Source organism: Canis lupus, chromosome 3 (genome assembly GCF_003254725.2).
Source record: "Canis lupus dingo isolate Sandy chromosome 3, ASM325472v2, whole genome shotgun sequence".
NCBI lineage: Eukaryota > Metazoa > Chordata > Mammalia > Carnivora > Canidae > Canis > Canis lupus.
Genome location: NC_064245.1, coordinates 10,827,557 through 10,899,645, shown reverse-complemented (window position 1 = coordinate 10,899,645; position 72,089 = coordinate 10,827,557). Strand labels below are relative to the sequence as shown.

The 72,089-nt window shown below is 35.6% G+C and overlaps 1 long non-coding RNA gene across 1 annotated transcript; it reads left to right on the top strand.

Annotated features, from left to right (window-relative positions):
- Positions 1-29,878: 29,878 nt before the first annotated feature.
- Positions 29,879-64,485, top strand: LOC112653614 (uncharacterized). Its single transcript, XR_003132303.3, has 4 exons — positions 29,879-29,980; positions 31,297-31,525; positions 50,440-50,559; positions 64,234-64,485. It is a non-coding gene; the product is annotated as an uncharacterized LOC112653614 (long non-coding RNA).
- The last annotated feature ends 7,604 nt before the right edge of the window (positions 64,486-72,089 follow it).

The following is a 72,089-nucleotide window of genomic DNA, read 5'->3' as shown; positions in this document are numbered from 1 at the left end:
TTGTCCTTTTGCGAGAAATGTAGAGAATGGTTGCCAGGAGACTAAATGGATCTTAAGGTACTCAATGAAAAAAAAAATCTCTCACTAGCTACAAAAACAAAACCTGCAAATAGAAAATATTCACAGCAGCATTCCCCGATGGCTGGAGCTTTTCACTTGGTTGGACACACCAATAAAACCTGTCAAGAAAATAAAGCTAGATATTTTATGCGTCCACATATTTTGAGGATAAAAGATGGTGAAGCTCTCTCTTTCAAACTTAGTTTAAAACAAAAAAGGAAAACCTTCAAATTATTTCAACCTCCAGCTTAACTATCTAGGTTGTTTGGCATCAGAAGATTTTTATTTTGCCCCTGCCTATCATTATTTTTTTATTGTTTATATTTTCTTGATTTTCTTTGTGACCACTGATGCTTTTTGATGATGGATTTGGGGACAGGCTAACTGAGGCCCATCCACTGCCTGGAGTGGTTTTTTTTTTCTGCTGATGATTTCTTGTTCTTAATTTCCCTTGGTCTATACATGAGCTATAGTGTGGTAGCTGCTACTTCATCAATCTTGTCTTTTTTTTTTTTTCTTTTTCATAGAACATAATAAATTCTGAGGAATGCTTCTAGGCTTTCTCTGTATCTGAAAACATACTGGTCTTTTGCAAAACATACATTTGTTTTCAAGGAAATTTTACCTCCATGTTCACAAAAGGAAACTAATATAATACACATTGAATATTTTTCAGGGATCAAACCTAAATGCCTTCATGAATCAGACACATAACAAATTCATGAAGGCAAGAACATAAAAAAGAATAAAGAGTAGAACCCGGGGTAACAAAATACTATGATTTCTGTAAATCTAAGCAAGTTAATTATTTTTAAACATTGCCTAACCAAGCCACTGCCATCTCTGTCCTGTCAAACTGTTGATGATATGTGTTGTTTCCATTTAATTCTTACAGTATCTGATTGGGAAAAATTTTAATCTCATTTTATGGATAAGAAAATTGAGGCTCAGAGAATTTAGACAATTTAAGGCCACATTGAAGTTTAGAAGGCAGAGATTTGAAATGATATCCCCTGGAATCAAATCTAAGATTAATTCCTTCTGAATGGTGCTCCTTCTATAGCCTTGAATATACCCAGAAGTAGATAAAGCAACTCATTCATCCAAAAATTATGTGTCAAGGAATATTTTAAGCATTAAAAAGGAAGCACACAGACACCTGGGCAGCTCAGGGATTGAGTATCTGCTTTTGGCTCAGATCGTGATCCCAGGGTCCCTGCAGGGAGCCTATTTCTTCCTCTGTGTCTCTGCCTCTCTCTGTGTGTCTCTCATGAATAAATAAATAAAATCTTTATAAAAAAAAAAAAAAAAAAAGGGAAGCACAAAATCAACCAGAGAAACTTCTGCCTTCATCCTAGCAAGGGGGAAACCAACAAACAAAATGTCAGGATACAATATTACTTTTTATTATTACATGATACAGAGAAAAATAAAACCAGGAAAGGGAATGGAGGATGATGGGGCAGTCAATTTTTGAAAGGTGGGATGGGGATGACCTCAATGAGTGTCTGACATTTGAGAAAAGTCCTGAAGAAGGGGAGGGAATGAGCCCTGTGAATGTTTGTGTTTGGTGTGTTCCAGGCTGAGGGAGCAAGTGCAAAGGCCTTGAGGTAAAAATGTGGCTGCTATGTATTTGAATTCTGGAAATGGGAGAAAAATACGAAGATAGTTAGTGTCCTCTTGAGTATAAGGAACATCAAAGAGACTGGGACCAGAGTAGAGCACTGGAGAGGAGAGCAGTCAAATATGGAGTCAGGGTGCTGATAGGGAGATTGGATAGGGCCAGAAAAATCACTGAGAATACTTTGGTTTTCATTCTGAAGAGATGGGAGATGGGAAGGGATAGGAGGATGTTGGATTTTATTTATTTGAGACAGAGAGAGAGATAATGCATGAGCATGAGCTGTGGGAGGGGCTAGTTTCCTGCTGAGCAAGGAGCGGAACGCAGAGCTTGATCCTAGGACCCTGGGATCATGACCTGAGCCAAAGAGAGAGAGATGTAAATGACTGAGCCACCCAGGCATCCCAGCACTGGAGGATTTTGAGCAGAGGGGTCACACAATCTGACTTGGGTTTTATAGGGATCTCTCTTGTTGACTTGTTAAGATTAGACTATGGGTGGCTATTGAACACTGAGTTTAGAGATAATGGTGGCCTGGACCCTAGTGATAATAATGAAGTGTATGAGGAGGGATGACACCCTATATGTTTTAAAGATAGAACTGGAATAATTTGCTGATTAAATATGGGATTTGAGAGACGAAGGGGAATCAATGACAAAGATTTTGGCTTGATTCCCTGGAAGAATGGCCTTGCCATCAACACTGATATGGAAATCTGAGCATGGACAGGTATGGAAGGACTAGGTGTGGAAGTTAAGCTTCAGGCATTTTATGTTTGAGATATCTATTAGATTTTTGAACTGAGGTGATAACTGGATATACACATATGGATTTGAGGAGAGAGATGGGCTGGAAATATATATTTGATAGATGTCAGCCAACATAAATGATATTTAAAGCCATGGAACTGGATGAGATTATCAAAAAAGTATGTGTAGATGGTGGAGAGCAGAGCTCCAAGGACTGAGCCTGGGGCACTCCCATATAAAACTGTCAGCTTTTGCTTTAACGTATAGTCTGAGGTAATGATAACACCTGCGTTCAGTCTGTGGATTTCTAGAAGCTCTTAGTGAAGTATTTCTTTTTAAATTTTGTTATGACATTGTTCATCTCCAACTTTTGGTTTGTTTTTGTGGGGATTTTTTTTTTTTTTTTTTGCCTTAAACTCTAATTTATCCAATATTCTTCTACTTGAGCTGACTTTGGGTTAGTATTTCACAGTACAACTTTTTAAAAAGTACATTTTTGAGAAACTATGTTTTGGATTTTCCTTTTAAAACAGAGTATAACTACACTTTAATTAGTTTGTTGATTAATGTTTGTTTTCTTGGAATCAATTTACTTTGGGATTGGAATCCAACCCACTTGCTCTGGTGAGAAATTGAACTTCTGTCAGTCTTGGAGATAGGCCCTCCCTTCCAAGACTCCTTTCGTTAGTGTTCTGGAGTTTTCTGCAGTGCCACAGGGTTTGTGGGAGGCAGTGATCTTGTGGCTGTTAGTCATCTGTTCACATGGGTTCTCATGGAAGTATGCATTGTTTGGGCCTGTAGCCCTTTTAGGTCAACTGGGAGTTGGGCATCCTACTGCAGTGATCTGGTGGCCAGTTATGGATCAATAAGTCATCCTTTTCTAGGGTCTTGATAACTCCCTTGGGGATTGCCAGAGTCAGGCATTGGTTTTCTAAATCCAAGGTCCTCAGACCTATTTTTTTTCCCCCCTAGACTTATTTTTATCTCTTAGCATCAGAAAGTTGACCTATATCTTTATAGGGGAAAGCTATATCTTAGTTTGGGGAAAACTTGCCTATTCATCCCAACCATTTTCTCTGTCTCTGAGGCTGGAACTTTTGGAAACCAGATGTGTAAAATTCTGGAAGGCTAATTTAGCTTTTTTCCCTCACCATGTGTGTGCCTCCCTGCGAAATGATGAGGAATGGAAACTGCTAACCAGTTAGGTACAGGAAATTAAAGGAAAACAGAATAAATACCTTTAATAATATTCCTAAATATTACCTACCCAAAAATGAAGAATAGACCTTTGAATCCACATCTTGAATTTAGATTTGAGGTTCATGGTGTCTTTAAAAGCAAGCAAACAAGCAAGAGGAAGGAAAGGAGAGAGGAAAGGAAAGAAAAAAAAAATGACAGATTTATAGGATCAAGGATTTTTAGGCTAGTTTTGGAATTCATTAAAACCGGGGACTCCCTGAAATTGTATATAGAAAGAAGTTGAATACGCATGTTTGAATGTTTGTGGGGAACTAGAATGTTGGTAGAAGATTCACAGCGTTAATAATACTTTTAAAAGCAGCTATAGTATTCATATTAGGGGAAAAGAAGTTTAAAGTTATTGGTTTAAAATGGTTTTGTGGGATCCCTGGGTGGCGCAGCGGTTTGGCGCCTGCCTTTGGCCTAGGGCGCGATCCTGGAGATCCAGGATCGATTCCCACGTCGGGCTCCCGTTGCATGGAGCCTGCTTCTCTCTGCCTGTGTCTCTGCCTCTCTTTCTCTCTCTGTGACTATCATAAATAAATAAAAAAATTAAAAAAAAATATTAAAAAAAAAATAAAATGGTTTTGTTTGTCTTTTTCTCTTGAATGGGAAGAGGCTACTGACAACAAGTTCATATAAAACATAGATTATTTATGAAGTAAAAACTGAGGGCAAATGAACATTTTAAAAACTTCAGAAACCAAACATCTGAATTGTTATAACAGATATTTAAATTAAAACTTTTAATTTTCATGGTTAAAATTTCCTATAACAAATGACATCTATTTTATTTTATTTTTATCTTTTTTAAATTTTTATTTATTTATGATAGTCACACACACACAGAGAGAGAGGCAGAGACATAGGCAGAGGGAGAAGCAGGCTCCATGCACCGGGAGACTGACGTGGGATTCGATCCCAGGTCTCCAGGATCATGCCCTGGGCCAAAGGCAGGCGCTTAACTGCTGCGCCACCCAGGGATCCCAATGACATCTATTTTAAAAGACTGCATTAACATTGTTTTCTTGATTGTTTCTCAGCATTATGTATTTCTGTTACTATAGAAATTTGTAGAAATATATCTACCCACTCCCATTTTTTTTTTTTTTTTTTGGTGAAATACGTGTTGAAAGGGAAATGATAACCGTGACTTTACTTTGTGTTATCTATATTTATAAATATATATTTGAATGTATATATTTATCAGATTATTTTAATGAAAATATTCACTGGTAATTTAAAATTTAACTTGGAACATTACTTCTTCTTCTTCTTTTTTTTTTTTTTAAGATCTTATTTGTTTGTTTGAAAAAGAGGGGAATTGGATCAGGAGCGGGGGGAGGGGGACAAGTAGACTCCATGCTAAGGACAGAACCTGACAGGGCTGGGGGAGGGGGCTCCATCGCCTCGACCTTGATCATGACCTGAATTGAAATCAAAAGTCAGATGCTCAATTGACTGAGTCACCCAGGTGAACTCTGTAACGTTACTCTTAAGATTTACATTAAATGGACATATACCATATAAATGAAGTTATTAAATATCTCTGGGACAATATTTATCTTGTTGAAAAATTAAAAGAAAAAAAATTTCTCCTTGATGCAGAAATATTTGTCCCAGTGAACAATTACTGATTTGAAAATATCCTAAAGGAAAAAGACTCCTTCCTGTAAAACATACTGAGTTTAGGTTGTCATGGTACACACTGCAACTGTTGGAAGCTATCCAAATCCTCTGCTTGGATATTATAATTCAGAGTTAATTAATAGATTCGTATGTATCTGTATTCAGAACTACTCATAGGCCGTCTGATATTCTGAGCGCAGCCTGTGTACTGATTTTTTGCTTCCTTAGAGCGAGGTAATAATTGTCACAAGGTGAATATCTCTAAACTGCCTCTAAAATAAACAAAAGCCTCATGATAAGGAATTTACTTTCTATGAGCCTTGAAATGCTGCTGGTTGGATACATGGCATTTGCTAATGTACTTAATGTCCAGGATTTCATCTTTTTTCCTGCTTCCTTTTAAACTTTGCCATGATGATCAAAATTGTCCTTAGCTTTCTACTTGGCTCTTGTCTCTCTACTTGAAACACCCTGTTTGACATGTCTTTGATCTTCTTTGGTTGAAGTTCCCCCATGTGGATTCTCAAAAATTAACAACCAACTAAAGAGTCAGCTACTAAAAAGACTCCCTTCCCCTCATCCTCTCTTTTTAGTGACATAAATTTATTCTATTCTTTTCCGTGTACCCAACATATATTTAGAACAGTCTTCTTATTGGCTTTACTGTTAATTTATGACCTAATTGGAGATAAAATCAGCATAATATAAACTACCCAATTATCTCAAGGGATCCCCCTTAATGTTTTTCCCCTTTACCTTGGCTGTCAGGAAGCTCAAACATAACCTATTATCTGCTATAGCTTAAGATTAGACCTGCTGGCTTTATCACTCTCATCCCTTATTACCTGATACATGTTTTCTTAGCATATATGATTGATGTTTACAAATTATTGAAAAAGTTTTATAGACCTCTGTTATTTTGGGACATAGTTTCTAACGATAATCGCTCTTGACCTAACACCATCTCTGGGATTGACCAGAGAAGACAGACCTGAACTCGGACCCTAGAAATATGCTTCCATGTAGGGATCCATGTATGGCTTGTGCAAGTCAGGTATGGAGTGCCAAGAGTCTAGTCCTGGAGCTTTCAGATTTCCCTCCCTTGCAATCCTTCTGAGACTTAAAAAGCCTTATCTGAAGTTAGCAAGGGCCCAGAAGGAAAGGAAGACAGAATTCTTTCAACCTGCTCCTGCCTAAAGGGAGCAACGATTCATGGCATTTTTGGATGAATTTGTATATGGTCTTACTGTTTTATTGTCCTTTCCACCTAATCAGGAATCTAGGCAGCCTTTGCTGACCTAATTTTTAACTATAACTTTTGTGACTCTGAGAGGTTTTCCCATCTCTCTCTCCTTACTTCCTGTTCCGTTTCCTCAATCACAGACCTATTTCATCCTGCTTAGAACCTGAGACTGGAGCCCTTCACTCATATGATAGATTACCTGGGCCTAAAAAGAAACTCTTCCTCTTGACTGCCTAAGCCAGGATTCAGTCCTTCTCTGTCTCTGCTATTTTTGATCTTATGGCTCTGAGAAATCCTGGCATAGTGAGTTCATTGGTAAGTTCTGTACTTCAGTGGACTTTGATAAAAACCCAGAGCTCTACACTGTGGCTTGCCCCCCGGTCGCTACTTACTTCAGTCCATTTTCTGCCAGAAGTAAGATGAGGTGAAACTACTCCCAGCCAGTTTTGGTAATTATTAGGCTCTCCAGTGAAAGGTTAGATTGCAGGAAGATTGAATGTGTTGGATGGAATAAGGTTGGGGATTTATATGTGGATTTCTAGTTCCATGCATTCTCTATTCTCCTTTGTGGAGGATAATTGCAAACTGGAAGTAAGAACACTAATGGAGTATATGAGGTATAATAGAAGGAAATTAAGCCCTGTTTCCTTTGCCAAATGATGTCTTTTTGGTGTTTCAGTTAAGCCTACTACAATGCAAACAATGCCAATAATGTTTTTTTCAAGGAGAGCATACAAACCTCACTAGAGTGAAAGAAGTTGGATATGAGGTAGGGTGGAGGGGCAGAAATGAGAAATCTTAAGGGAAAAAAATGAATCAAAAAACATTTTATTTTTCTACTGGTAAACGAAATACATGAATGAATTTGAAAATCATGGTTAAATTATTGCCTGTTTTTTTAGAGGGCTCAACCAATTACTCATTATTGAGGAGAAATAAAAGCATAACTCAGTGTGTTTCTGAGCAAATCTGATTGGCTTTATGTAGCAGGAACAGAGATTTTAAATGGTCTGAAGTCTACCGAAGGGAAGATACTTCTTCCAATATTTTCAGACAGAGATTTGGAGCAGAAGATGTTTTCATGGGGTATATTATTTCTCACTGAGCCCTAGGAAAATATGACTTCTTAAACCTAGAACATAGGTTGGGGACAAAGGTCCCCAAATTTAAATGAAATTATAAAAGTGTTCATTGGAAAGGGAAATTTTATTTTTTTATTTATTGATAAATTTATTTTTTAGTGGTGTTCAATTTGCCAACATACAGAATAACACCCAGTGCTCATCCCGTCAAGTGCCCACCTCAATGCCCATCACCCAGTCACCCCCACCCCCCTTCCACTTCCCCTTCCACCACCCTACTTCGTTTCCCAGAGTTAGGAGTGGAAAGGGAAATTTTAAAGGTTTGATGCATTGGTGGTCAACTGTTAAGTTTAAACTGCTGGTTTAACCTTGCACTACAAGTTTCCTAAGTGATATTTATTCCTAAGTGGCTGTAACTTTCATGTAGATTTGTCTTTGAAATGAATGAAGCAAACTTTTAATGACTGATGTATTATATGACCTGAGCTTTGTTTTGCTGCAAAGTAGTAGAGAAAACACGTCTGTCCAAAAAGTTGGAGGAATACAGAATTTAGTATGTCAGAGCATACATGAGCATGCTAATTTGTTCATGTAACAGGAGAAATCCTAATATATCAAAATAACTTTTTACTAGATCAGCGAGAAGATTAATTTAAATTCAGCCCTTCTCACCATGGGGATGCATATGTATGATCTAATGATCAGATCATAAGTGTTCTGAATTGATTTTTCTTTTAGTGAAGGAAGACAGTAGATTTTGGGAATTTTTTTATTTTCTTTTTAAAAGAAATCTCACATTCTCCCTCCAACAACAGTGTTGCTTATCTCTTTGACAAATGCAGTCCTGTGGCTTTAGAATAGATATTCAGACTGATAGAAGAAAAGAAACGTGAAAAGTGAAAAATGATTTAATAATAGTATTCCCAGAAGCACGGGCATTTTTAGAAACAGGACTCTGATCAACAGACTCTGGAGATATGAAAATGCATTAGATGAGCTAGACCTGGCGGCTTGATCTTGTCCTCTGCTATGGGCATGTCCTTGATTTGATCAGTCTTTCTCTGTGAGATTTCCCCAGGAACAAAGTCTCCAGGCTTTCATGTATTTCCTTTCAAGTGACAGCCATAGGTGTGACACATCTTGAAAGCGGTGTTAGTAAACAGACTTGTGCTCCAGAGGATGAGTTAAGACAGGAAGCCAAACTTTGAGGTGATTTTCTGTTAAACTGTAGTAGTCACACCAGCAGCACAGAGAACCATCCTGAAAATCTTATACTTGTTAGGGCAGGGAAGTACCTTGTCAGTGTAGGGGAACTAAATTAAGATACTGACAAGAATATCACTAGAACAAAAGGCACATGACAGCAGGGGCCAATCTGCTCTGTTGAACCCAATGCATGGCATAAAGTAGAGAATTCTAAGTTTTGCTGAATGAATAAAATGAGATCAGTGATGAATCAGTTGTATTTTTATGATATCTGTAATAAGTCTTGCTATTTTGCTTTTTCTGAGTTCCCCGAATTCCCATATAAGTGATATTTCATATGAATAAGAAGTTAATGAGGATATCTTTTAAAATGCATAAACGTGGGCACCTGATTGGCTCGGTTGGTTAAGTGTCTGCCTTTAGCTCTGGTCGTGATTTCAGGGTTCTGGGATCAAGCCCCGCCTTGGGGCTCTCTGTTCAGTGGGGTGTCTGCTTCTCCCTTGGCCTCCCCCATGTAGTCATGCTCATTCTCTCTCAAATAAATAAATAAAAATCTTTTAAAAATGCATAAATGTTATAAAATGTAGAAAAGAACCCTTGTTTTCCATTAGATTTATAAGTATCTTTAGAACAGTTAGAACTCAAGGCTATTATATACTCATAAAGGATGTAATCGTGACTGTCTGTAGGGGAATAGTATAATATGTTGTTGTGTAGACACTTGGTGTGCAATGAGGCAGAGGGGGAAAAAAAACCCACACTTCCTTAGGTAATTAGGTGCCCGAAAACAGCTTTACATAAACTGCCATATAATTCAATCAAAAACAATGTGCTAACTTGATCTATCCATGTAAGCGCACAATTTCCTTTTTCCTTATTGTGTTGTTAGGCATAAACAGAATGGTTTTTGATTATCCTGAAGACTATTATAAGGCAAATAGAACAATGAGGTCATTATGTGTACCAAAATTTTGCATTCTACTTAGCAAATTTCCTCTAAGTTTTTTTTTCTATGTAGGGGAATCTGAGCGGGTTGAAAAAATATTACTTATATTGCATCTCCTTTAAATGTTCTGGTAGTCTTTGGGTTAACAACTCAATCCATGTTACTTGCAGCAGAGTTTTGGTGATAGTTATGGTGACTCACAGTGATTGCTACTTGCTCATATTCACATGGGGTCATGGTGAAGAACATTGACTGGTTTCTGTCCCATAGGTAGAACCAGGTAGTGATTTACTACTTGCACAATGTGGGGTGATTTACTTACTTTTAAACTTCAGTTTTATCATAGAAAAAGGTATATCTGATACAAACTGGAGAGTACATACCCAGTAAGGTCAATCTGATAATTAAAGGAATATACACAATTGCCTTAGCCCAAAGCTGGAACTATATATAGTCTTATTTTCCCCCTTTTGTCCCCTTCATTTTTAGAAGTATTAATACACATATTTCTGTTATAAATATTTTTTTAAACTAATGGACATGGGTACCTATTTCAGGGAGTAATTGTATTTCCTAATTCATAACCTACATGCCTAGTGATAGTGTAAATCTCACCACCTCACACAGGCCCAGTTTGCTTATATGTGAAGGTAGAGATAACAACATCTACATCATGTAGGGCTAGGTGTGAGGATTAAGAAATAGATATGAAACTGTATGTTCATCTCAAAGTTGTAGAACAAATATAATGAAATAAAAATCAGATAATTTCATGTCTATGATAAAAAAAATAACAGACATCATCCTCAAAATATATCTTGTCTGAGATGTTATTCAAGTGGTATTTGGAAAAGGATCTTTTACCACTTACCAAATGTTACTGCTAAGAAAAAAATTAGAAAGTGGATAAGCAATAGAAAGAAAATAAAAATCACTGACAATACCATCATTTGGATATTAAAACATATGTAAGAATGTATGAGAGGGTTTTTTTTCCCCTCAGGAATATATTTTGATTTTTCCTTTAAACCATGAATTACAAATGTCTTTTCTTGTGATGGTATATCCTTCCATAATCCTATTTAATAGTTGCATAATATTTCACTGAATATATATACTATGATTTGTTACTAAATTTTCATTACAGTGTTTGCTGTTTTTTTTTTTTTTTTCTACAATGATTATCAATGCTGTGATGGACATTATTAGAGTTAAACTGTGAACATTTTAAATTATTTTTTATGGTAAAAGTTGAGAAATTAAGTTGCTAGGGAAAAGCATGCATATATGAGTAAAGCTTTTGGTAAACAAAATCAAATTTCCTTCCAGAACAGATATACATGTAGTAAGATAATAATTATATATTAACTGAAGATTTCCCTTAACTTTTTGTTCATTTTTTTTGCCCCTTATCTCATTTTTCAATAGAATATCTTTCCTCATTAAGAAGGTGCAAAGAAGACAGAAAAATAATTTCTTGTACTGGAGCCTAGGAGTATTAAAAACCTAAGCTCAGGTATTGTCAAAAATCGTTGAAGAATGCATGATTTGTAAATGATTACTATAAACTCCTAGTATAGACTCCAGGTACAGATTCCTTTTTGATGAGATGGTAATTGGTAGGAAAACCACTGTTAAATGTTCATGAGTGTCCCTGAGAGAAGAGCCTTCTTTCTTGCCCTCCATGTATCAATGCTGAATGACCCTTGCTTGGGTAAAGGGATGACAGAAACTTCAGATAGATTGGGGAATCAGGTGCAGAGGCCTGTGTCTCATTCCCATATGGAATCTGAAGTCATGGCTGATCCTCAGATTTTCTTGTAGTGCAGTGTGTCATGGGGCAAGCAGACTAGAAGTGGCTGCAAGATGTGTCTAGGTGAATGGGTCTGCAACAGGTGCCTAGAGCCTCCTTTTTTTACCCCCATGAGTTATAGACGTAAATGCAAATTCTCTGTGGGTCCAAATGGTTGCCTGCTAGCTAAAAAACAGTCTTGGAGTTATCTTGAGTTAGAAAACAGGTGAAAACAGAGTATGATCCTCTGTGGATTAACAGAATGACATTTATGTCAGTATGAATAGGCATGAGTAGCTGCACTTTTGCCCAGAAGTTTTGGTAACAGATACTTTGACACAGCTCTTAGGAAGGAAACAGTCCTGTGTGTTGGAGCTACTTTGGTTTGGACTGTGGCAACTCTTTGCATCTCTTCGTGAAATGAATGTCAAGTTAGACGCTTGTAAGTGGCAGGGTAAGAGTCTTTATGCCATAAAAACTGGGGACTGCTACAAATCAGAGCTTGCTTTGTACTTCCCCCTCCTCCAGAGACAGCTGGTAAAAAATTTACTAGCATGCTAGTGAAAAAAGAGACAACTGTATTTTTACTAATAGAGAGTTTGATTCAGTGCAAATGGGGCTTAAATGATGAAAATTGATCTATGTTACATTTCTCAACACTTGCATTTTTTGGCCTGAAAATTCATATTTGCATCATTCAGTTGATGTATGATGAATACCTATTTGTATCTCAGATGATAGTCATACATCAAGAAGTCGTAGGCCGTATCTGTTGACTAATGTAATCAATTGCTGTTTCTGAAAACTCCATAATAGAGGAGTAGCAAAATGGACAGATAAAAATTAGCAAAGGGAATATATACATTTGTATGCAATTATTAGATAGATACAACCACTAGTATTTTAAAAATTACTGACAAAACATGCTCCTTACTGAGGATTTTTTTCCCCATGGATTAGATTAGTTGGGGCTCTTGAAAAATGTGTTGACCAAAGCTCAAGACTGGAGAAAAAAAATTAACCTAGAAAATTACCCTGTAATAATAATGGACAATCTTCTTTTGTTATTGGCCCTTTGAACTGCACTGAGCTTAATATTGTATGTGTCAAAGTAGTCTGGTTATGACTTACTGCGCATGAAGCCTCGGAATGACCAATGGTGACATGGAGCATTTTTCACAGTGAATTTGTCAGTGATTCTTGGCTTCTTGCTTCATCAAGAGAAGCCATTTCTCTCCTAAAATTCTCTTTTTCTGAAAATTCTTTGATGTTTCTTTAACCTTAATTTGTTCAAATTTCAATATTAGGTTAAAGAGTTTTTTTCTCTTTTTTTTTAATATCTGTAAAAATTTCTCCATTTCTCTTGGTAAAAACATCTGAATGTGTGCTTAGTTGTTATGCAAAGGAACAATAGGTATCTGAAATCATCTCTTGGTTCAAAGATGTATTTACATTTGACCTCGTATTCAGACAATTGAATACTTTTTTGATTTATGATCACCTTAACATTATTTTCTTTAAAAAAAATTTGTTTCTAATTTTAGATAGACTTAAAAGTTACACATATAATAGAAAGAGTTCCCAGGAATCCCTCAGTAAGTTTACCCAAATGTTAGTTCTTGGTGTATTTCTTTCTCTGTATTTGTCTATGTCTTCATTAAATGATCAGAAATAAAATACAGAAATAAAGGAATTAAATAATGTGATTATGTATTTTTATTAGATTTATTTTAAGTGTTTACCCTCAAAATAGTTTCTATACTGTCTATAACATATTTATAAAAATTGGTTATATGCTGAAGTACATGAGAATAATAAAAATAGCCACAAAATTAAAATCTCATTGAAAATATATGGAACTAGAAATTACTAGTAAAGAAATAATAAAACAATGGTTCTTTATTAGTTTGTCAAAGAGAGAAGCAAAACTACAATTACAAAAAACTTACAATGATTGGGAAACTCATTATATTAAAACAAAAAAAGCCTAATAGGAATCGGGGATTAAAACAGAGAAAACAGAAATTAATGAAGTAGAAACTATAACTCTAGAATCTATAAATAAATAGAAAAACAGTTTCAGAGAAAAAGAAAACTGAAACTGATAAATCACTGTCTGGCAGTCCAATTAAAAAAGAAGGCATAGCTGCTCAATATTAACAGATTCAATATCCCAAATTAGATAAAAAAATCACAAGGACATAAGCAAATAGGCCAACTGTTGCCAGGTAATTCTTTTGAAACCTCTAAAGATGAACTCAATTTTCAGAGAAAGTGACTATTAAAATGGAAAAATAATAGAAATTAAGTAATAGACAATAAAGAATGAATAAACCCGACTAGTGTGATTGATATTTGCTATTTTAAGATCCTGATAATGGGGGTGTTTTGGACCATTTAGAAATAAATATCAAAACCCTTACATACCTGTGTGTATTAAACCTAAAAATTTCACTTTAAGAATTTATTCTAAGAAAGCAAATGAATTTGTCAAGAAAACGGCACATGATAGTTTCATGTAGCTATTTTGTCACTTTTGTGGCTCTCCCCTCATCCCGCCCCATTCCCACCATAAGAACCATTTATCCAATGATAAAGGATTAAGGAATTCACCATATATCCATCCCTGAGTTGTATGGAATCATTGTAAATGTGGGCCTGAATTCATAGACGTGGGAAATGAGTATGTGGTGAATTCATGTGCCTCAATAGCTAGCCAGCCTCCCACTCCCTCTCATCTTCTATGTCTTCCATTTCTTCTGGCAAATTCTCTTTCATACTTGATGTTTCTCTAAATAGACAGCTCACAAAATCCTTGTTCTACCAGACGCTTGGCTTCACATCTCTTCTGCTTTCTCTGATGCAGGTGCTCTTGCCACAAACTCACATCATCAGTGGTTTGTGTTCACTCAGCTGGAGGTTTGAAAAATATTTCTTTGAACTAGTTTTACTGTAGCTGTTTTCTATGTTAATGTGCTTTGCTTTTCCATCCTAATTGCTTTCCTATTTTTGTGTAGTGATTTGGAGGAATTTGAAGACTTTTTAGTCTATTACTGCAGCTCTGTGCTAACAACTAGAAATTTCAGATCACAAAAGCCAGAGGGACACTCAATATCACACTAACCTATTTCTCTAGTAGTCTTGCCCACAATCTTAGATTCAGCATTTCCCATGCTTTTGCCTCAAATGTGTTTTGGCCCCTCAGTATATTTGAGATCATTATTTTGATTTATCCTTAACAAAGGTTATCACATGTAAAATCTCTAATTTTTTTCTACTAATAACCTACATTTCCATGCGTGTTTTCTACTTCCTATTAGAGTGGGGGTGTGTCCTTTCTTTCTATCAAAGGTTAATTTCTCCAAGTCTGTTCTGTGCTCTGAAGCATCAGTGCTTTATTTCTTATGTCTTCTTGCTACTGTGTTATTCCGACTTTAGAATGTCCTATTATATTTACCATTATGTATACATTAAAAAGAAAAATCTCCCTTTTCATGCCAACCCCCCCCCCCCACACACACCACCCACTGCCCCTGCCCCGGCCTCTGCTCTCCTTACAACCAATCCACAAAAACATGGCTGATATTTTGTGCTCACTTTGTAATGTCCTTTTCACATACAATTTGGGTTCTGCTCTTAAGACCCACTGTTTCACTCTTGGAAAGGTCATCATTGTTCTTTTGGCTGCTGTGTTTTGCCTTGCACGTGGATGGTTTACTATCTTTATTGCATTTAAATTTTCAATAACATTTGATACAACTGGCTTTCTTTTTTCTTGAAATATTCTCATTTTGCCCACACAGTATTTCAATCTCCTGGTTTCCTTTCCATCACTAGCAACTCCTCCTACGTACATTTTTTGAGTCTTCTCTCTCTTCTTGATCTCAAAGTTATGGAGCACCTCATGGTTCAAACATTGCCTCATTTTCCTCTCCTTTCTGGGCTTGCTTTTTCAGTGATCTCTTCACTTACACAGATTTAGATATGATCTTATGGCCATGAATTCCAAATTCCAAATATGAATCTCCAATCCAAATCTCTGAACTCCAGACTTGGATATCTCGACTTGGATACCTGAGAGACCTCTCAAATTTAGTATATCAAAAACTGAACATATTTCCTATCTCAGAAAACAGTACTACAATCTGGCTAGCTAGTACTTTAAACAAGTTATGTAGGGACGATCTTCAAGGCTGTCTTTCCCTTGCCCACTATATCTAAGTTCCATCAACTTTACCTCAGGAATAAATCCATCTCCAATTCTTTGCATATCCACTGTTGCCAACCTAGGTGCCGTGATCTTTCTCCCAGACTGGTGCAACAAACAGCCTTCTAACTGGTCTCCCTCTTAGTATGCTTGTCCCTTGCTACTGTATTCTCTCCTTCACATCCTTAAGCTTACATTGGATAATGTCCCTCACCTTTGAAAGTAAGGCAGTGCTTTTGTTTACTCATCTAATAGCATTCAATCATTTTTCTATGGCATACTAGATCTTGCATGATTTGGATTCTGGCTACCTTTTAATTCATCTTGTGCCACTCTCCCTCTTGCTCATTGGAATTGCGCCGTACTTCTTCAGCCCTGTGCCCATACCTCCAATGGCTAGATTTGAACCATAGCTCCAATACCAAACAAGAACGAAATGTGTGAAGCAAGTAGTCAGAAAGGCAGGCACGCTCAGGCAGCTGGAGCTGCAGCCTAGAGGTAGAATTTTTTCTTTTAGAAAACTTCACTTCTGTTCTTAAGAACTTTGAATGATTCAATCAAGTCTGTCAAGATTATATAGGGTAATATCCTTTACTTCAAGTCGACTGATTATGAATGTTAACCATGTCAATAAAATACCTTCATAACAACATCTAGATTAGTGTTTGATTGAATAACTGGATACTTTAGCCACGTTGACAAATCACAAGAGCTTTGCAATTGCCAGTCCCTCTGTCTGGGAATGCTCCATATATCAGTCTTCTTCTCATTCTTGAGTCTCAGTTAAAATACTCTTTCATGAGGATTACCAAACTATATAGAGTAGCACCCCTGCATGTAATTCTCTACCTCGGTCCTTTGATACTTTGTTTATAACATTTAAAAAAATTCATTGTTAGTTTTTCTATTTTGATGTTATTTGGTTGCATCCTCCACTAGAAAGGGATATCAAGGCCAACCATATCATTCTTATTTATTTCAAGAGCCCAGCATGGGGCTTAAAAGATGATAGTTACTAAAGGCACATTTACTGAATGGATGTAAGAAGTAATATGCAGTGGAACAATTAAGATGTGAAGAAAGGTGTATATTTGTGCATATGTGTGTGTGTGTGTATGCACCTACACATAAAAAGATACTATGTACAAAAAGATAATGGTTATTTTTCATGTATAGTAAGAATATGTATGGTCAGTAATTTTTATTTACTTTTATTATTGCTTATTTGCATTTTCATATTTTTCTATATAGACACAAATTACTTACATTCTTATTTTTAAAATATATTCGTGAAAATATCTATACTAAAGGAAAAGGGCCAATGGACCTTTAACTCCTATTTAGAAAAGACCATTTCTTTCTACCCATGCCATAAGCATTAAATGAGTCTGAAGGAAGGAGCTTCACCAGCTAAAAGTCTTTATGGGTGAAGCAACTCTGAGGAGAGAGATGACAAGTTTAAGAAATTTGAAAGCTGTTAATAGATAATAATATTTGGTAAATAGAGACAAGTGATGGAATGATGGTCTATGTCTCACTTTTGCACTTATTTTTTCTCAGTAAAATTTACAATTGAGAAAGTGCCTATTGTAGAAGTGTCCGTCTACAAAAATAATAGTGAAAACCTCATAAGGAAGGTTACTGTGTTTAAATCTTAGTCATTTTTTAGTTGACTTCTACCCTTTTTTTTTTTTTGTAGAGAAATAGACCTGAATGTGTTAAACTGAGAGAAATACACTTGAGTGCCGGGAGACATAATAGTAAAGTGATTAAAAAAAGAGGAGTAGGAAACAGAACGGGCACATGTCTAGGATATATGTGAATGTAAGAATTCCATTCTTTCCTGTGGAATAAGGGTTCTTAATCCTTTTGTCCTTCAGTAGCATTCTAGCCCCACATTTTCTATTTTGGGGGGCTTAGAGAAGACCCTTCCTAAAGTGCATACACACACGTATTATATACATATTTAATGTGGGACTGAAACCCATGATCCTGAAATCAAGACCTGAGGTGAGATCAAGAATCAGATGCTTAACAGACTGAGGCACCCAGGCACCCCTTGAAGCACACATATATTAAATACCTAGAAAACAATAAAAGAAAAATAATTTTGTAGATATATGATTGTAAAAGACCTTGGTAGAGTCTGGGGTACTGAGGTAAGTTTGAATGGGCCCTCAGGGAATATAATAGAACATGTGAGAAGAAGAGAAAGAAGTGGGAAGCTCCAAATAGAGAACTGATGGTGCTGTAGTAAAATTTGGATGGATCAATTTTTTTAAAACAGCTTTATTGAGATATAATCCTCTTACCATAAAGCTAACTAATTTAAAGCATATAGTTCAATGGTTTTTACAACCATCACCTTAGTCTGATTTTAAAAAAAGATGTTTCCATAACTAAATGCACTGAACTCCATTTTTGTTAAGTTTTTAAAAGGTTGAGATAGTCTCCTTTAGGACTTAATAAAAATGAGACTACAGGCCTATACTTTGTCCTGTGAGATGTGTGAAATTAGGTAAAAAGCAATTCAGATGATAGTTGGCTCTGTTAGTAAGTTTACATGATGACAAATGATGACAAACCATCACACATAACTCTCTGAGAAATATGACAGTGGAATTTAATATGACGTATATAAAATAAATAACCCACAAATAATCATATCAGTGAGAGACCTACATGAAACCTGATGATCTACAGCATAGAGCCATGAGCCAAGGAAACATTTATTACCCCCTTGAATCTGTTCATTTAATAAGGCCACCTAGAGTCCTAGCACTTGACCTTTAAAGTGCTCAAGTAGCAAGCTCCATATTTTATTTGTTCCTTTATTTTTCTGTACAAATTCACCCCATATGTGTCTGTACACTCTGTATTCCCAAGGGGAATGTTCAATCATTATAGGTCAATGGCAGCACTTGTACTTCAAACAAGCCCACAGATAGCAGAGTTCTACTCTAATTCCCTAGCACTGCCAATGCCTCGAGTGAAGACCAAACAAGGTTTTCCACTATATTCTTTCTGGTTTAATATTTGATGAGTCTCAGAGCACTGTGCTAACAACTTCCCATGGTCTCTTTAAGGAAACCAGTATTGTAGATTATACTTGTTTCTCGTGTTACTATGCACACAGCTGGCAGCCACAAGAAGGCACAGCTTAGTGAATATTCCTTCTTTATTTAATTCTTTCTGCAGGTGTCATTTCTGTGTTGTGGCCATCTGGTGTTCTGCAGAATAGAATCTCACTAGTGAAAACTTACTTAGATATATAACCTGAGTAAAAATCTCCTCAAAATAAAACTGTTAAAAATGGCTAGCATAACAAATACTATTTTATTTGTTTTGGGGCATTGGAAGAGATCTAGAGCAAAAGTAGTATACTTCTGAGCAGAATTTGGCTGTAAAAGATACATGGGAACTAACGTTTATGGTGGGTTATTTTCCTTATTATGTAATCTCTATGAAAAGTGGTCCATTCCAAAAGAATATCCGATCTGAGTGTCAGGGATAATGCCATTCTTCTGTATTCCTCTGAAAAAGGATTTTGAGTGGGAACAAGAGCTAAAAATTCTTTTCAACCTTTTGAAACAATAGGGTATAATGACATATTGGTTGAAGTAAGTGAGCAGTTTATTTTTTTTTTCCTTTTCTGAAAAAAAATTCATCAAATTGGTTTGTATGGAAGCATGGTAAAGGGAGTAGCAAAGAAATCAGCCAGATGATCAAAGTATGTGAGAAATAAACTGTGTTTTCTGTTTTAAGCCACTTAGTTTTAATATTTTGTTATGCAGCAAAAACTAGAGAATTATTTCTTGATAAGCTTCAATTTCCTGAGTGATAATGATCTTATATCCTATTGTGATTTGGTTAGAATCCCTCAAATTTGTATCTATCCAGAAACTCCCAGTGTGACGTTATTTAGAGATAGTGTTTCCAGGAATAAATAAGGAAAGAATTGAAGTGAAATTTTACTGGCTTAGGATGGGTCCTAAATCCAATGAGAGTTTCTTCTATGAGGGGGAAAAAAGAGAGAGAGACATAGAGACAGGAGGAGAGACAGTGAAAGTGGACAGACTCTGGAGTGATGTACCAACAAGCCAAGGAATGTTGATCAGTGCAAATAGGAAGCAAATAGGAAGACATAAAACTGAATCTTCCTTACAGCCTTCAAGAGAAACCATTCCTGCTAATACTTGGATTTCTGACTTCCGGCCTCTAGAACTGTAGGAGAATACATTTCTGTTGTTGTAGGTCACCAAGTTTGTGGTAATTTGTAAATCCTCAATAAATTTTGTTACTCTTATTATAATGAACATTCTTTTATGAACTCCTTTTTAAAACTCCTAATCCTCTTTGTAAGTTCAAGACCCAGCATTGTGCCTGAAATAAAGATAATTAGTAAAGAGATTTAAAATGAAATGACTTAGAAGTAAGTTTGGGGTACAGCTGAATGTATCAAAGATTTCTGGAAGAGGAAGTCATGGCAGTCTTCTGAGAATGCCATGATCCATGGTAGCTCTATCTAGAAGCAGCTCTTTTGACATTGAGAGCCTCTCCCAGAATTCACTTCTGCTTTACTGTGGATCTGTGGCTGTGCTACATCTCCATATCCCTGATCTCCACCAGGGAGAGTCAGGGAGGAGGCAGCAAGGGAGAACAATGTAGAATGGAGAAACATATGGCAAGAAAAACATCTAGGGAGGTTGCTTTTTAAGACAGTTCATCACCCATTAACCCTTGAGGACAGAGTTATTCAGGTCTGTGCACATGAAATATTCTCGAGATGGATTGACTTCCTATCTTCCCAGAAACAACCTGATTTCTACCTTTCGGAGCATCTGCAAAGATGAGATGAGCCTGGTTCTCATACACGGTGAGAGCCAGAGTATCCAAGGCAGGACTGCCATTTTCTTTAGGATGGGGGCTGATGATTTCACAATCCAATCATGTTAGCTCATAGAAATTCATAGGAGTTATTTTGCCATAGGTCAAAAGTACCAAGTAACATATAGATGATGTATTGGAATGTGGTGTGTGTGTATTTTATCCCCCTCCTTTTTTTTTCCTTTGGCTATGCAACCAATTGGGAGGGGGGTAGCATTTTGTGTCCATCACCTCTTCCTTTTCTAAGCTATTACCAGCAACAGTGAGAAAATGGGAATATATTTGGATTAGCATTTATATAAGATTTTGTATTTGCTAAGCACTTTAGTAAAGTTTGTATTAGTTTTCCTTCTCTTAGCATGGTGTGTAAGCTTATATGACAGTATTTGCATTCTGCAGCTGGGGACACTAAAACAGAGGAAGGTTAAATAAGCGGCCTAAGGTCATGTTGAAAATTAATGGCAGAGCTGAGGTAAATTCTAATTGTACTCTAGGATTGGTTACGGAGCACATAATCAACAAATCAGCTAGACCAATCCTTGCACCACTGAGAGGAAGGGGAGCTTATCAAATTCCTGGAAAATTGAACAGCTTATTTTTTAAACAAGCAGTCAGTGGGCCTAAGATTACAAAAAAAAAAAAAAACCTCAAAACAAAACAAAACCATAGCCACACTTTTCAACAGATAAGTGCAGTCTGGACAAGTATTTAGAGTACTAGATCTTTCTTCTGAGGTTTCGACTCACATTCCTGCTGCCTTCTAGACATCACCATTGGATGTCTGATGGAATTCCTGAGATCACTCTATCCTAAACTATAACTTTTCCCTTTACACCTGACTGTTTTCTTATGTTTCCTATATACATAAAATACTGCTAAAGTATCCCAGTCTAAACTAAAAGCCTGGAGTCATCCTCATGCTACCTTTTGCCCCCATCCTAAAATGTGCTTGGTGACTAGCGCTGACAATTGCACCTCATCGCTGCCTCCTGTCCATCCTCTTCACGTTAACTCCCCTGGTAGGGGCTTAAATTGGGCTCTCTTCACTTGCGCCTTGACCACTGAAATATTTTGCTAACTGATTTTTCTGCCTTTAAGAATCCACATATCCATTCTTCACATTGCCACAAAATGATCATCTAAAACTCAAATCTTACCGAGCTACTCCTTTGCTTATGACACTTCAAAGACGACTATAGGGAGGCCCAATTACTGAACAGGGTGACAAGCACCTTTCAGGGCCTCATCTCCACTTATCTTTTGAAACCACCCACAGCCCATATACAAAATCTACAAAGTTACTGCAGTTTCCTAATGTACCGTGTTCCATAATTCTCTCATGTCCTTGATCTTGCCATTTCTTTCATTTTCTCTATCAACTCATATTTTTGAGACTCAGACAAATATTTCCTCTCTCAAGTCAGACCTCATAGTAAGAATTGATGTTTATTCCCTCTTTGACTAGCCCCTTCCCTGCCAATAATTACATCTTAGCTCTGTAACTTTTTACACACACAGATAGGCATGCATGCACACCACTCCTCTCTTTGTGCTAGATTCCATGCTCTGCAAAGCAAAACTATGCATTATTGATTTTTTTTCTAGAGCCCAGTATAGAAATTGATTTCAGGTTCATTCAATAAATTGTTATCTGAAAAGAAGAATAAATAATCAACAGAAATATTCCAGAAACCTATACTGGAAGTTCTTTTAGAAATTAATCCGTATGGGAATCTAAAGATGTAACTAAGTCTATAAATAAAAATACAAGTGGAACATGGGAATTTGGCTCTACTACTTAATAGCTAAAAAAGTGAAGACAAAGTGTACATACTTGGTGAGCTTTAGTTAAGGCATGTAAACTGAGGAGAGTAGTGACTGCCCTGTAGGATGGCTGTAGCATTTCAATAAGGCCTATTAAACCCTAGCACAAAATAGGCAGTCAAAAGTGAATATGTTTGAGATTTTCTTTTAGGAGGGAAGGCAAAACTTAAACATAGCTGCTCCTTCTGCAACTATCCCATCTTAAAGAGATAACAGGTGCTTGTTACTGCTTTCACTACTATGACTAGGATGTATGATAACATAATAATGTACTGAGGGCAAGGCCTTTGGTCTGCTTTGTTGACTGTTGGGCCTTTAGCAACCAACAACACCAAAAACCACAGAGCTACACAGATTAATTATATAGTTAAGAATGATAGAGAACTTGTGGTATTACTTGTGGTAATACACTATTTTATTAACTAGGTCACATGTGGTTTGCAGTATTTTTTTTTTTTTTTTTTTTTGCAAATACTTATCGTCTGGTCTAGGTACTCCTCGTTTCATGTTATCACAAATCCAAAATTAGCAGGATACCAATGATACAACTTTCTTTTCATTTAGGAAAAAAAAATACTTTAACAGGTGATACTGTTTATAAAAGTTCCTGGCCATGGTCACAAATAGATACTGGATATTAAGCTCTAGAAATAAGAGAATATTTTAAAAATTGTAAGCCTTTATTAAAGGAAGAATATTGTTTTTCAATACAACAAATCATTTTAACTGTTAGAACTCAGTAAGGTTCTATGATAAGAAGAGATTTTCATAGCATCTCCAAAATTACTTAATTTCTGTAAAAATAGTATTGAGATTTTATTTCCGGTCTCATGTTGTGACACGGTATAAAAAAAGTTGGTAGAGTGTAATGAAAATAGTTTAGTAGGCAGAATTAGTGTCTATTCTAGTTCAAAGAAATAGTTAAACATGTTACTGAAATTTTGTGTAAATGATTATTGTAAAGGCATTTGTACCATTGCAAATTCTTCCAGAAAAGAAAAAAAAAAGACCAAACAATAAAGAAAACTCAAGCACTTGGTGGTTACTCATCAAAAATTACTATTTATACTTCATACATCCAACATACCATGTCTTACGTGTTAACTTACCTCCTGTGCTAGGTTTTTATTTTAGATACATATGTTAAGTAAGTATTTAGGAACATAAGCCTAAGTTTTATAAGCCGATAAAACTAGGGCACAGATACATCATTAGTAGGATCCAATGTTGAGAAATTTTTAGCCTCAATCAAATATTTGTCCTTCATCTAAATAAAAATCTACAGCTAATTTGTAAAAGTGTGAGGTTCTGGTTATTTCTTGTAAGATATTAGAGAAGGATGAAAATACTTAGTTTACTATTTAGAAACTTTCATATTAGAAAATCTGTTAGAAAACTACATGCTTGATTTTTGACATGGTTTTGGGAGCAGAGAATATATGGTTTGGGAGACAGCCTTTTGTTCACATAAGATATTTTACAGTTAGTAACTGCTGGTTGGGGGGCATTTTCTTATGTTAAGTAAATTGATAAAAATAAGGAAAATGGAGAATATTGAATATTTTCATAAACAATACACAATATTTCTATTGTATACAAGCTAAAAAGTCTTGGACACAGGAGGAAATCCTATCCTTTATTGCACATCGAAAATGTTACACAGAAGAGACAAAATTTCAGAAGACAAGACAAAATATTAAGTAGGGAAAAGAGAAGGGGTTCTTGGCATGTGTTAGCCCTGAAAGGTAATATTCTTTGGTCCATTTTCTGCACATGTATTTATTAACATCTTTGTGTTGGGAATCCTTTAAGGTACTTGAGGTAAAGCAGTAAAGGAGCAGATCACATATCTTAAAAGATCAAGTTATTAAAATATAATGATCACTGGTGAATCAATTCTAACTATCCAAGAATTAGGATAATAATCAAATTAGGATAATAAATTATCAAATTATTTGATAATATATCAAATGATATATAGAACTCCATACATCTAAGATCATAGACCTCAGAAAAGAATATCTGAGTAATTATTTAAATTTATATTAAAGTAGATTAGAGAACTACTACTTGCACTGGCTTAAAACAAAGCATATTTATTAAACATAAGTAAATTCTTCCCAGAACTTATTTGTGGATTTATGGTCAGTTTGAAATGGTATAAATGGAGTCCTGGCAGTGATCTTTGTGGGTGAAATATGTCTTTGATAAAAGCTCTTGTGGGAAAGCTGAGAAGTCTGCACCTCTTAGCTCACAAAACTGTGTTCATATGAGGATGACTGCTTCGAACCCAGTACCGTGATATGCGTGTTCTCACTGGGAGATTCTGTTCACTTCATCAAGAGACATTCTATATCTTGACAGTTTTTCTGATACTTTTATAGTTTAACCTTGACCTATGACTTGTAAATAACCAGTTGTAGAAGTGGGAGTCTATGTCTTCTTGAAAAACTGTTTTGGTCTGATTTTCTCCCTCTTTTTTCTAAAATTTTATTTAGCTCTTACAGTGTGCCCCGAATCTGGGATAGGTGTTTTCACAAATAAGCCATTTACACAATGCGTGATACTGTGTGCATGTGTTCCGTATTTAACTTACACATGAAAAGAGTGAATGTTTCAGTAATTTATACAAGTTAATGAAGGTAGTAAGAACTGATCATTTATTTGCAAGCCTCAGATGCTAATATCCATGGCTCATCCTGGATACTCCGGTAACACGTTCTCTAACATTTATTAACGACTTTATTAGCAACTCCAATATTGTTCCGGTGAATGGTTTAATACAAAATTATTTGTTTTATTCTTTGTATATCTCATTTTCTCCTGTCAGACTGGGAGCTCCTGAAAGATAAGAATTGTGTTACATATTAATGTGTTCAAAGTCTAAATCTATGTCTATAGATGTCAATAGGATATATTGCTTTGATTGATCAAATACCAGTTATATCCTACATCATAAGTCTAATGAACAAATTTATTTTCATAATTATCCGGAAAAGAGGTCTTTGATGATTTAACTTGCCCAATTCCTTCTTTGGCAATAAGACAGTAGGAAACCTCCATCTGAAACTGCGATCAGCTTATTGGCTCACTTAAGCTGAGAAAGAGAAATAAGTGGCCAACATTTCCACATATGTGTAGAGAAAGACACTGAGAAAATTCTTAGGGTTCATCCAGTAAGGCAAATAAAAGATAAAACATAACTAGATAATAGTATCTCTAACTCAACTATCAATAAATATAGATCACCCTAGGTCACTATACTTTTCTCTGGTAGGACTAATTCAATAGTTTTATTTACATATTTCAATTCATTTATTTTTGAAATATATTTAATATATAACACAGTTAAATGGGTGTGTGTTGATTTGATACATAAATATATTGCAATGTGATTACCACCATAGTGTTAGGTAACACATCCCTCATATCACATAAGCTCGTATGTCAATGAGCTCACTCATTGTTAAGGAGGTAATACCCAAATTATACAAAAAATTCATACAACAAATAATATTAAAAATGGGAAGAGGAACTGAGTGGACATTTTTCAAAGAAGACATGGAAATGGCCAAGAGGTACATAAAGGTGCTGAACACTAGTAATCATCAGGGAAATGCAAATCAAAACCACAAAAATGTATCAACTTGGATCTTTTAACAGTTACTACCAAAAAGATAAGAAATGAGAGTTGACAAGGATGTGGAGGAAAGGGAAACCTTTGTACACTGTTGGTAGGATCGTAAATTGGTACAGACACCATGGAAAGCAGTATGGAGTTTGCTTAAAAAAATAAAAAACAGAACCACAGTACTACTTAGTAATCCTGCTTCTGGATAGACATACAAAGGAAATGAAAACAGTATTGAAAAAAATGTGAGCACTCATATATTTATTGCAGCATTATTCATAATAGTCAGGATAGTTTGTTTCTCTAATGTCTGTCAAGGGAGATGAATAGATAAAAGATGTGATAAATACATATATATGATTGTGTGTGTGTGTGTATATCAAGTATGTGAATATATATATATATATATATATATATATATATATATATATATATATATATATAATGATGGAATAATCCTTGGCCATGGGGAAGAAGGAATTCCTGCCTTTTGCAACACCATGGATGGACCTTGAGAGAATTATGTTAAGTGAAATAAGTTAGAGAATGAATGTGCTGTATGATATCATTGACATGTGGAATCTAAAAAAGCAAAAACTAGGAGAAATAGAGAGTGGTGGTTAAGGAGCTGGAAGGATGGGGAGGGGCTGGGGATATGGTGGTTAAAAGGGCATCAACTTACAGATAGAGGATGAGTAAGTTCTTGAGATCTAATGCGCAGGATTGGAATTGCAGCCAACATTATTGTGTTATGTACTTCAAAGTTGGTGATGGACTAGATCTTAAACATTCTCATCACAAAAGGAAATGATAATTAGGTGATGAAATCACTATTTTTTTTTTTTAATAGTGCTGCATGTTGCATGCAGGGGTCATATTTGCACTCATTTTTCTTCCAGGGCTTTTTTGGGGCCACTTGTAAATATTGCTTTTGGTTACTATTTTAAGAGGAAAAACTTAGTTTTGGAAATAGGTAATTATGTGTACGTAAATTACATAGTAACCGTTCATCTTCCCTATGAAGCTTTAATTACTTGATGTAAACTCTTTAGTTCTAGCCCTAGAGATTATACTTTGGAAAGAATTATTTACCTGGAGATTATTATTTCCCTTTGAATTAGATGTACACAAATTTGGTGTATATTTAGCAGTCTGAAGTCAGTTACTTTGCTCTGCATTTGTAAATACACATCATACCTTAAACTTTTTTGCCAGTCTCTTTCTCTCTCTGGGGTTCCTTTTGCTATTTTTGAGCAAGTCTAATAGAAAATAGGAATAATGAGTATTTTTTGACAAGAAAGAAATGGCAGCTAAATAAATGAAATTTCTGGTTTTCGGGTAGATGAGAAAAAAAGATCAAGTCTGGGACAGATAACATAAAATTTCTATTTCAGCATTACTTTAAGATCAGAGCATCATGATGTGTTTGGCATGAGTTCCTTCCACATAATAGTCAGCTGAACATGAAAATAAGCTGTTCCCTTAAAATAGGGCCTGTGGTCTACATTTTGGCACAGGTCCTTACAGTCATCTTCCCGACTGTGAATGGTGGTGGAAATTAGAAGCATTAGTGCTCAGTTTTTTCTCAAAAGGTGGAACAATTGTTATTTTTTTCTTTATGCTAAAGTAGGTGCTTTCTGTGATGGCAAAGTTTGCATCAGGTTCACATCTCTATTAAAGCTAGGTAAACAAACTGAGAAGGCAAAGGGCTCCAAAAAAAAAAAAAAAAAAAAAAAGACGGGGGCGGGGGCTGGATTACATAATTGTTTCCTTGCACCTGACTCAGTTTGACCGCTTGAATTATTTAGCAGGTCACTGTTAGCTTTTGGTCATCCAGCTTTGATGATGAAATTGCCTTTAGTTCCTTTTAACCCCGAGATCAATTAGTTTCCATGTCTGTAGGTGCTTTTCCTGTTACTCACCATGTGTCTGTTTTCTGATTTCACTGTCACCACTTGTTATTTTTTGAAAGATACTTAAAGTGGTTGACAAGTTTCTCTGCCTCTGATCTTTGCCCACAGAATTCATCCTACATAGTTATATCCGATTAACCTTAAAGATTGCCACTTTGATCTAGTGACTCCCTTAAACAGTATTTGAAAGCATTGACACTTGGGCGCTGCTCTGCTCGTCCAGGCTCATCACACCTACTGACTAGGTGATCACATGACTGTATTTTGCTGATCATCCAGGTTTTTGGCTCTCATCACCTGATATGAAGCCTTTTCCTGTATTCTGACCCAAGTGTGAACTATTCTCTCAGAGTCAGATAAAGCAACACTTTTTAAAACCATCTTTAAATAGTCTAATTATTAATTTTCTTTTTAATTTTTTTGGTCCTAAATTAGTCTCTAAAAATCAATTGCTCCTGGATCATTTAATTCATGTCATTATTGGTTAACTTTTGTGAGTCTTTGTTCACAAAAGATACCATAAATATATTGAAGCCATAAATCATGTCAAATATTTATTTTCCTTAGTGCTACCATAGGAGAATTGAAGATATTGATGACTTGTAGATGTTCATTACTTGTGTGAGATGATTGATTGAGGTATAGATATTATGGGAAAATTTCACGAAACTTGCTTATGGCAATTTAAACCTCCTGTAGGTTATCCGTGTAACAAGTTTTTATTCTTAAAGGACCTATGGACATTAGTAGCTGAATGATCAGTTGTTAAGGTAACCAAAGGTCATTCTGCCCTTGTATTATAGTCGTCTGTCTGCACTGAGGGAGCGTTGATTACATTGGCAAATTCCTTGCCCTTTTGTAGAGATCCTAGTGGTTTTTGGAATATGTTCATCTATTATGTGGTCATCTGTGTTTTTAAGATCTAAAATAATTAACTTCTGTAAGGGACTACTTAAGGTCTAAAGAACTAGGGTGGGCACTTAAATTACTGTCTAAATTGAGACCCTTTAGGAATGAAAGGTGGCCTTAACTAGATGGAATACTGAGGTAATAGATATAAACTGTGGACAGTTAGATAAATATGGATAATATGGATATGTGGCTACTGTCAGTAAAGTTGACAAAATGAAAAGGATTTAATATTTAGCTATAAGCCCACTACCATTCTGCAGGAAAAATTAAAGGAATGCCTTCTTTCTCTATATATGTATAGCTAGTTGCTTCTAAAATGACCCTCAGTGGTTTCTGCTTCCTAATATTCATGACTTTCTGAAATCCTTTCCCACTTGTTGAGGGCTGAACTTAGGGGTTTCTTCTAAAAAATGGGTTATAAGAGAAGGGATTGGATGTCACATAGAAGATTAGGTTATAAAAGACTGTGACACAAGAGAAAAAAGATGCTGGGTGTTGTTTCTGAAGATTATTTCATCATGTCAATTACATTTCTTTATCTCCTAATTTATTAGGAAGACTTTAAAAATAAAGAATAAGTGTTGATTTTCCTTTTAGAATCTGACATTTGTTTTGTTTTTGCTTGCCCTCTCTGGTTCTCTAGCATCATCATTCTGATGAAGCCCATGTGGCAAGAAACCAAGAGAGACCTCTAACCAACAGTCAGCCAGCATCTGATTTTGAAACTATCATCTTACTTACATAAGAGTGCCTTTGAGTTTTAATAATTTGTAAATTCCCTTAAGTTTTATTTTTCTTTTTTTAGAGAGAGTGAGAGAGTGTGTGGGCTGGGAGCCAGTGGGGGAGGGAAAGAGAATCTTAAGCAGGCCCCACAGCCAGTGCTGAGCCCAACGTGGGGCTTGATTTCACAATGCTGAGATTATGACATTAGCTGGAATCAAGAGTTGCATGGGTGACCAACTGAGCCATCCAGGCACCTTGTGTAAATTCCCTTAAGTTTTCTATCAGGACTTAATATTAAGCATAACTACAAAAAAGGTAAATCTTTTTTCTTTTTTAATTCTAATACATTGCATTATTTCTTTGAAATTTGATAGGATATCTACAGTGTTGAAAGAAATAATATTTAATAATCCTGTCTTAACCGTGACTTAAAAGAAAATGCTGCTAAGTTTTATATTTAAGGGTGGATTCTTGCAAATTTATATTGGATATAAATGTTTAATACACTGAGGAAGTAGATTTCTATTTCCTGTGTTCTGGGAATCATTTTTATAATATTGAAGTTGACCAAATGTCTCTCCTAAAACTAAGATGACTATTTCTTTTAATAATGAATTTTATTTATTAAGTTTAAAACTGTAAAATATTTGCATATTTTCTCTTATTTTAAATCATATAATTCAGAGCATATATTAAATCATGTGCACAGATCTATCAATGATTATCCTTAAAGAGAAAGAAATACATAATGTTTGATTTGTGTAAAGCCCTGGATTATAGAAACTCATCCTTAAGAAGCTTGAATCAGTACCATTTGGCTTCTTTACTCTGATAGTTGAGGTTCCAAAAATTCTCAAGACTGAGTTAGTTAGTATTATTAGACTCACTGGGAATTCTATAGAAAAGCATTTGCTTCTCAGCCCTGCTACATAATGAGTAACTATCTTTCATTTAGTATTTAATTTTTTTTTTTTTTTTCCTGGAGATGAAAGTTAACCCAGACAGAGTCATGTTTTCATTTGTTAAAACTGACTTGGTTCAAATATGGGAGATTAATGTAGCTAAAGAACATTAATGCAGTTAATCCACTTATTAAAAGATGGTTCTTCAAGTTTATACAGTAGCTTAGTTTCAACTTCTTAATTTCACTAGCAGAAAACAAAGCTATTTTCTTCTACTGGTAGCAATTATTACTTAGTCACTCAGCATTGCTCTAAGTAGATGGCTTAACACCTTCCTGGGGAATAGCACTCTCACATTTGCTGGGCCACACGCTATCTAGTTGCTTTTTAGAACTGGTGACTTCCTAATAATTTTGTGTAACTATGATTTTTCTCCTGATAGGAGAGTGATTGTATCTAGGTAGATATGGCAATAACCATAAAGTTTCATACTCTATGCTAATTATGCAACCTAAAAAAATGTTCCTGAGAGTTTGTACAAAAAAAATCTATAAACATAGAGAAGCAACTAGAGAATACAATTATTTGTAAATTTCCTTGGTTTTACAAACTCTTTATAGTACTCAAAATATTGCAATAAACAAGTATATTTGATAACTGATTTTAATACTAATATTCATTAAATAAAACTCTAAGAAGGCTAGACATGGTTATTCTTCTTATGATTAGGTTCCATAGTTTGAAGGAGTGAAAAGTGAATCTGACTTGTCATTAAGGAAGAAGTGAGTATTCTTAGAAGGTGTGTGGCTGCTTCTCAAGCTGAGTGTGGACCTGCAAGGGCTGACTGAGCCTGAGGCACCCTCACCCACTTCTGCATCTTATCCAACCAACTTTTGTTTGATTGCTTGCCTTGCCATGGAAGACAGGATTCTTTGCAGGACAGCTAAGGGGCACATAGGTAAAGATAGTGTATAGTTTTGGGTCTTGACATTTACCTGGGTTCCATTTTTCCCCCTTGCTTTTGACGTTGAGAACTGACAGTTTTGTTCTCTGGTTCTGCTAACATTTGTTACAAGGGTGATCTTATTTCAAGTGGGGAAAAAAGGTAGAATTATAGGATATAAAGAATAATATGACAGAAATATAAAGAACACATTCACTAATACTTTTTAATATTACCTGGCTACACTGAGGTCATTGAGAATAATGGTTAAGCTTGTGAGCTTAGAGATAAAAGTATTGGCTTGAAGCCTTAACGCTTGATTACCATGTGACTCTGAGCCAACAGCTTAGCCTCACCAACCTTTTATTTTTATCTATAAGATGTAAGTTATACCTATATTACAGAATTGTGAAAAAGGGGTATATCACATTAAAGCACTTGGTACACAAAGAGGTTGTTCATGCCTTGGCATAGCAGTGAGTCTACCAAGTTAACCCATTATAATTTAATAAGGCCCTCTTGATTCAGTTTTTTTTTTCCATTATTATTAATTACATTCTAATTTGCCCTATTGTCTTGAACCTCTGAGGTCAATGTTATTTTAACAACTTAATTCTTTGTCTTCATTGTTAATACACTGTAGAGATCCACTTTATGATATATTCTATCATAAATGGTAGAACAGTTGTATTAGTTGGCAATGCAGTTGCCAACCTACACCCTAGTATCTAATACTAACATAGTCTTATAGGCGATGACTTGTGTGCCACAATTCCGTCTTGGCTAAAACTACATAGTATTTTTGCATTAATAGAATTTTGATAACCCAGGGTGACAAAGATTTCAAAATTCTGAAACCCTTGAAAGAGATAAACTAGTACAAGTAAAAAAATAGCCATACTCTCAACCCAGCAACCTAGTTTTTGAGGAGTTCCATCAAAATCATCGGGCTAAAAGATCAAAACCAACTCAAAAGTATGAATAGTGCAAAGCTTTACAAACTTGTACAGTCACATTGAGGGTCAAATTGTTTATCATTAAAAATTTAGTCAATCTGTCATGCTCAGCATTGGGGAAGATAGCTTTTTGTTAAGGGTTATGTTCATTCTAGCTGCTGTGGCACCAAAAAAAAAAAAGGGGGTGGGTACGGGGTCAAATGTGAGGATTTATTTTTCATGCAGGTGAAGAACAAATCAGATGTTTCTGATGAGAGGGTGACTCTTGGCAAAAAGGTGATGTAGGCACTCAGATTCTCATCTCATAGGCCCATGTCTTCAACATGTGGATTCCACAGTTGCTCTGTCACAGGCCTCCTGAGCAAGGTCACTGTCAATAAAGCTGCTTGTGTCCCTGAAGAAAAGGAAGGCTGACAGCTGCAATTTCAAAGAAGGGTTTAAAATATTTTATATAATGATATATTCTCACTATATGTATGTATGTATGTTTTGTCTTTTTCTGGAGGTGTTTTACTAATTCTTCTGCTCTTTCACCCAAGCAAGATTCTTAGGTATTTTATACCTCCAATTCATCCTTGACAACTGGCTTGAAGCTATATTCTTACCAAATGACGCGGTGGAGTAATGCATATTTGAATTGCTTATTTTACTAAAAATATTTGCTAGGAGAATTTAAAATGACTAGCTGGTTCAAAGGTTTCCATTCTCGAAATTGTCCAAAGATTGTATTTAGAAAAACATATTCTCATCTGTTGGTACTAGATATTGAAGAAATATAAGATTACTTTTAAAATTGGTTAGGCTTAGACATCTTTAAGATGGAAGGAAAATACCCAGAAGCTAAGAAGCATTCTCTGTCACTAAATAAAACAAAGAGATTTGCTTGGGATGCTGTGGCTAAATAATTGGTCTCTGCTGTGACTATGGTTAAAATAAATCTTAGGAATAAGGTAATGTATTGATAGTGAAGAAGAATCTCTGACAAATATGGATGAAATAAGGATTATGGAAATCATTTTGAGGCACAGAACAGAAACTGTATGCGAGTAGTGAGATATGTTTCAATTCAGAATGTTAATTATATAATCACATTTATTTATTAGAAGTAAATTTCTAAGTAAAGCAAATCTCATGTTTATATATCCTATTGAATTAATTGCTTTGGGCCATAGCAATACTTACAAGTAAGTTTTGCTTATTTAATCTTAGTTATTTTGGTAGTAGTCTTTGTCATTCCTTCTTCCTTTTCTTGATCTTTGTCCTCAGAATGAGAGTTGTTAAACTGATGGCTTTATTGATACCCCAAGAGGAAAATGTTCATGACAATAGAGTTAGACTTAAGCAGTTTGATTGCCCCTGGGAGAGTCAGTTTGACTCCTGACAAATTAGGTAACAGATAATCTCCTGAATAGATAAGGAACGCCCTAAGGTTTTTTTTTTTTTTTAATAAGAAAAAGTACATTATGGAACTCTTCCTGTCACCTTTCAAAAAAAAAAAAAAACTTGTCAGGGGCGATACGTAATTCCAAATTTTATTTTTGAATAATTGTTTAAAGAATTTTTCCTATTTTGAATTTATAGCAAGATATGGGATTTTAGTGCTGTCCTGTGACATTTCAAACAAAGGCTGCCTTTTAAAAAAGCTTTTTTTCTGGAATGAGCAAAGATAATGATGGACATCTAGTGCTACAACACTTCCCAAGCTGTTAGAATAAGAATCACCAAGTCAGTGAATGTTCCAGGTACTTTTCTAGGTGTTGGGAATATAGTAGTGGAAAACTCCTTAGAAGTAAGGCAGAGAGAACTTTCTCCCTCCTGAACACCAAAAAGGAAATTCATTTTATAATTGGTGAATCCAACAGGGCCAGACTTCCAGCTGTAAACCTTAAACCAACAACTTAGAATGATTAACAATAAAGTCCTCATCAAGGTTGCTCACATCCAGCGTTCAATATTATTGCTCACCTTTGTTCTCCCAATTACAGTAGTGTCAACAAGCCCTCAAACAGCCATAGCCACATAGAGCAGACTTCATTCAAATTCTGGGTCTGACAATCTATGCTTTACGAAATTGTTTTCTATTATAATGGCCCCTGATACTCTTGGATACGATATTCTCTCTCTCTCTCTCTCTCTCTCTCTCTCTCTCTCATTTTGTTTTGGAAAAAAAAATACCCTCCTAAAGTGTAAAAATAGCTTGGAAAATGTCAAAAAATAAAAAGTTGGTTCCTCCGTGTTTAAAAAAAAAAAAAAAAGCCTCTTTGGGATACAGGGATGTTATGAAACAATGCAAAGCTATAAATGTGAAATGTTTTGTCAACCAAAATCACATTTCTGTGTCTTCTGAACAGTAATGAGTTTCATAGTCTGGTTGGGAAGGTCTGGAGGTCAGTGTCATTATGACAGACTTTAGAATATAAGAAATAGGAAGCAAACAAAATCTAAGTGAGAGGCCCTAAAACTGCATGTGTGTCCCTGGGTGCCAGTAGCCATGAATGGTGATTTCGTAAGCTGTATACCGCAGGACACCGAAGGAGAATTGGAGAGGAAGCAACTGAGGAAATCAAGGGCATGGTAACAGATACAGTAAGACAGAATTAAGGAATGAAGAGAGGTGAGGGAGAAATAAGAAATGTGATGGGCTTAGCAGGAGAATATTTATGATTCTGAAAGTGAGGGTAAGAAACTGACATAAAGCATTCACACCCTTACGGAGGGAGGCCCTATTGTGCTTTCATTTAAATGCTCAAAAATAGGTCATCACTTTTACATGCAATCAGATAGGATGCTGAACTCTGTAGTCAGCATTTTGTCTTCTGCTTTGAATTTATTTTAATTCTTTCTGAAGTTGAGAACTTCTATGCTTCAGTTCCCGTAGAGTGGTTTTTTTGTTTTTGTTTTTGTTTTTTTTTTAATTTCCATGTTCCAACAGAAGGATAAATAAACTACCCACAGAGATTTAGGTGAGAGAAAGGAAGACTTTATTGAGGGAAGTGGAGATTGAACATTCAAAGTATGAGTCACCTAAGAAAGGTTTGAAATCAGGAAATCACCCTCTGGCAGCCCCAGGCCAGATGATAGTGTATATAGTAGGTCCAGGCTGGAAGGGGAGCAAGGCAGCCTCTGAAATGCCCTCTCTTGATCTGTGAGTAGTCCCTAATAGTTTGTTAAATGGACGTTTTCAAGGAAATTCAGGATTTTTTTTTTTAAGATGTATGTATTTATTTATTCATGAGAGACATAAAGAGGCAGAGACATAGGCAGAGGGAGACATAGGCTCCCCATGGAGAACCTGATGTGGGACTCAGTCCTGCACCCCAGCATCTCGCCTTGAGCTGAAGGCTGATGTTCAACCCCTGAGCCACCGAGGCATCCCAAAATTCAGGATTTTTAAAATAGGTTATAACCGAAACTGATATTTTTTAATGTGACTTGATCGGTATCAGCACTTTTCAAAAACCATCTGTATAAAATTCATTTCTGCAAGTTGAGAGTGCAAGGTGTTAGGAACATGTGAATCACTGGTCTGTTTGTTAGATACAACATTAACAAGGCTACACACTGAACATTTTTATTTATTTATTTTAAAGATTGCTTTTTTGAGTAATCTCTACATTACAACTCCAAGATCAAGAGTTGGATGCTCTATCAACTGAGCCAGCCAGCCATCCCCACACTCAACATTTTTAACAGAAAAAATAAAACCACAAAAAGACATTTTAGGTAATCAGGGTAAGCAGGACATATACATATATATTATACATATATTTTTTTTGTTACTGGTTTCATGTGATTTTCTACTCCTATGTATTGTACACATTATACAATGGATCATTATTAATAAAAATATCAAAATGGAAAATGAGATCTTAAGGAAAATTAAAATTAGAGGTTGCAACTGAGTTTACTCATTTTATGTAGTGGTCATCTTTTTCATATCAGCGAATACCACCTATGTATACCTTTGTATTTACTGGTAGCATAGTTGTAGGTAAAGTTTAAGATTTCTTCATTAATGGGTAATTGTTTCCACATTAACAGCAGTGACTCCGTTTTACACCTGTCCTGGAAATCTTCTAGTACAGCTATAGGCTGTATTCAATGAGGTTTTAAAAATGTATATGTGAAGGCAAAGTATAGATAAGACTTTATTACCTGTGGACACTGAGCTTACAGTAAACACTGAATGAAAAATAAATAGGAAAAAAATGAAACAGTAATTGCTGTGAAATTACAGTAATTGTTTGGAAAAAAGACAAACTCCGTATGTTTTATTTTTTATTAGACTTCACCAAATGTTCTTCCTAGAAAGATCACACCAGTTTACCCTCCCCAAAGAGTGGTAGGGAATTTCCTTTTTCTCCATATGCTATCAGTCACTATCAACGGTTTTACTCATCTAATAATTTTGACTGTATGTTCATGTTTTAAGTCATTTGTGTTTCTCTGTGAATTGTTTCTTCATATATTTTTTGTCCATATCTCTATGGCTTCAGTTGTTCTGAAATGAGAGGTGCTTATTTATAACAGATATTAATCCTTTTCGTTTTATATATGACAAATCTTTTTTGTTACATAAAAAAAAGTTTTCCTCTCCATATGACCTCTGTGAGCTATCTTCTGTATTTTTAGCCTACTCAATTAGCCCTATGCTAACCATGTGTTTACACTGAATTTAACACTTGAATACTGGACATTTAAAAAAGAAAGATGGACTTCAGTGGATATCTGGACAAAGTGGAAAAGTAACACATGTTCTCCATGACTCAGTCTTTCATTGTCTATCCTAGGGTCTTGTGAAAGATCCCTGTGCAGATGTTTGCCCCCTCTCAGGGTGTAGGTGTATTATGGGAAACCTCAACCTGGTGATTTTTGTAAGACTTTGATCCCCATTCTCCACATATCAAGAGAGCTATAGAAATAAGAGTCCTCATTTTAAAGGGATGTATGTATGTCTAGTTTTCCAAGACAAAGGCTCCGATGTCTTTGTGCTTGTTTCTGCTTTCCCTATAACCTATTTTTGTCTATCACAGTACAACTGTTAGCAGTCTTTATCTTCCAGACATTGTTGCATTAGAGGGGTCTTAGTTTTAATTGGCTTTTACTTTTGAGATTCAGTGAGAGAGGGTACTCTGCTACTGACATAAATATTAGCTATTGTTGAGATACTGTGCTTATATTGCCTCAAAGTATAAACCCAAAGAATTGAGCACCTGGGTGGCTCAGTGGTTGAGCATCTGCCTTTGGCTCATGTTGTGATCCTGGGGTCCTGGGATCGAGTCCTACATCGGGACTGCTTATCCCTCTGCCTATGTCTCTGCTTCTCTCTCTCTGTCTCTCATGAATAAATAAATAAAATCTTAAAAAAAATAAATCAGGAGAATTTTGTATAGATTACCAAAACTCGGCTAGAAGAATGTTCTTAGGTATTAAACCTCTCTTTCTATATAAGGTAAGAAATTGAGTCTATAATAGGCTCCTGCTTTATGATAGAAATCTACTAAAATTACATTAGATTTAGTTGGTTGGTTCATTCATGGCATAGATGAGGACAAAGAATAAAGCTTTTCCTGTAACTGAGAAAGATGAGGAGTTTTGGGGCTTCATTGTTGTACCCTGTCATTTTCTTTTCTTTCTTTTTTTTTTTTTTTTGCTATTCTCTGATGCCTTTCATTGGTCAACTGCAGACAAAGAATATTTAGGTTGCCTATACATTACTACATTATATTATTGTAGCACATTTAAGAATAAAATTTTCTCTTGCAATATTTATTGAACTCTTCTGCAGATAATACTCACATCATCTAAAAAGTATTACACAGAAAACCCTGTGTATCAGAGACAGGCAGGGGATACTTTTGATATTTTCTTAACAAAATTGTTCTAACTATTGTATAACTATTTATTTTCTGTGTAAATATTTTACATTTCAAAGTGTTCAATGTCTTCTATTTCATCTTCCAAATACTGGATTAGATATATTTTGCCCTCTACAGAAGATAATAATCTGTTACAATCACAAAGCCTTGAGAGAGATTTTTAGAATGCTCTTTCATTCAGGACATAAGGTAAGTCTGGAAATTTTATAAAAATTAAGTTAACAATCTCTAGCACCAATACAAAAGGTAGTAAGAAGCCAAAGTTAATGTGGTGTACACTAGGAACAATACAATAAAAAGAATTGTTGAGAGCCACTCAAAATTGGATGAGTTAGCTGTAGATCACGAAGAAGGTACCAAGTTCAAAAGGTGAAATGTTATTATGGAAACTGATAGACATTGACGTAGGCGAGCCAGTTCCAATTTTGTTTGATGCTTATTACTGTACTTGATACTTTCTTTGCATTCAAAGTCAGCTCATGAAACTGTCGACCTTTTTTGGTAGTGCTATTTTCACTGAGCTTTTGAGAATTAGATTCTCAACATTTTCTGATCACGTACAATGTCATTTAGTAATATGTAAATAAAGTTCCTGTTTGAGGAGGACATCTCTAATACATTTTGAGTCTTGGCAAAAGGCATCTTTGGTGATTTAGCAAAAAGAAGCCTAATTTTTTGGTTCGCATTCTCATATTCTCTTCAGAAATGGTCATTTTATCAGTATCAACTAATCTCTCAGAGAATATTTATAGAACTAAAACACTTAGAGAATGGTTATATTGTAATCTTTCATAGTTTTATTTCCAGGAAGACAAAAGGATGAGTATCCATTGGTTAAATAAGCAAACAAGTGAATGAGAGGCCTTGTGTTAGCACCCACTCTAGAACGAGTCAATGTCATTTTATCACACATTTAGGAAATGATGGTTAGGTGATTAGGTATTGTATGTGCAAGCACAGTAGTGGGGACATTTGCTTTTCTAAATACATATTAAGTCAGGGTTTACTTAACAGAAGTGATGATGCCTCAAATCACAGAAAAGAGCAAATACAGCAAAAAGGAAAAGATAAGTTTGGACAACTGGGAGTTGACTTACAGAATGAAAAGTGCGTCTCGTGACCTTATCTTGGTCAGCCACATTACAATTCTAAAGATCCAGCTGTACCAATTAAGACAGACTTCATTTTGTTCTTCGTATCTGCAGAAGAGTTGACTTAGCTTCCCTTACTACTGCAGAGCTTGGAGAGTTCTAGTTACCCATCATGTTCTGTTCAGGACCTCAGTGCTCCTGTGGTCCTGTTCCCTGAATGAGTAGAAATGCTACTTACAATTTGTTCTGAAGTTCCTGAAACTAAAGTGAAACCAGCTAACATGACCCAGGTTTATTAGATAATAATGCAATAATTAGTTGGAAAAATTATTTCACAGTTGTTTTTAAAATTTTTTGAGCATTAAAAAGATGATGTGAAAAAAATAAAAAAACAAAACAAAACAAGAAGATGGTATGAGATGAGGTACCCCTTGCTTTAATTATTTCACTTATCTTAACAGCAGTTCTGTGAGGTAGGTAGATTATTACCTCCACTTTATTGGCGAAACTGAAACTTAGAAGATGAAATACTTTGCCCAAGATTACCTGTCAAGTAAATATTCGAGTGGTAGTTCAATCCAAGATCTCCCTTACACTGAAGCCTGTGATCATAACCTCTATAATTTCTGATCTATTTTTCTATTTAGCAGACAGAAGTCCATTTTCTATGAAAGGCAATTTATTGTTCATAAGCCTGATGCTATTTTCTTTTTTTGGTGCTGGAGCATTTTTGCTGTTGAAGGTGAATTAAGGATTGACAGGAATCTCAGCTGCTCTGTTGGCAGTTCCTCAGGGTAGAGAGGAGGGAGCAGCTGCAGTTTGTAGTGCGGAATCCCCCAGTTCGTTCCCAAGATGGAGCCCAGCGGGGAGGGGACGAAGGAAACCATACATTGGTCACATATTGGGGAGGCCGGGAGACAGGAACTCAACAAATGTCCTTTCCTCAATCTGTGTGTCCTAAGCCACTTTCTTTTGCTACACTGATTCTTATCTTCATTTTAAGTGTATTTTAATCAGGACAGTGATGATAATTACACAGTATTGTGATTGTGGACCATTTGGACAAATTTTAATTGAAAAATACTGATCAGAAGGCAATCTGTGATTCAGGGAGGAAGACAACCCATTAAAGAGCTAGGTTTCTAAAATGAGGAAGGTGCAGGTCAGAAACTGGAGGTCAGCAAGGATGTGAAGAGCTACAGGAGGACCTTACTGAAGAGTCATAGTGAAAGAGAGACCATCATGGTAGAGGGGAAGGGAGGGAAGGATATGGTGGGGTGGGAGAGAATTAGGCAACAGAAATCAGGAAGAGGAGTACCATAGCTTACACTCTTTCAAGAAAAGACTGAAGATACAGGAGAACCTGAAGTAATATGTTTGAACACAATTAGAGCCAGAGTTGCCCTCCCCATAGTTTACTAGCCACTCATCTTGTCAAAGGGAACCTTACTTTATTGTAATAGTATTATCATTAATAAAAACCATGTTCAAATGAAAGAAAATGTAGTAAAAAGTCATCAGTCATCTCACTAATGTAGGGTAGAATTTATTCAGTCTTGTGTCACAGAAAAAAGATGGTGGAAAGTAGAGGAATATGAATAAAAGTGGGAATGTGAACTTGGACTCTTGAGGACTTAAAGCTTACCTGGCCGCTTGTTCTCCTGACTTGAGTCAAGCCAGTGTCACCAACCTGGTCACGTTGAGCAAATACATGTAGTTCGATAACTGCCTTTGCATTGTCTTGTTGGGTCTACGGGTCCCCATCACTGCTTGGAAAAGAAAACCAGAATTCCCTGGACTGGAACAGGCTCATTCTTCTCGTATGTGTGTAAAGGTTGCAAACAGGGTGTGCAGGCTGCTCCTACCCAACCATGAGAGGTGGGCCTGTAAGATGCGTCTCCTTTGTGATTTCTGCCTTTCTGCCGAATGTGCCACGTGCCCTCTGTATTCTCTTTGTAGTTTAATTTATGTTATCAAAAGACATTTGGGATATTCCGGGGGAATAAAAGTGTAACCAAATATGTGACAAAATTAAAAAGTGAATTAAATTCTCATTAAGAGACTTGAATTATAAACAAGTGCCGTTGTACCCAGGGATCATGACTGCTTTGTCTTGGTTAATGAGTCTTTCTTGACATGCTTGTTTTTCCCTTTCTCTACTTCCTTGCATCAGATAGGAGATGCTTTCAGTTTGAAATCACTTGTGGTTGCGGGCTCCGTCCTTGTCTGTATGGCCACAATGCACACCATTTTTCAGGCGGGATTAATTCCCTTGGTGTAGAACAGGACTGTCTAAAAGTAATGCTACTTCATATACAAAATAACTGTGGCATTTGTTGGTACTTGGGAGTAAGAAGCACCCCCTGGCAAGATTGTTGAACGCTGTGGCTGATGAAGGCTTCTGAATGCTTCACCTTGAATCTCTGGGAGACACCCATATACCTACCAAGAGCTGAACAAATGAATGTGCTTAATTTGATTTCTTCTCTAAGAAATTGTGATGCCTGTTGACAGGGAGTGGGCCTCCTGTTGCTCTTTCAACTGGTAGAAGACTAGAAGGCTCCTTATTTCTGTCTGCTTCTGCAACAGTCTGGTCCCTTGTGCTGTCAGCAATTGTTAGGTGTGGAGGTTCTGTTGAGGAGAAGGTGAAAACCCTGTCAGCCATGGATGGGGGGAGAGCAAGGGAGGAGGAGAGGAGAAAGAGAGAGAATGTTTTAACCAGATGAAAAAGGAATGCTTAGTGGGACAGAAGGTTGAAATGTAAGTGAATAAATACAGGAGGAAGAAGCAAAACATGACTTTCTCCATGGTAGGCTGCAAAGATAAAGGTAAATGTCCGCCAGAAAGTTCTGGTCCTTTGGATTGAGGATGCAGAATGGCCTTCGGGGAATATATCAAATTCTTCAAAGGCTGTTCTGTTCCGAATACCAGACAGGCACGCCAGATAGGGGCCTTCAGAAGTGCTCAGAAAAGATGAAGTCGGGAGCTGCCAACAGAGATGTCTGTGAAGGCCATGCTGATGAGTGACTCATCTTAACCAATTCTGCCCACAGTATTTGTCTTCTTTCAGTTCAGTTGGTGAAAGGTGAAGATACCAAAATTCACATACACAAATTTCAAAAACTTAATTTTTGCCTTCCTATGGTCTTGGCCTGTGTTTTGGCCTGGTCGATGATCCATCCTGACCTGCACCCTGGTGGTGTGACCTCCCCGCCTAAGATGTCTCACTAACAGCCCAGAGTTTTAGGATCACTGTGTATGGATTGAATTCTCTCGGGCATAAACTCTTTTAAATGAAGTCACTTGGGGTGAAAAATAAATTACTTGTTATTAGAACTCATTCTCCCTTACTGTTTGCCTTTCTCGGGCTGTCACATTTTACTTTATACTTACTGGTTTTACTCGTAGCAATCACACAGTGTGCCTTTTGCCAGAGGACAAGCTAATTCACCACTTAAACACATTCCTCGGTCAATTTATATATATATATATATATATAATATATAAATTTTAATCCCTAAGCCACAGAACACCCAGCCCAACTCTTTAGGTGGTTTAAGGGAGTCCTAGGAAACAGTGACGAGGAAGGTGTTACTGTTGTCTGCTTCATCAGTTGTTACAGCTATTACTTCAATTATTGGAAATACTAAGCAATAGCACCTGCCACTATTTGACTAATGCTGTGGAAATTGGTGATACTCTTGGGTGCTTTTGTCTTTATAAGGAAAACTATTTGATAAAAACATCATGAAAGTAAGAATTAGTTGAGAAGACACAGTATTATTATTTCTTAGTATATATACCGTGTATTATTAAGCCTGTGGTTTAATGCTCGAAATCAACAAAACTTTGTAGGTGCCAGGTCATTTTGTTTTAGAAGTAAAACTCTTAAATTGCTGAGAAACCTGACTCCTCTCTTTTTGCACATGTATTAATTTAGTGGAACCTCAGAGGTACTTAAGTCTGGAAAGTGGATGGTGAGTCTGATTATAGAGTAATAACGCCAGTTTATAGAAAGGAATCATGCTAGAATTGGTAAACCCAGAATAATTTTACCTTTGGAGGCAATATACCTACCTGCTAGCAGTGTTGAGAAACTATAATCTATCTTATCATGTATTAACTGTGGTTTAAAAATTATCTTTTGTGGGATGCCTGATGGCTTGGTCAGTTAAGTGCCCCCCCCCCCCACTTGATTTCGGGTCAGGTCATGATCTCAGGGTCCTGGGATGGAGCCCTGTGTTAGGCTCCACGCTCAGTGGGGAATCTTCTCGAGGATTCTTTCCATCTCCCTCTGTCCATTCCCCATTCTCTCTCCTTCTCTCTTTCTCTCAAATAAGTAAATCTTTAAAAAATAATAAAAATAATAAATAAAAATTGTCTTTTGAGCCAGAACATGTGTCACACAAGAAAACCATTTTTATTTTATTTTTATTTATTTATTTTTTTAAGAAAACTGTTTTTAGTGCATCATAGGCATATCTGGGATTTTACCCCAGATAATTAATGCTGTGCTTATTGTCAAGCTTTGTTTCTAAATGGTCTGGCTATTTTTAAATACTACATTTTCTTTCAGAGTGAGTGAAGGCACTAGAAAATTAAAAGAGGGATTTCAAATGTATTTTGTTAATGGTCTTTCAGATAGTATATAAGTTACTATTAGGAAGGATGATGTACTTCCTAATATATGAGGGTATGAGGTTTTGTGTAAGTCTCATTACTAATGATTCATAAAGATTACATATGCATTTTGCTGGCCTTAAAGAGAGGCTGAATTCCAGGGCTTTTCTGTTGACTATTAAAATGCAAAAGTTGAGTGAAGGTAAGGTCTCTACAAAAGCAAAAGCAAACCAAACCAAAACCATACAAACAGCCTCATAAGAAAAAATAGAGTAAAATATCTTATTATCTCCTATTTTATTTCCTTTGTATCTTCCCTGTAGAGTCTCATGAGAGAATGTCTGGGAGAAATGATGCTGAGGAGAGTATAGGGCTGGGTAGAGTACTTTATGAAAAAGTGCTCTATGAAAAGTACTTTATGAAGAAAGGATAGTGTCTCACATCTAATTTCTTGCCAAGCAGTATTAAACTCTAAAATATGTGTAGAAAAGTCTGAGTTAAGATTTACTCAAGATAATATATTAAAGTGTCAAATAAAAAAAAATAAAGTGTCAAATTACTCTAAGTCTTCTGTTATATTTTCACTACCTTTGGTTTGCTGCTGTAGGTTTCTTTTTTGGTTGTTTTTTTGTTTTTGTTTTTTTGTGGTTGTTTTCTGCTTCCTTGATTAACCAGCTCTTGAGGAAAGGGGTTTGGGCAAAAGTAGTCACATGTCCCTCAATATGAATGCTCAAAGGGTCTTCACCATCCAGAAACAAAGTAAATATATGTGAACATGGCAGAAAACTTTTTTTTTTTTTTTTTTAGAATTGAAAAAGGACAGAGTGTCTTAGTATGTATTTTTTGAGGGACCTTTTGAGGTTTTGAAGTATTACTGAATGATTGACTATATATATTGACTATATACATATATATAATATATATAATATAACTATATAATATATGTAACATATATATAATATATATAATATATATAATATATATAATATATATCCAAAAAGAGAGAGGGAAACAAACTGTAAGTCACTCTAAGGATAAGAGAACAAATTGAGGGTTGATGGAGGGATGGGGTTGGGATATGGGCTAAATGGGAAGGGAAGAGGGCACCTGTGATGGACACTGGGGTGTTGCATGTTGGCAATGAGTCACTGAATTCTACTCCAGAAACCAATATTACAGTGTATGTCAATTAACAACATTTAAATTAAAAAAAAAATCATCAAACAATTTAATGTGGTGTTCAAATACTAAAATATTCCTTGGGTGATGGCTTTAGAAGAACTTGGATTTTAGTTTAATATTTTACATTTAGAATATAAAATAACTAGAATGTGTTCCAGACACTTGGAGTAGCCTAACTAGTAACCTCAGAATCACCAATACAATACTTCTACAATACTTATATTGTCAAAAGATGATTACTGCACAGAGTAAATTGTTTGATGTTCATAAAACATCACAATAAATGATATGTCCTGATAGGGAATTCAATGCATATATTTTTTAAAAACCTGTGAACTAAACAAAGATGAGTTTCTCATTTCCCATTTTATACTGGAACAAATATGACCATCCAAAGAATCAGTTTCAGCATGATAACTTGCTAAGGGAATTGGAAGCAAATGCTAGATTTGTGTTTCTTAAAGTGTTCTGGACTATTACTGTCCCTGGAAATATTTAAGAAGTCTGTGTCAATATTCTAGTTACAGAAGAAAAGATAATTAAACATTTTAAACATGCATTTCAAATTTGATTGATTTTCACAGAAATTATTGAACATTTTAAATTACTTCTGTAGAGTGACTATGCATTAATCTTCTATACGAGATAATACATTCACAAGGTTGTAACTGGTTAATATAATTTTATATCATTTGTATATTAATGTTGTGGTTGGCTAAATTTTATTTTTTATTTTTATAAGACTGTCCTTTCGTCTTTCTTATGCTATCTCATAACTAAAATGTGACTTTAGGTGCAGTGAAACCCCTTATAAATTTTACACATAATTTTCAACAGATGACTTGATATTCGAGAATACACAGATTTTCATAAACACGTGGCATATTGGGGGTTCTTCCACTTTGTAGGCTTCAAGCTTTATGTAATACAACTTGTTCTATATATATTTTTATTTTTTTTTATTATAGGAAGAACATTTACCATGAGACACAACCTCTTAAAACATTTAAAAAGATATTTGAGGGAGAGAGAGCCTGCTCATGGGCAAGGGGAGGGACAGAGGGACAAGTAGACTCCCCACTGAGCAGGGAGCTAGGAGGGCTCAGAGAGGCTAGGCTGGATCTCAGGACCTTGAGATCATGACTTGAGATGAAGTCAGGTGCTTAACCAACTGAGCCACCTAGGTGACCTCTCTGAACACATTTTTAAGTACACAGTATAGTCCCAGCATTCTATAGCAGACCACTAGAGCTCATGCCATGTAGCTGAAACTTCATAGACTTAAAACTAAAATTTACATACTTGAAACAGCAACTCCCTGTTTTCCCCACCCCCCAGTGTCTGGCAACCACCATTCTGTAAGTTTGACTATTTAAGTTACCTCAGGAGAGTGGAATCATCTTATTTGTCTCTCCATCTTATTTCATTTAGCGTAAAGTGTTCCAATTTCCCCACATCCTGGCCAACACTTTTATCTTTTTTTTGTAATAGCCATTTTAACAGATAATGAGGTAATATCTCACTGTGATTTTGATTTGCATTTCCTGGATTAGTAGTGATGGAGAGTATCTTTTCATATAGGCGTTGGCAAGTTGTATGTCTTTCGTAGAGAGCCTGGGCCTATTCAAATCCTTGGCCCAGTATTTAAAGGGTCTATTTGATGTTTGCTGTTGAGTTGTAAGAGTTCCTGAAATATTTTGGATCTAGTAATTTCTCCTAAGATGTATGATTTTGAAAGTTTTCTTTAATAGCTTATTAATTTTTAGAGATTTTATTTATTTGAGTGAGAGTGAGAGAGTGAGCTGGAGAGAGAGCACAAGCAGGGGGGAGCAGCAGGCAGAGGAGATAGAGAAGCAGATTCCTCACTGAGCAGGGAGCCCAATGAGGCACTCAATCCCAAGACCCTGAGATCATGACCTGAGCAGAAGGCAGATGTTTATCTGACTGAGCCACCCAGGCTCCCCTAGCTTGTCCTTTTACTCTGTTGATGGTTTCCCTTGCTTTGAGAAGGTTTTTAGTTTGATAAAACCCCACTTGTCTATTTTTTTTTTTTTGCTTTTGTGGCCAGTGCTTTTGGTGTCTTGCCTAAAAAGTTCATTACCAAGCCCAATGTCTTGAAGCTTTTCCTCTGTTTTGTTCTAAGATATTTTACAGTATCAGGTTGTACATTGAAATCTTTAATTCATTTTGACTTGATTGTTGTGTACAGTACAAGGATCAATTTCACTCTTTTGCCTGTGGATATCTACTCTTCCTAGCACCACTTGTTGAAAAGCCTGTCCTTTCCTCATGAAGTATTTTTCGCACCCCTGTCAAAGATTAGTTAACAGTATACGTGAGTTGGTTTCTGGGCTCTCTCTTTTGTCCCGTTGGTCTATGTGCCTGTCTGTATGCCACTACCATAACTGTTTTCATTACTGAAGCTTATTGTTTTGTTGTACTGTGGTACACAAAAATGTCAAAACTGCTCAGAAGGAATCCTTGAACCACAAAAGAACTGATGACAATGGTACATTTTGCAACTAAAACTTAGAATAACATTTATAGTGAAATTAAGGAAGAGTCCATTACAAATACAATACAAATACAATACAAATACATACAAATCTCTTTGTTAGGGGAATCGGTATAAAATTTCTGGTATGGTATTTTGGCAAAAAATAGTCAAAAAGATAAATAGTAAGTGGTTAAGAAAATAGTACATTCTTGTTGTGTTATACAAGTTTGTTAGCTTGTAGTATCTTTGTCCCAAGTCCTGAGAGCACAGGCTGTATAACATGTTGTTAAAAGAATAAAGTCTTATGAGCCACTAAAACTTTGCATCATAGAAAGCACAGTGAGTTTTGGTAAACCCATTAACTTGTCTTTTAGAACAAGTGCAAAGGAAAGAAATTTCCTGTTTTAGCTGTATATTGTCCTTCAAAGTTTCGCTTTTAATAAACACAGCTACAAGTTACAATATTTTCAGGAAGATTAAAAAATAGAGAAAATGATGTGATAAAAATAGGACATTTCATGAACATTCTTTAAAGGCCAATTTGGATTCACTCAAAGATAAAAGGATACTATGAGTCTCTGCTTTCATCTTACCTTCTAGAGTCTGCATCAAAAGTAGAGGTCAGGGAGTGGGCTAGAAGATAGTGGTTAAGGTATACATTGCTGGGTACAAAATGGGACTGCGTGGCTTTTAAAAGCCATACAGGACAGAATAGGTGTCATTCACAGATGCATCTCTTGCTGATGATTCATTCTGGAAACAAAGAATGAAGTTTGAGTGTATGATTATACTGTAGTCCCTGATAGGATAGCTGTTCAATATGTTTGTGGAGGAATGAGTAGCGAGAACATGGCTACTTTTCCATCCAAAGGATCATAGCCAAGGGGCAAGTTGATCACATGAGTTGATGAATTGGCAGATGATGGCTGATTTGTCTGACTCCAGTGCCATTAGCCTTAACCACTGTGTTTGGAGTGACAGCAGTAAAACATACAAAAAGGAGCAACAGAATAATTAGGCTATTATCTTGCCAAGGACACCAGAATTTAATTTTGGAGGAAAATAAAGTTTCATGTTTTTAAAAATTGGAAAAGTTGTAGAATAAAGCCTGCATCCAGCCTGCAGTTGTGATAAAATATAAATATCAAGCCAAAGAAGCTCCTGCTTTCAAATCTTACTACAAGAAGAAACACTGATTATATCAAGACTTCCTTTCCTCTCTCTCATTTACATTCTTTGAAAGACTTTGTATAACAATGAAGATCTAACATATCACCATGACATTTTTTTGAGGTATTTGTTTTTTCAAACGATTAGGAAAATAATTACGATGCAGCATTATGATTTAATGGGATAACATTTAAATTCTATGCTTTCAGACAATGAAGAAAATATATTTTCTCCTTTTATTACCAAATATTTTTTGTAAAACTTAGGAGTTAGAATGTGCTGTCTTAGGTAAAAGAAGTAAAATGAGGAAACTTTACTTCATCTGAGATACTTAATCAAAAATGCATATCTCAACCCTTTCTGAGTCCTACCCTGAGAATCCTGATTTGGTAGGTTTAGAGGAGGGCCGGGTCTGCTGTACACAGAAAAAAAATTCACTAAGATCTGTTTTTAGTTATGAACCACTAGAGGAGATGATTCCAAAATGTCATTATAGCTATAATACTGCAATACTGTCACCTTCAGATACAATTGTAAAGCTTAACATCTTTTTATATGAGTAATATATCTTTAAACCTATATTTACTCCCCATATCTATCCTTCAATTTTTTCACCTCTTCTGCCTCTACTTCTAATTAAATTATGTATTATTTACAGCCATGTGATTATATTAATAGAATTTTGGTAACAAGTATGTGTGTATATACATATCCATATACATACAATACATACATATACAAACATATGCATTCACTTAACACAAGAAATTCTGTATCATTCACATTATATTATTTATCCTTTGGTCTAATGACAAAATGAAAAAGGAAAATGCTCATTTATTATGCCTGGTGCTGAAGGTGCTGAAAGATATGTCAAGGTATTTCAAGGGATATATGGGGAAAACACAACCTTCCGATCACATGTTCAAAATTGAAAATGTTATCTGTGTCGAGGCTTAGGTAGTATGAACCCGAATTGAAATATTGCCATCTTTATTAAAATACTTCTCACCTACCAGGCATAATATAATAATCTTTTAATATAATCATTTCTTACCTTAGGAATATGTTGTAAGTCCTTCTTTCATCACTACTTCTTAATACTTGCTCTATTCTGATGTGTTCTTTGAGTAAGCCACCAACCATGTAATCGAGAATTCTAATAATATTCTGCAGGCATATTACTTTACTTCTATAATTTACTGTCAATAGCTTGGTTCTTTATGCATAAATATAATACATAAATTACTCATTTTAGTGCTATACTAAAACAGCTTAATAATGGCATAACTAGATATTTTCCATACAAAGCACTTAAGGATCCTGGAGATTAGTTTACACTTTTCACCTTCTTCCTGTGTATGTTCATATGCCTACAGTGATGTTCAGTCTTTTCAGATAACCTTTTCTTAAATAATTTCTGTCTAATCTTTTAAATGCAGGTCTTGTAGAATAGCAGGCTATAGTGCAATTTTACCAGACATCTTAATGATACCACAGTTATTAATAACTTTGTGTCTCCTATTCCTCTTAGAATCCTAAACAACAGGGAGAGGACTTTGAATAATCCAATTCATACCATTTTCCTTTCTGTAAACAACTACAATCTCCATGAAATCTTGGAGGATAATATGAGGATGAAAGAAAAAGACAAGTATGTGCTGTTTATAGGATATAAAAAGAACTTACATCTTTATGATGAGTTGCAGATTTTCTATATAAAGATCTATCTGGCAGTTTTGAAGGATGAATAAAATGTTAAATCTTAAAATAATATTAAAAATCTTAATTCATTTTGCTGAAATAATCTTATACAAATAATATTTCAGGTTGATAGACTTTTTATTTAATTATGAGTGAAACCAGTTTTTATTTCATCTTAACCTCATCTCCCTCAAAATTCTGTTCAAGGATGATCAAATATCATTAGGCATGTCCAGCTCTTTTATGTTCCCTACCTTGTTTAAATGATCAATTTTAGAAATATCGTCAGTAAGAGATTGCTTCAAGCCTGCTGACTCACTTTGTGATTGATGATACTAGAAATGCTGATATTTTTATTCACTATTTCACCTCTTCATGCACCACTGAGGTTGTTTGAATTATATAAATCCTCATCACTGGTAGTGGAAACACTTTGAAATCAATGAAGTGTTTCTACGATCTCTTTTCCATTCTCTTACTATTAATAATAGCTTTGTTTTCTAATGGGCTCAAAATGGTGTGTGTTGGACCATGTCATAGAAGTCTTTATCACTGTCAAGTGTTTCTACCTTAGCAAATGGTTGGTTTCCTGGATTTGGAACCTGGCTCTATCTGTTCCTTACCATGTGATGCTGGAGAAGCATTTCTACCTTTTGTTTCTTAATCTGGAAAAATGGGAACTGTAGCGATACTAATGTCAAAAGGAGATTGTGAAGATTAAATAAATTATAGGTACAGAGGTCTTAGAATATACCTGATACAGTTCTCAATGATGTATGCCTTAAAGATGGTTCACAAAAGAAAAAGAAAAATCTACCAAACAATAACAACAGCAAAACCTTTTTTATTTTTTTGAAGACTTTATTTATTTATCTATTTGTTTTAGAGAGAGAGTGCATGTATACATACAACCTAGGGAAGGCGCAGAGGGAGAGAGATAAGCAGACTACACTGAGTGCAGTTGCCCCACGGGGCTCCACCCCATGATTCCGAGATCATGACCTGAGCCCAAATCAAGTAGGATGCCATCCAAGCATCCCCCCAAAATCTTTCATTTTTCCTTCTTCAACAATATCAATAAAATAACTAGTATGTTATAAGCAAATGCTGAATAGTATTGGGAATGCAGCTGGAATGTAACATTCATGGCCTTGGTAGTATGAATGACCCTAAATAAGGGTCAATTGAAAGGGCACAAACAATACCATAATCACCTAATACTGTGGTCAGTCTTTTGATAGGTAAAAGTATAAGATCCTAATAGATAGTAATTATCTCCAACTTGAGCATTAAGGGAGGGTTTTCTGGAGGAAATGGGGCAGGTTAGAAACTCCCCCATATTTATGTTCCAAATGACCTAGTGATAATATTTTTGAATAATCGTCAACATATTCAGTAAAATTCTTCAACCTTTTTGGGATAGTGAGTATCATAGATTCATGAAAAATGCAGTTTTTACTCTTAATGCTATGAGATCAGATCACCCCCAACCTATTACTGTTTGAGTGATCTACTAGCACTGAGGCACTCTAGTTTCCTGAAGATTCTAATTCTTGACTTATTGTTTCTATATCTAACTCTTTCTGTTGTCTCTACTGATTTTAATATTATCCTCTTCTGTCTTGGTCTCTCAGTCTCTCAGTATCCTTTCCTTAAATGATCTTGTCCTTCTCCATACTCCAGCCACTAACTTCCATCATCATAATATAGGCTTTTCTATCACCAACGCAACCTCTAAATGATCTCATTCTCAACTAACTTAAAGCAATAAACCTAATTAGTAACACAAGCTCTGATGGTCAGAATTTAGGTGACTTTTACATGAATACCTCTGACTACAAGTGTCTCATAAAGCTGCAAACAAGATGTTGGATGGGGTTGCAGCCTTCTGAGGTTTCACTGGGGGAAGGATCTGATTCTAAATTCAGTCACATGATCGTTAGCTGTCTTCAGGTCCTTAGTGGCTGTTGATGAGGGACATCAGTGCCTTGCCATGTGGACCCTTCCAAGGACAGCCCATAACATGGCAGCTTTTTCTTCTAGAGTAAGGGCTGAAAGAGTTCAAAATCAGTCTTTTTATAACCTAAATTCACAAGCAACACTCCCTCACTTTTGCCCTGTCCTAGTTATTAGAAGTGACTCACTAAGTCCCGCTTCCATTTACAGGAAGGGAATCATAGCCCAAGAATAGCAGGAAACAGAGATCTTTGGTGGATACCTTAGAGATTATCCCTTACATTATCCCTTGCCTTTTTAAATCAAATTTCTAGAACTTCTTTTTTTTCCATTCTCATTAGCATCTGAAGACCTTCATTTCTATTTTTTGAAAAATTAAGGACAGCCATAAAAGACTTTCATAGATTAGCACCATATTATCTATCTATCTTTATGTCATTCTAATATTTCCTTTTTTCTTCCTATTACTAAGCATAGTTCATCTTTCCACACCTAACCTAAGGTCACCCTCCTGGTTTGGGCTTTAGAGCCCAAGCATTCTTGCATAATTAAAGATACTGCTCCAAAGAAAATTTTTTTTCTGCATCAAATTTCTTAACTCTCTTGATTTTACATCCCTTTATAGCCACTGCCCCATTTCTGTATTTGCCTTCCTGAACATAACTTGAAAATATGGGTTTTTACTTTTTATCGTAATTCCTCTTTTCCCATACCTTCTATGATAATTGTATTGCAGTAGGAAGTTTTCTTTGTTTTAGTGGTATTCTTAGTAGAGAAACTATGTTTCAGTTCTTCATATAGCACAGAGAAAGCAGAGTAAGAATAAAGGTCAGAGTAAAGAATTTAAAAAAATAACCAAGAGACCAGAGGTATATAATCTTTCTTAAGTGTGTATGGCTTCTATACAATAAAAAGTTCAGTTCCTAAAGATTTTCAGTTGACCAATAACAATATTCTTTGCATAGTAATCAACCCTGCCCACTGGTAAATTCAGTCTTTGTATTTCATGATGTTATAGCAAATTCCTTTTTGACATTCTTAAAAAATTTTATGAAAAAGTTATAAAATTACCAGCTGGAATTATTTGTGAAAAAGTCAGACCCTTTTCCACCCTGGAGTGATGAATGCGTTCATTCTTAAATAACACTGTCTTATCCACAGTGCTACTGAGTAATACATTCGTGGTACATCCACAGCCTTTTCTTTTGTATGTTGTGTTGTCCAAGAATTGCCTTGGAAGTTCTTAAAGGCTGAGAATTGGTCTGGTGTTTTAAAGATGTTCAGATGGCTTCAATTCTCACAAGACCAAAGCAGTCTGTCTGTAGTTCAGACTGATGTTCTTTAGTCAATATGCATGACCTCCTGGAATTTGTATGTCCCAAATGACCTTATAAATTTTCATTTAAAGAGTGTTCCAAGGCAACAAAGGCAATTCCCCTTCCTCTCCTCAGTGTTAAATGTGGATATTAACAATATAAGTTTCAATTGTTTACCACTGTAAAATCGCAGATTTCTTATTGTTTAGCTTGCCAAAACATCCTTTATTTCTAAAAGGAACAGCCCATACCTGAGAGGGTGAAATGGACAATTGAGAACTCATCAGTTACAATGATCTTCACTTTATAGCGTTCCTCCATGCCCAATAGTATCTCTCTAGAATTTTGATTTCTCACTGCAGTGCTTTCAGTCTTGACCCATATGCTATGGTTTGTGTTGCAGAACTGCTCAAGACTGCTGAGCTTTTGGTATTAAGAATTAAATCATTTTTAAAGGCCCAGGAGGATCTGTTTTCCACTGAGAGAAATAAACACTTGAAGGAAAATCAAAATGCACGAAAACATGGCAAATGGGTGTAAAAAAAACAAGCAGTAAAAAAAATATGGAATTTACCACCTTTGCAATGCCCCTTCAACCACCCTCTGAGGACTAGTAATGTTTTATGCATCTTGAAGGAATAGTCTTTTTCAGTGGAATTCCCCAAAACGTAAGGAGGATTTAGTTTGCTTTGCCATGACTCCAGATAAGTGCATCCGTCTCCCTATTTTTTTGTGAATACTGATTTGCCCAGACATGCCTTCTAAAGTCAACTTGCTGTATTAATGGCTTAATAAATATTTATTAAAAATTATTTTTTGGCAAAGCACCATGCGGCGTATACAAATACTTTAATTATAATTAATTTTTCCTCAAAATGTGACAAACTTGAAAGGGAGACAAGAAATGTAGCTTCATTTTTTTTTTTTTTTTATTATTATGAAAGGCAGGAAGTCATCTGTCATACAGAGAAAAGAAGAGAATTTTCTCCAAAGTGGTGTTCAGTTCAAGTTCTATGAGAATGGCAGGGCCTTCAATGATAGATTTGTTTGACTAGATGGCTAAGAGGGTGGGGGGTGTGGGAAGACTTTCTAGACATGGAAAAAATGCCAGAAAACACTGAGACACTAAGACTTGAGGCCTGTCCCAAAATTTATTTGATCAGCTCCCATAAGGTGGGAAAATTGATTTTCATAAGGTGATTTTATAAAGTTGAGTTGAAGCCACATTTTAGTCAGACCCTGAATGCTAAACAGAAGTGCTTGGACTTGAATCTGTAAGCATTTCAACTCCTGAACCCTTGTCTGTTGGAATTTCTTTCTCAGCTTCCCAAGGCAGTATCCTGCGTGGGTCTAACCAGGGTCCAGGCTCCATCCTGCCTGGGGCAGGAGGTATATAGCAGCACTGTCTGCCCCACTGTTTCATAGGACTGAGGCTCACTCTGTGCCACTGACCAGACCTGGTGTCTGAGAGGGTCTGTGTGTCCTTGAGCTTGCGTCACCCCCCAGTTACAGCAGAACTTCTCTTTCCATGTATGTTCTGTCGAGCTAAAAATTTAGAGGTGGTACAAAGCCTCAAAACTCCTATGAAGTATTTTCAGTTGTCTAGATATTTACCTTACTTTCCAATCAACATGGGTAGTTTTTTTGCTGGATTGCATGGTAGTTTTGTGATAACCTTAAACTCGCCTGAATGCTAGCAAGTTTTTCTTTGGAGGGGCTGGTTACTACGTCCCGAACCTCTGGTGACAGGCTGATGATCTGCTATAAAAAGGCCAAGATCACTGGATATGTTAACATAATTCTGTTCCTTTTGGTAGATTATATTCCCAGCCTCCCCAGCCTCTTAAAACATTTATCTAAAATGTGCTTGAGATTTCCACACTCTGGCATTCTCTCTGGGGCTTCCCGGGTACCTACCCTATTTGTGGAGGTGACTTTTGCAGGTCAAGCTTGTGTTCCTTCCTAGGATTCTGGGCCCCAGCATGCATCATACAAAAGGGAGTGGGCACGGCACTCTGCATATCTGATTGTGTTATGGTTATCTAAAGGATTTTAAGTTAGAATTTTTAAATCATTACTATTTAGTTCTAGGTATCTAAGCAGCAAAGATAAACATATATAAATAGGCAAGGGAAACGTTTACAAATCTGAGAAAAGGGGATAGTTCTGGGCAAGAGGTAGTACCTGAGAAATGTCAACTATGGCAAGTCACACATAGCTACTAGAATCCCTCAAATTACTTTTTATAGTCTCTGCAAGTGTAGAGAATTAGGCAAAAGATAGTTCAGTTTTTACACCAAGCATAATTTACTTTGCAGGCATATTTCCTGACTTAGATGAGGCTATTGTTTGTATCTCTGAGTTTTAATTATTTGGAGTTTTTGGTAGTGAATTCCCATAATACTATTTTATTTTTTATCAAGAAGGAATGTTTCAGTTCATGGCAATCATCATTCTTCATATGTTTGTTGAGCAATTTCTGTAGAGATGATGGATAAGTCTGGGTAAAAATTTCATATGAAAAAAATTAACTTTAAGACTCCTTCATAAGATGTTAAAATTCCCTTACATACCTTTTATTTTTTTTAACCTAAGAATCTTAATGGGCATCTTCAAATTATCAGATAATCTTCTTTCAATAGCATTCCTCCAAATTTAATTCATTCCTTCTCATGAGGTCTCTTGAATAAATGACAACACACAGAATTCATCTTCCTTTCCTGGAAATTGGTTAAGCTCTAGGTAAAAAATAGTTGATGCTTTGTCATAGAGCCTTTTTATTTTTATTTTTTGTCATGCAGCCTTTATTACCACCTCCAGTAAAATAAGCTATTACAGTGTCACATCACTAGATGAGAAGAGCGTCTGCTCTATTGAATTCCAAATCACTGAGATTCCTCATTATTAATCAGCTTGTACAGCCCTGGGAAAATAATGCGTTTTGTCAAGACAGGTTTAGAGCATTTGTTTTCTGTGTCCATGTACATTACAGTGTAGAGTGAACCACTGTCATTTTAGGGGATTTGCTTTCTCAGCACCACGATAGCTACATACCAGAGTAAGATTTAATAATTGCTGTATGAATCAAGTTTGATGGTGAAACCCTACCACACAGGAGACGAATAAAACTTGGAGCATATGAGAGTCAGAGCAGCTCCTGATAGGAGTCATGAGTGAGTCACAATCTCTAAAGAAAATAATAATGTGACAGATGGATAAACAAATGCTATATAAAGTTATTTTCCATACACATAACCATGTTAGGTATCAATGTCCTGTGACTGTTCTCTATATTGTATAACTAAACGGTCCTACAATGGTTGTATAAATTAAAGATGGTACTGTTGTGTCTTATAGACTGCAAATTTGTGTTCTCCTCTCTCCCAAATTCCTTTCTGAAATCCTAAAGTCTAGTATGATCGTATTTAGAGGACAGACCTTCAGGAGACAAATAGGTCATGAGAGTGGACCCCTCATGAATGACATTAGTATCCATTTAAGAGATACCCCCCAAAAAAACTCCCTTTCCCTTTCTGCCATGTGAGGCACAGCAAGAAAATGATGATTTGTAAACAATAAAGCAGGCCTTCACCAGACACTGAATCTGCTGAAGCCTTGATATTGAACTTCCCAGCCTTCAGGACTGGCCGAAATAAATGTATGTTGTTTGTGTGCCACCCAGTCTATGATAGTTTGTTAGAGCAGCCAAGAAGACCAAGGCAGTTTGTGATGTAGTCTGTCATCGTCTTTTTTTTTTTAATCACAGTTTGAGATAGCAATTTGCTAATTATGCTTTTAATGTGATTGCTATAGTCATCCAGCCAATATAATTTAGAACCCGTAGAGGATTTGTTGGCATAATTTATTTGTACCAGCCATTCTCATAGGACAAATTGAATATTTATTTTGATCACTAATCTAATGCAATATTGTCATGAGGCCATTTTAAGTTTCTTGTACAAAATGAACAATATTTGCCTCACTGTTTAATTTTTTTTATTTCTAAGAAAATAACAAGGCACGTAGTGAAAATATTCAGCAGAACAAAGAAAAATGTGTCTATCTCTTTCTTACAACATGCCCAGAATTAACTCTGTGCAGCCTTTCAGAATTTTTTCAGGCGTATACACAAACACATAGATACATCTTGTTTTGTACCAGAAGGATGATACATACAAACTCTTCCGTCATTTGCTTTATATTTTAAAAGCACTTTCCAGATTATCATAGCAAATGCTCTTGATTCTTTTTAATAGATGCATATAGGAGTACTTTCTATGGATGTTCATATTTTATTTATCTAATTGTCTACTGAAAAACAGCAAACTTCCTTACAGGTCTTCTACACAAACAATGCTGTAAAAATAAACTTGTATACATATAAATGAATTATGCCCAAATATATTTGTTGGCTAAATCCTTCAAATGAAATTTGTTGAGTCAGAGGTTTTGTACATGTTATGTGGTTAAATTCCTCTTTAAAAAGATTGTACCAATGAATAATCTCACTGGTAATACATGGAAATATGTTTTTCTTCATACCTTTGATAATACTGCATACTACCAATCTCCTCCTTCCCTCCCTCCCTCCCTCCCTTCCTTCCTCTGTTCCTTCCTTCCTTCTTTTAAATTTATTTGAGAGAGAGGGTGCAGACAGGGGCAGGGACTGAGGGAAAGGGAAAAATCCTCAGGCACACTCCCTGCCTAGTGCAAAGCCTGAGATGGGGCTCATCCCAAACCTAGGATCCTGAGATCATGACCTGAACTGAAATCAAGAGTTGGGTGCCCAATCAACTGAACCACTCAGGTGTACGTCTTTCTTTTATTCAAAAGTTTTTGTTAGTACCATTTTTTTCCTGCTTAATTTTCTGTGATAGCATTTATTACCATCTGACATGATGTATCCACTTACCTATTTCTACTCCTTGAGAAACAATGTGGGCAGAAATTCTGGTTGATCTGTTCATTGCCATGTTTTGTATGTTTAGAAATGTACACAGAACACATCTTATGACCCATACAAATGTATTCAATGGCTAACTGAAAGAAAGGTAAGCTGTCTTTAGGGCATAAACCCCAAATGAGATGGATTTTTGCTGAAGTATCAGAGCTTTCTTTTGTGGCTTTGAGATTTGTGCCTTCTGCAAGGTAATTGTTGACTCTGGAATTATTTTTAACAATTACAGTTTTTTATTATAGTTCTTTCACATGATTTCACAGTTATGCTTACTTAAAAATATTTTAAAATAAGAATTGAGGCTTTATTTTCCCTCAGAATTCTGTATAATAGTTTTTTAAAACTAGTTTTTTTTTTTTCCTAATTTAATCGCCATCTTTACATACCACAAATTCTAGGCGTCCTGTGTCTGTTAGAGCATTATATTTGGTTGCATTATATTTGGGTTCTTTCTATCAGTTCTAGCTGTTATGCCACATTATTCTCCTTACTTTAACTTAGTGATCTATTTTACTAATTCCTTCTAAATGGTATGCTTTCTTTAGGCCTTAGTTGACTAGTTTGCTGATATTTTTCAGATTAAATATCACATTGCTTAGTTATATTTTGATAAAAATGTTTAGACCAGGCTTATAATTTGTGGGATAATTTTGGGGAAATTCAATTATGGTATCATATGTTTTCTAATAGTTAATTTTTGTGTGTAGTCCTCTCTCCAAACTCTCCCAGTTTCTTAGTTGATTCTTTTACATTTGCTTTGTATAAAATAATTTCTCTAGAAATAGTGATAATTTAATCCTCTCTGCAGTTTTCCTATTTTTAAAAATATTTCATTATACTGTATAGAAGTACTTTAGAAAATTGAACAAGAAATTGTATGAAAATCAAATTAGCAGTTTGATCTGAGCAGACTCCATCTTATCAATATTTATAAAAATCAGGCTTGATATATTTTTAAACTAAATCCATTCAAATATTTTCTAAGATAATATTATTGTTTTTTTCAGATACTGTGGGTCTTTTTTTTGAATTTTAAGTGATCAAGGAAATGCAAAATAATAATTAAAACTATTTGAAAGAAAATGCTGGGAATTCTTGGAAAAGAATATTAGAAATCATCTCTGTTAGAGATATGATTTCTGGTAGGAACAGAATTTTAAGTCAGGCAACCAAAATTAAAAATGAAAGAATCACCACGAACGAGGCTTAATACATAATTATAAAAAAAAAACACACACACAACAAAAAAACCACATGCTAGTTTTTGTGTGTTTTTCACACGTCTTTCTCCACATGGTTTCTTTGCTATGAAAGTCAGATCAATGGCGATCAGTGGTGACTGCAAACCACATGCAAATTTTATAAGTTTAATTTGGAATTAGGAAAAAAAACCCTCTTTAAACCTTAATAATTTATTCTGTAATCAATTCATCTTTTACAAAATATTGTCGTTATAGAAGAAAGTAAAATATATTTCTGCATGCAGCATTATGTTGTAGCCGTCTGTCAGATATTGAGATCATTACAGTAGTTTCACACATGTCACTGAATAGTTCTGCATCTGTCTTTAGGCATTTTCAAGGCTAGAATATGGTCAAGTAATGCTTTGTTAAAACACTTGAAAGCTGTGATATAGATAATAAGTATAGATAAAAAATTATAAGCTGTACAAGCTAATATAATGTATTGTTAATTTTTAAAGATTTTGTTTATTTATTCATGAGAGACACAGAGAGGCAGAGAAATAGGCAGAGGGAGAAGCAGGCTCCCCATGAGGAGCCCGATGTGAAACTGGATCCCAGGACCACAACCCGAGCCAAAGGCAAACACTCAACCACTGAGCCATGTAGGTGCCCCAAGCTAATATAATTGAAAGTTCTTAAACTCCAGCAACAAAACTGCAAGGGATAATGCAAGCACATGAGGAGTTAAAATTACTGAACTTGAGGCCACTTTACCAATGGAGTGAGAGTGCTGCTATGTACATTTTATATATTATTTTAATGATAAATGTAAAAGAAGACATGATATTGCAAATACATAGACATATATAGTAGATATAATCCAAAAAGCTTTCATTTCCTGATTCAGTATCAGATACTTAGGAAATTGCTCACTTAAGTATAACGTGTAGAACATTTACTTCACTCAACTGTCTGGAAACCTCATTTTCTCTCCCTGGGCTCAGAGAGAAGAAAATTTCATTTGAAATTGTTGAGATTTATTTGCAATATTTTAGATATACTATGGTGTGTGTGTGTGCGTGTGTGTTTGTGCGAGTTTTCTGAAGAGACAGTAAATCCTATAGCTAATATCTTTACATTTAGAGCTAGAAGTGGTTCTCCACATGGATTACAAAAAATTACTCAGCTTCTTGAAGCTTCAATTTCATCCTATATAAATTAGATAATGAAGTTAGCTTCCCCTTCTAAGGTTGTTATCAAAGTTAAAAGAAATAATACAAACAAAATTTTGGTGACTGTGCATCAAATCCAATATATTCTTCCTAATAATAGCAGTAATTATAAATTTTACTTTGCATATAGTCATTAAAAATTTTACTGTGCATAAATTTTACTTTGTATGTACAACCCAGCACCCTCTTGTGTGAAATGGCAAAGTACATGGACACTCACTTGTTCTCTCTCACATAGAGACAGAGACAGAACACACCCACTTTAAATCTATACCAGGGTTGTTGGCAGCAGAGTGGGGCTTCCTGAGAAGCAAAAATAACATTTTCTTGTAAATGGTAGTTGTCATTACTGCTCATGTTAATATAGTAGGAAGAAAAACTACTATTTATTTTTTAAAGGTTTTATTTACTTATTTGAGAAAGAGAGATAGCCTGAGAGAGAGAGTACGAATGGGGGCAGAGAGTAGCAGGCTCTAGGCAAGCAGAGACCCAATGCAGGGCTGCATCCCAGGACCCCAGACTCATGACTTGAGCCGAAGGCAGATGCTTAACTGACTGAGCCACCCAGGTACCCTGAAGGAAAACTATTTGTAATCTCAATTTTCTGATAGGGCTAAGTAATTTCTCCATATTTATCTAGAAAGTCGTAGCCTTGACTGAGCTGCAGGTCTTTTAGTTTCTCAGATCCCTTTAATTCTTGCTTCAACGGTAATGTTCAATTTCATATATTGGAAACTGAACAAATAGGACTCATTAGCCAATGAGGGTCAGGCAAAGAAATGGACAGAAACCTGAAGTTGAATTGGGGAATCAATGTAAAATATTGCTCATAGGAAAAAAGGAAAAAAAAAAAAAGAGGTGGAAAGGGCTCTAAAAGTGGAAGAAATCTAGGTGCGGAAACTAAAAGGTAGAAATTAGGTATCTTGCAAAAGGAAAAATAGTGGTTTAAAAAGTTTCAAGAAAAAAAAAAGGAAAGGGTAAAAGTAAAAGGCAGTCATATAAAGTGAGCCAAGAGAGCAGACATCAGAACAAAGTAAAGGAACAGATTCCTGGTAGAAGAACTTAATATTATAACCTCTCACTTCATTGGTTATGTGATAGGTTCTGAGCTTTTTAAAAATAATTTTCATACCATACACCATTCTTTGATTTCATTTCTTGAAATCTCAGTTGGGGCCGGATGTATCCAGCAGTGACGACAGAGATGGTACAATGCAATCAAGGCCTTGTTAAAAACCACTCTGGGAGTCGCCAATGCTTTGGATTAGGTTAGATAGAAAGGGAAGTTATTTTGCAGTAGTCAGATGCCTTTAGAGGATTTTTTCCCCTATTCTCATGCAAACTAAGACTACTCTGCTTGGATATAGAATTCCAAATGGATTTTAGTTAAGGAAAATCCATGTGTAGTGCAGACATAGGATGTACTAAAAGGATGTTTCATGCTAGAAACAAAAAAGCTTAGCATTCAACCAGTTAACCTCAGCAAATGGAATTGCAGATAAGAGATACCTTAAATGCTCAGCACCAAGGGACCGGCATCATGTTCACTCTGTACTCCAAGCATTGGCTTTGGATATAAATTGAATGTGTTTGACTCTAAAGTCACCTAATTTTTCTATTGCAAAATGGTTAATAAAATGAAATAAAGAATAAGTAAAGCTTCAATAATTAAAATTTTCCTAAGTTTAAGAATACAGAATATTATTAATAATATATATTTTTTAATCATTTTACCTACTCACATAAACTCTTTTTTTGGTTTTTTCCTAGTTGTTGAGTAATCTAGGGGTATTTTTTTCTAGTAGGCTTGTAATGGTTATGTAGTATTTCACAATGCCCAGTGAAATGTACTTAAATATAAATACGAGTTTATAGTAGAAAGAGACGTCTAGTTCCTTATACATACATATATAGATATTTGAAGTTTATTCTGTGTAAGTGATTTTAAAGGCTTTAAATTTTCTTAATGACTTAGTATGTAGTAGAAAAAAAGATCATGTTTTTCCTTATGGATCAATGTGAGTTTTTGATAAATGGGAAAAAATAGAAACAAGTCACAATAATCTTTGTCTTACCATTTAATCAAATTTACTCAGTGTGAGTTTAATCAGAACATCTGTTTCAAATGACCATATTCTTCTATGATAATGATGAGACAAAGGATAGCAAAGAATGAACATTAGATAATGAGTTATTAAATGATCTCTTAGGACTAGTTCTTGTCTCTATTTCTCTGAATATCTTGGTAGTGTGTGCAGCAAGAGCTGCTCTGGTGACTGTTGTTAGTCAATTGTCTGCAACCTGTCTTTCAAAGACTGTGGACCTACAGGGACTAGTGAATCTCTTAACTGCGTAAGTCACAAAGGTGACTTGCCCAGTCTTCTGGTAGAATTTTTGTGGTATTAACAGGCTTTTATATACAACTTTCCCAAGGATTTCAGTGTAATTTTTAAGACAGATGATTATACAAAGTGTGAATTTCTCAGAGAGAGGAACTAGAAAAAAATTCCCAACAAAACCCATCAGAAGTTATGTTTGAAGTTGAGGATGGGAAGGTGAGAGGAGCTGCAGGCAAGACCAAGAATCTCCCTGCCTTCTTGTCCTGGATTTCATCACATACTTCAGAACATTCTTACAGGGCTGTTTGAATAACATACCCCTGGAAATTCAGTCTAATTCCAACCACTCATATTCTCAAAATCTGCTGATACCATGTCAAATTGATGAATACTTACCGTATGCCAGACCCTGAACTGTTTTTATTCAATCTTTATAAAAATCCAAACCTACTGACCCCGTATTGTACCTTAGAAAACTAGCATCAGGTGAGTATTTTGGTCAAGATCATCCAACTGATAAAGGCACAGAAATTTTAACCTAGGCATATCTAATGTCACTCATATATAATTGTAGTAAATTTACTGTGCAGTCAGAAGTTGCATTAAATCTAACCTGTTTCTATTTTATTTTGTCCTGCAGCTGTGACTGTTTTGTTGTTCATCTGATAGCTCTATATGCCTTCTGAAAAATTAAATGTTGATAATCGTGGAAAATATAGCTTCCAAATAAGTAATTCAAATCACTCACTGAGAATCTCACATAATTCTTTGTTTTGTAAGTCATTCATATAGAATGTGCCACATACTGGAACCCAGAGACGTCCTCCAACAATGTAAAATGACAATCTGCTATGCAACCCCCATTTTTAAAAAAAATAAAGGCATAGCTTCCTTCCACTGAACTTTAGCCAATGAGTAATTGTGTAATTTTATGCCGTCAAAAGCCTCCATGCTTCCTTTTCTAATGTGTCAAGGTCACTTTCTCAATTATTTTCCTTTCTCCGTGGGTCAGGATTTAGCAAGTACTACTCATATCCTATGCAACTAAAGTAATAGAAGGCCTGAATCCCCATATGATCTAATTATATAAAAATTTGGCTAGCTATTATGCTAAAAGTGCCCTCTGACCCAAAGAAAACACTTCGAAGATGTTTTGTTCACTGAGAACGATAAATGAGATGCATCAAAAGTTCCTTAACTAATTGAGAAATGCTTGAATGATCTTGTCTATTTGACTGCTACCTACTGGGACACATTTTACTGAGAATGTGAAAGAAACTTTGGAATCTAATCAGTAAGGTGGAGCATTTTTAAGCAAAAGATTTTAAGATTAAAGGGTAGTGTCATTGAGATGAGCTTCAAAAAAGGAAGAACACAAAAATACATGATCAAAGATTTAAGCAAAAAGATAATTTTTAAAGCAGATAAAGTTCATTTAATTAGACCATGTTATTGAAGGAGATAAAAATCTCTAGTCTAAAGCTAGGGGAAGATAGGCTATTATATTACTTTATCTTTGTTTAAGCATTAAAGCATACATATTACAGATAATGGATGTGCTTCTGACTCATGGTTGGGAGGCAGGGAACTCTGACTTCATGAGGTATACATGGTACAAGTTTGCAAACCAATTGATTTCAGATACTTTCACAAAAGCAACTCTAGTAAAGATTCATGTGATCATTTCCTTCTGGGGCTCAGGGAGATGCAGAAGACCTAGCTAGATTTTTATAGGATGGATAGTTAGCTTAAATGGTTGCATTAGGTTGTAAATGATGGCCGGGGCCATTTAGCTTCGAATAGAGAACCCTATTCCATGAAAAAAATGTGCCCCTGACCTTTGCTAGCCAGCTTGTAATGTCTGGTCATGACTACAACTGGGCCCTTGAGTAATACCATTCAGGTAGCTAGCAGTTCTCATTAGCATTAATAAATGAGGTAGAACTATGTTGCTTTATATTTGTATGCAAAGGAAACAAAAGATTTGAGGCAGAGAGGCCTGGTAGTTCTTGAAGAAGGGTGTATTAGGGTCCTCCAGAGAAACATAAGGAAGAGGATAGATACATATGGATACTTATGCATACATATATGAAAGCAACAGAATGTATTCTCTGTACACAATAGTTATATATTAATATGTAAGTATATGTTGTGATATATTTATGCAATATATTGAATATTATGTTACATGTACATATTTACATAATTATATGTCACATGTATATGTAATATATGGATATAATATATGTATATATGATACATATGTAATATGTATATTATACATAATATAGATTATGTATTATACATATTGTACCTAATCCATATATTATGCATTTTATGTATACATATATAATAATATATTCTCTATGTATGTATACACACACACACACACACATAGAATGTGCATGTGAGAGATTAATTGATTGATTAAAGAAATGTCTTAGGGACGCCTGGGTGGCTCAGTGGTTGAGCATCTCCTTTGGCTCAGGGCATGATTCTGGAGTCTTGGGATCAAGTTCCACGTTGGGCTTCCTGCATGGAGCATGCTTCTATCTCTCTCTCTGTGTCTCTCACAAATAAGTAAATAAAATCTTTAAAAATAAATAAATAAATGATTTAGAAGTTATTGAGGATACGTGAACCCAACATCTGATGGAATAGTCCATTGAGCTGAAGAGTCAGAAAGAATTTCAATTCAAGTCCAAAGACAGTCTGTGGGTAGAATTCCTGTTGCTTCATGGAGGTTACTCTTTGTGGTAGTAAAGCCTTCAACTGATACGGTGACACCCACCCACATCATGAGGATCATCTCTTTTATTCAAAACAGATTTGTTAATAACACCCCAGAGAGGCTGTAACAGAAAGATACAGAATAATGATTGACAAAATATCTGGTCACTGTTGCCCAGCCAAGTTGACATAAAATTAACCAACACAAAGGATGTCTAAGTGAATTGTGATACGCTTAGTCTAGTAATGAGGAATCCAAGTAAGACCAATGAAATTGCCAATGCCAACTTTATCAGCAGATTCAGATGATGATAGCAGATAGGCTGATCATCTGCAAGTCTTTGACTGTCCATTCCAGTACTGATGTAGAAAAATACCTGGGTCCACTGGAAGGGCAGGCATATATGGTTATGCCAGTGCTAGAATGCCTAAGAAGGTTACCTGGATATAAAAGAATTTTGCTGCTTTGAAGACATATATTGTACTTTAATCTATTAAGTGTGCAATAGCATTATGTCTATTAAAAAGTAGGTATTTTAATTAAAAATACTGGCTGGCTAAATGATGCTAACTATAATTGGAGTTTTCAACAAGTTGTAATCACTAATCACAGATTATCATAACACATATAATAATAATGAAAAAGTTTAAAATATTCTAGAAATCATCAAAATGTGATAAAGAGGCACAAAGGAAGAGAGTGCCATGGAGAAACATGGCACCAAAAGACTTTCTCAATGCAGGGTGGCCACAAACCTTCAATCTGTAAAAAGAAACAAAATAAAACCATCACGCAATATCTGTGAAGCCCAAAGGAACGAAGCACAGTGAAAGGAAGTAAGCCTATAACGTGAATCCAAGACTGATTTTTACCTGTAGCACAGTTTGTACCTGAAGGTGAAGGAGGCAGTACGTTCAAAAACAAGCAGATTGTCTTGAACACACTCACAAACTGAAGGCCGAAAAGCCCCCCAAGAAACTCCTGGCTGATCAGGCTGAGTTTTATAGACCACAAACCAAGAAAACATGCAAATACGGAAGAGTGGCTCCAGCCCAAGAAAAAGGAAATCAGCCAAACTCTGTCCAAGGAAGAAGAGACCAAGAAATAAATCACCCTTCTCTTATCTGCACAGACTGGCCTTGACAATGACATAGATTAGTCATTTAATAAAACAAGTCTTACTAGGTGTGCCTTCACCACCCCCTCCATGTCCCCACAAAAAGAAAAAATGCAGGACAAAGGCACTAATGCTTTATTTAACCTTTACATAGGGGATATCTGTGATGGTCCATTAGTTACATTTAAATACTCACGCTTTCTCTCCCTAACAGATGCCTAGGCCCTCACTGTGGATGGATTATAGTACGAGAGCTCCCAAAAGAACAGGGTCCAGGCCTTTACCCAGAGATTCATAGACATTATTAGCACACCTACTCTTTCTGCATCTATACTCTTTTGGCTAAGGTTTCATATACATGCCAATTGCACACCTCTAATATGTCAACACTGATTGAATGCAGTGCCCTCATTAGGAACTTGGCAGGTCTCGTGCGTAGATGCTGATAGAGTGCCCTTGTCAGAAGTGGGATTTAGAATCCTAATTTACACACATATGCACAAGCACATAATACTACATGTATTTTCTTTGTAGGAAAAGATGGGTTAGATGGGAATCAGTTTTGAGCTATATTGAGCATCACTCAAGAATGCTATTGTCTAAGAAGGGTATTGTATGAAAAGGCAAAAGCTGTGAAAGGCATGAGAAGAGATCTTTTGGAAGTTTCTCCCTCTTGAGAAAAATAGACCTCCTTCAGGACCGGGCACATGTTTCATAAGAAAAGATCTAATTTCCTAAATAATATTGAAAATATGTGAAATATTCTAGGGCATAGACATATAATAGCTAGATTCAAGTTGAAACTAAAATTAGAGTGAAGAATGAAGGATATTTCCAGGAGGAAAGAATATTCTAGATAATAGATGGTATGATTAAGAGGATAAATAATCTTGGCATTCTAGTGAAATTATCAGCCAGAAAAAAAAAAATCAAAAAATCAAAATCTTGATCAAAACAGGAAATAAAACTATAGTATATTACATAATTATTAAAATAAAAAGTTTCCGAAAGGCCCTTGATTTATTTTCTTTTGAAGTGCCAGGCTTCCATCTCCCTCTCTCTATGTGTTCAGTTACACTAAATAGGCAAAGAAAAATAGTTCTACAAGTAAAACTACTATTGGTGAGTTTTTCCATTCTCTGAGTAAAACTACAAATAAAGCACAGAAGCTTTGATGAGTTTTATGCAAAGATGTCATTAATCGTTTTCAGTGGCAGAGATAGACAGTTTATGACATAATTTTATGATACCAAGGAGAATTGAAGTATATGGGGATTATTTTAAATTGCATTTGGGGAAAGGCAACATACACAAATTTTGTAAAATGAAGTATAGGATTGGGTAATAGATTAAATCATCGTCGTTCTGCAAAGATACACCAGCAACAGTAAGAACACAGAATCCTAGAGTATCTGCGTGGAGGTGACGTAATACTCTCTAGGTAGGTGTATGAGACATGCTGTTCTTTTGCTTGTCCTTCCACAGTTTTCTGTACCTGCTCTGTGGCCATTCTGATGAGGATTGTGGCTTTCTTATTTCTTCAATTCCCTTTCCAGCCATTTGTCTGCATCACTACATGTGAAATCCCATCACCTAGTATTTACAAATAAGGATATTAAACTAATCGTGAATTACATATTCTCTAGAAAACCCGTCCACATACCCCTCAGTACTAATATTTTTAACATGTTTGGTCAGGAAAGTAACTTGTCAGAGACACTTAGGGCATCCTTTTGTTTCCTGATAGAAAGAGTGAGATACAGGTGTTTGAGAGCTCATATTTTAATTTGCTACTGATGGAAGCCAAGAGAACTATCCATAGTGTTTCCTTACTTTTGGTCACATAGTTGAAATTGTAACATGTTGAATCTTCCACCTTCAAATATTTGTAAATTGGAATATGTTTTGTAAAGGTATCTTTTAGAGATGGATTCCTTCTTGATTGAGATGACAAAGGCCAGAGGCCTCAATTGCTTAATGACTGACTTTCTAGGAGATTCTAGAGTATTATCCAGGTCCCAGGTTTTGAATAGAAAGATAATTAGCATTATGCTCTTTAGGTCAAGGAATTTTGCATGGAGATTTTAGGTTTTGGTTGAAGGAGCCTATTAGAATAATGTAAGTAAATAGGCGCTCAGGAGATTTATTTTGGGACTCAATCTTTTGAAAAACTTACTGCACAGTGGCTGCAAACATTTCCAACATGATTAAGCATTAGCATAAGGATTTTGTTTACTTTGGATAATGCTAATCATGTTTTCTTTGTGGCTGAATACTAGCCAGTGAAGTTGATTCTTTTCCAAATTGCAGACTATGTAAACCTTGCCACCCTCTTCACAGTAAAACAAAGGCAAAAGTTACAAGGTCTTCATTTTTCAATCAAATAATGTGCTATTGATAACTTGAATCACCATTGAAATCAAAGTATAAAGAGTCCAAGACCCCTCAGACACCATTGAAAGCAAGGAAATTTATGGGTAACATTCTAAATCACTACCAGGGCGGATTGCCAGTCTTTGTTACAGAAGTAAATTAACAGGGATTTTTTGGCTGAAACAGTGAGGAGGCATGTTGAATTTTGTTGTATAGTGCAACAATATCCTATTTAGTTCCAGTTGGATGTATTTGGCAACTTCTCCCTTGTGTGTCGGTTTAATACACTATACCTCATATAGCCATCTGGTCTCTACCATGAGGAGGGTGGAAATTACCTACATTTGAAAATAGGTTTATTCTTTGTTGTCAGGCAGAGATCTTTCTGGACTCTGATGAGATAAAATTCCTTTGTTCTTTTTATCCTGAATCTCACCTGTCCTTTTGTAGTCTAAGCTGAGTAAATGTTTCTCAGTTGTGTGTGTGTGCATGTGCATGCACATATGCAAGTACACAATCGTATTTGCATGTCTACAAAGGAAACTTGGGTTGATCTTTTTTTAAGAAATGGAAATGTTATTTTGCAAGTCTGGAGATTTTTCCATTATAATGACACAAAATGTATGTGTAAAATATTGAAGTGAATTTTGCTTTTCATTGAATGGATTTGCGACGTTTTTCAATTTCTTCTTAAAATCCATCCTGATTCCGAAAGAGGAACTTTTCTGTTAGGCTTTTAAACTTTCCAGTAGGTTTCTCATGACATGCGTGAAGTCACAAATACGAGGTTAAATATCAAAAATCCGCAGGAAAGACAATTTTTTGAGGGCGTAACATATGTTTATATATTTTTGGTTTCACATATTCAAAATGAGTTCTTTGATTTTTAAAGATTTTATTTATGAGAGAGAGAGAACACTAGAGAGAGCAAGTATAAGGGGCAGAGGGAGAGGGAGAAGCAAATTCCCCACTGAGCAGGGAACCCAATGTGGTGCTAGACCCCCAGACTCGGGATCATGACTCCAGCCAAAGGCAGATGTTAACTGACTGAGTCACCCAGGCACCCCAAGTTCTTTGATTTAAAGGAAATTAAAAAAGAGAAGAAAAGTATTTCCTATTAACCACATATTTACCTTTCCTGGCATTCTTCCTTCCTTTGTGTAGTTCTAAGTTTTTATTGCACGTTTTCCTTCCATCTGAAGAACTTCCTCTAACATTTCCTTCAGCACAGGTCTGCTGATAGCGAGTCCTCTCTGTTTATCTGAATGCATCACTATTTAGCCTTACTTTTTAATGACCTGGAAATAGGTTTTTTGTTTAAAAAAATTCATAGGTGGTATATGTTTCCATTTTTATTAATTCTATAAATGTGCAGAAAAAAGATTCTACATCAAAATTTCAAAGTAGTCTTCCATGAGGGGATTATAAATGATTTTTTTAAACTTCTCTTTTTCATCTAAATAGTTCTATTTTAATATACCCTTATGTTATTCTGGTAAAATATACATAATACCATTTTTACTACTCATAAGTACAGAATGATGTGAGAAACAGAGGTAGAAGAAAAATTATGTAATATTCTTACTACTTAAAGCCCATTGGTAAGTCCTTGAAACAGGCAGAGTGACCTTCTTCAAGAGACTTAGCTGCCTCCATGTTAATGCTTTGCTCAGGGCAAAAGCAATCTTAGCCTGGCCCCAGGACCCTGTAAGTCTGTCTTAATATCCAAAAATTCCTTTGGAAACTTCATTTATCTCTATCCCCCAAGATATGTGTTGGCAATCATCCCACAAAGCATATGACCCACTGATAAGACATATGACATTTGAAGGATCTCATGACTCAGGTTTTATCAGACAGTAATAAATGACCCTTTCCCACCAATAGTTAGTCCCCTCACGGTTCTGGAAACCTAGCTTCCAAAATTCTTTAGAGACTTACTATCCCTATCTTGGAAGCAATATAATAGGCCACTCCTCATGACCCCAGGGCAGGCCTTTCTGCCCACAAGTCCTGTCCCCGTGCCTTAATAAAACCACCTTTTTGCACCAAAGACATTTTAAGAATTCCTTCTTGGCCATCGGCTTTGAACTCTAACATCGTTTCCTACATTGTAGAATTCATTGGCATTAAATACATTCACAGTGTTGTGTAACCTATTTGTTTCCAAACTATTTTCATACCCCAACAAAAAACTGTCCTTATTAAACAAAAGCTCTTTCCTCTCATTTTGCTGTAGACCATGCCTGATAAACCTCTCTTCTACTTTCTTTCT